The 71,299-nt window shown below is 46.3% G+C and overlaps 1 protein-coding gene across 1 annotated transcript; it reads left to right on the top strand.

The window, feature by feature from the left end:
- Positions 1 to 31,108: 31,108 nt before the first annotated feature.
- Positions 31,109 to 43,464, top strand: PCDH8 (protocadherin 8). The gene is made up of 3 exons (XM_039318956.1): positions 31,109 to 33,803; positions 34,795 to 35,002; positions 42,079 to 43,464. Exons 1-3 carry the CDS (start codon positions 31,233 to 31,235, stop codon positions 42,450 to 42,452), a joined length of 3,153 nt encoding a protein of 1,050 aa, XP_039174890.1. The 5' UTR covers positions 31,109 to 31,232; the 3' UTR covers positions 42,453 to 43,464.
- The last annotated feature ends 27,835 nt before the right edge of the window (positions 43,465 to 71,299 follow it).

Raw genomic sequence — 71,299 nt, 5'->3', positions numbered from 1 at the left:
GACAGATTGAACCATCGTTTCAAGGGGGAAAATGTGACCATCCTAGACCAGGCCGAATCCAAAAATGCCAGGGAGTTTCTAGAAGCCTGGCACTCTGACAAATCAGCCATCGATAGACAAATGGACATTAACAACATCTACAGACGATGCAAAAGAGACCATCAACCAACCCCAAAGAGAAAAGGTCTCCAGCACTTCTCCAGCACCCAGATCAACATAGATAACTCCAAGGTCAACTTCAGACCAACAATCAAGGAAGCAACACCCCAATCAAGGAACTGCCAAAGAGCCATCAGTAAACAGCCCAACCAAAGAATCCCTAAGACCCACCCAGACAGGCAGGACACCAGGATATAAACCAACAGCACTCTCTACTAGCATTGATGATGTTATCTAGTTAGGTAGTGAAATGTCTGCAAGAAAACAAGCAAGCTCAGAGAGCACCAAGGACTCCACTGTTCTCCTCCTCTTCCTCCTCCTGACCCCCTTCCTCCTCTTCTCCACAAATCCCACTTCCTTCTAGCACTGATGATGTTACCTAGGTGGGTCATGAAACGTCTGCAAAAAAAAACAAGCAAGCTCAGAGAGCACCAAGGACCCCACAGCTCTCCTCCTCTTCCTCCTCCTCCTCCCTTCTAGCACTGATTATATTACCTAGGTGGGTCATGAAACATCTGCAAGAAAACAAGCAAGCTCAGAGAGTGCCAAGGACCCCACAATCCTCCTCCTCCTCTTCTCCACAAATCCCACTTCCTTCTAGCACTGATGATGTTACCTAGTTGAATCATGAAACGTTTGCGAAAAAAACAAGCAAGCTCAGAGAGCACCAAGGACCCCACAGCTATCATCCTCCTCCTCCTCCTCCTCCTCCTCCTCCTCCCTTCTAGCATTGATGATGTTACCTAGTTTGGTTCATGAAATGTCTGCAAGAAAACAACCAAGCTCAGAGAGCACCAGGGATTCCACTGTTGTCCTCCTCCAGCATTGATGATGATACCTAGTTTGGATAATGAAACATCTGCAAGAAAGCAAACAAGCTCAGAGAGCACCAAGGACCCCACAGCTGTCCTCCTCCTCTTCCTCTTCCTCCTCCTCTTCCTCCTCCTCCTCCTCCTCCTCCTCCTCCTCCTCCCTTCTAGCACTGTTGATGTTCCCTAATTGGGTCATGAAAAGTCTGCAAGAAAACAAGCAAGCTCAGAGAGCACCAAGGACCCCACAGCTGTCCTCCTCCTCTTCCTCTTCCTCCTCCTCTTCCTCCTCCTCCTCCTCCTCCTCCTCCCTTCTAGCACTGTTGATGTTCCCTAATTGGGTCATGAAAAGTCTGCAAGAAAACAAGCAAGCTCAGAGAGCACCAAGGACCCCTCATTTCAACCCTGAGCAACAAACCCTGAGCGACTCTACTTCACTGGTATGTTCAAAGTGACGAGCGAACATCCACCAACAATCCAGGTAATAATGAGCAGGTAAGCTCCTCCTGAAGTTGGTTTTTCTTCTTCTGCAATCCACGCGGCCGAATTGCGACTTCTGCTCCTTCCTCGTGAGGGGAACGCCTCAGAATGACCCTGAGCAACAAACCCTGAGCGACTCTACTTCACTGGTATGTTCAAAGTGACGAGCGAACATCCACCAACAATCCAGGTAATAATGAGCAGGTAAGCTCCTCCTGAAGTTGGTTTTTCTTCTTCTGCAATCCACGCGGCCGAAGTGCGACTTCTGCTCCTTCCTCGTGAGGGGAACGCCTCAGAATGAGAGGGTCCCTCACACGGCAAGTGGACCCGACGATGAATTTATTTGTCTAAGTGGGTCAACATTTGTGCATGTTTCCCACAGTAGAACTTAAAGCCAGGTCAACGCGTTTGCAAGAGTAGCGGGAGTGACAAGAGCAAGCATTCGAATCCGAGCCTCTGCAAGTGTTTATTTATGCACGTTGTGTATTGCCGTTAACCTTTTATTGAGATGGTGCGGCCATGATCTAGATTTACAACCCTACCGAAGTGCCAGGAATTCAGGGCTGGGTGGTAACAGCTTCTATTAAAAATGGAGTAATGCATCAGGAGGCACATATTACAGCCCCACATCCAATAAAATAGATATGAGATAAAATCTCTATTAAAATGCTTAAATGTTTGGTCGTGCTGAATCCAAAGATAAGACTATCCAGGCTCCAATTGACCTAAACAGGAGATGGGGGGGGGAGAGAAAAACCACAGGAAAGAGCTAGAAAAATGAAAAGGACATGCTAAAATGTTCAAGGGTCCTTGATCTGAGAACATAGTTGACCAAGCGGACGGTGTCGAGATGGAAATGCAAAGGAACCCAGGATCAGCGGAAGACTTCTGAGAGAAGCATTCTGCAACTGAGGTCATACCCATTAAAAATGCCCCTAGCATGATGGCAGTCTTCCAATATTTGAGGGGCTGCCAGAAAGAAGAAGAGATCCACCTATTCTCGAAAGCACCAGAAGGCAGGACAAGAAACGATGGATGGAAAATAATCAAGGAGAGAAGCAACCTGGAATTAAGGAGAAACTTCCTAACAGTGAGGACAATTAACCAGTGGGAACAGAAGTTGCCATCAGAAGTTGTGGGCGCTTCATCCCTGGAGGTTTTTAAGAAGAGATCAGACAACCATTTGTCCGGAATGATATAGGGTTTCCTGCTTGAGCAGGGGGTTGGACTAGAAGATCTCCAAGGTCCCTTCCAACTCTGTTATTCTATAATCCCAGATCAATTAACCACCTTCAGACGTTGTGGGTGCTCCAACTCTGGAAGTTTTTAAGAAGCGATTGAACAGTCACTTGTCTGAAATGACATAGGGTTTCCTGCCTGAGCATGGGTTGGACTAGATGACCTCCAAGATCCCTTCTGGCTCTATTCTGATTGATTGATTGATTGATTGATTGAATGCTTGCAGGATTGGGGCCCTTCCTCAACTAAGAGCCGAGGTGGCGCAGCAGTTAGAGTGCAGTACTGCAGGCCACTTTAGCTGACTGTGTTCAGCAGGTCAGCGGTTCAAATCTCACCGGCTCAAGGTTGACTCAGCCTTCCATCCTTCCGGGGTAGGTAAAATGAGGACCCAGTTTGTTGGGGGCAATGTAAAATATATATATATATACATTGCTTACTGGTGTACACTGCTTAGAGAGTGCTTGCACTTAAAGCGGTATATAAGTCTAATAAATAAATACTGATATCATTCTCTTTTTCTCTTTTGTCTGATTCTAAAAACTGCTGGCGAACCACAACACCCCTGGATAATTTGTTTCTAAACAGAGTAGAAACACAAGTTAAGATAGGCAAGAAAATGGTAAGTGAGCACTTGTCCAGCCTAGATGAGTTCAAATCACCAGGACCAGATGGATTACATCCCAACGTTCTCAAGGAACTGGCAGATGTGATCTCAGAACCACTGAACTATATTTTTCAAAGATCCTGGAGCACAGGGGAACTACCAGAGGACTGGAAAAGAGCTGATGTAGTTCCCATCTTCAAAAAAGGAAAACAAATGGACCCAGGAAATTACAGACCTATCAGCCTGACCTCAATACCTGGGAAAATTCTGGAAAAGATAATCAAACAACGAATCAGCGAACACCTAGAGCAGTGGTTCTCAACCTGTGGGTCAGGACCCCATTTGGGGTCGAACGACCATTTCATGGGGGTCGCCAAACAACACAGTCCGCCATTTTTCCCCCTTTTCCTTAGCTGTGCTACTCCCTTTTATTCTATTGGCTTTTGAAAGCCTATAGAATAGACTCTCTTGAATAGAGTCTAATTCTATTGGCTTTCAAAAGCCAATAGGAATTGTCCAGGCTGTCTCTGCCCTGCTGAGCCCGCCAAAAGTCCCATTCTGCAAACGGTGCTGCACCAGTTGAGTAGTTCTCGACTTACGAGCGATTGAGTAGTCCTCGACTTACGACGGGTTGGGGGGTCGCGGCATTAAAAAGGTTGAGAACCACTGACCTAGAGGCAAACAAAATCATTACCAAAAGCCAACATGGGTTTGTCAAAAACAGCAACGGTAATAAGTATGAACCAGTTGCCAAGCCTTTGAAACTTGATCACATGATCCTGGGGACGCGACAAAGGCTGTAACTGTGAAACACGTTCGTAAGTCACTTTTTCCAGTGCCGCTGTAACTTCGAACAATCTCTGAATGGACTCTTGTAAGTCAAGGACTACCCCTATGTTATATTTTAAATTTTATGTCGTATAGGTTTACCTTGTTTTAACTGTGGTGCTTGTGACATGAATAAACAAACAAACACAACCGACTTTGTAGATCGCGGTGGGCAGTTGCATTCCTTTTTTCTACGCTTCCCCCCAGTTCCGTCAGCCTTGTCATTTCCAGCACATCAAAGCGTTTGAATTATGCGCTTTTTTTCCAACCTAAGGATGTCCCCACATGTCAACATTAGCGGGAGAAACGGACGCATCGGAGCGCAGGAATCAAAGAGGAATGTGTTTTCTCCTGCCGCGACAAACGCAACTGTGTAGACAAGCGTTCGTTTCTCAGCCTTAAATCTCGGCCCCTGCACCTGTTTCCCTTCTTGTTGCATTTGTAGAGGTTCCAGTTGTTTAACTCTTGAAGGCACTTGAGCTGTCACTTCCGATGTTCGTTACCGGCATGCGGCAGACCCAGGGCGTTTGGCGATGCACAATTTTCTCTCTGCCTCTGAGTGAAAAAGCAATTTAACACCAAAGCTGTGCAAACTGGAAGAGGCAGGCCGAAAGCCTGCCAACGGTTCAGGCAGGGTGTGAGAAGCCTGCCGCGCACAAAAAGACCTTAGTAATGGCCTTCTCACCAGGCGCTGCTTCCCCATATGGCTTTTCCAAATCTGTGCCTCTAAGCAACTCATTAATCTTTGCATTCTTAGGCGACGCGTCTTAAATAATGCAACTGCGCGTAGGACGATGTGAGTCTAGCACCATTCCGAAGGATCCAGCTTGGCTGAGCTCCTTCGGACACAACTATAGAGGAAAGGGGGTACTCTTCCTGTCCCTTTTAAAAGTTTGGGTAGTGGCGTCTTCCTAGATAAACAGAATAACAGATTAACAGAGCTGAAAGGGACCTTGGAGGTCTTCTAGTCCAACCCCCTGCTCAAGCAGGAGACCCTTACAGAATCGTAGAATGACAGAGTTGGAAGGGACCTTGGAGATCCTCTAGTCCAGCCCTCTGCTCAAGCAGGAGATACTTACAGAATCTTAGATTAAAAGAGTTGGAAGGGACCTTGGAGGTCTTCTAGTCCAACCCTCTGATTAAATATAAATCAAGAGCAAACCCCACTCCCAACCAGCACTGACGATGTTACCTAGTTGGGTCATGAGACGTCTGCAAGAAAACCACCGAGCTCAGAGAGCACCAAGGACCCCACATTTCAACCCAAAGCTACAAATATTCTCCTTTGTAGACCTAGATCCGTTGAGCTTTCAAAACATTGAGAGGGGGACATGATAGCTCCTCTTCAAACCTCTGAAAGGCTCTCCTATTGTAGAAAATTCGGACGTCTTTTCACTTGCTCCAGAGAGTGAGATTAGAACTCATGGGACGAAGCTACAGGGGTGAAGATACAGATTTGACACAAGGAACAACTTCCTGACAAAAAGAGCTAGAGTGGAACAGATGACTTCCTGGAGTGATTTCTTCCCAGGTTTTCAAACAGATGTTGGACAGTCATTTATCAGGGATGGTATAATGCAGTGGTTCTCAACCTTTTTAATGCTGCGACCCCCAACCGGTCGTAAGTCGAGGACTACTCAACTGGTACAGCACCGTTTGCAGAATGGGACTTTTGGCGGGCTCAGCAGGGCAGAGACAGCCTGGACAATTCCCATTGGCTTTTGAAAGCAAATAGAATTAGACTCTATTCAAGAGAGTCTATTCTATTGGCTTTCAAAAGCCAATAGAATAAAAGGGAGTAGCACAGCTAAGGAAAAGGGGGAAAAATGGCGGACTGCATTGTTTGGCGACCCCCGTGAAATGGTCGTTCGACCCCAAATGGGGTCCCGACCCACAGGTTGAGAACCACTAGTATAATGAATCCTGCAGTGCAGGAATTTGGACATCAATGGTGTCTTAGGTCCCCTTCTAGCTCTTTTATTTAAATTTGTTTGCATTTTTTATTTATTGATTTACCCAATTTAGGCACACTCCATCTCTCTCTGGGTGGTTTACAGATTTAAAATATCGCATCTACAGTCTCACTTCCCTGTAAACATATATTTACACGGAATTAAAATAGAAGTTTTCAAATCGCTGGATTTGGTAATGGTTTATTTTGACTCACGTACTCAGAATCATTTCATTTATTTATTTTGTCTAATCTCGGAAAACAAAAAACGAGAGATGCACACTCCAATTAAACAAATCTTTGTTTTGCTCTGTGCCAAGACTGAGAATCTACCAATTACGCTGAAAAATGTTAAAAAAACAAACAAACATGTCAATGAATTTATGGGTTAAAACTACAAGGAAGTAGATAAGAGGATAGAGAGGAACTTCCGGACGGCGTGAAGTATTGTGTGTTTCTCTTTAGTGGCGATATTCAGAAACTGGACCTGTTGGAGAAGCTATAATAGATTCTACAATGAGCAGAGATTGAACTAAAGGTTCAGTCTAAGGGACTAAGGTCCCTTTTATCATTCTGGTGAAGTTTGAACTCCTTCCACAAAGGAGGCAAATTAGTTCAGATCAGTGGTGGGATTCAACCGGTTCTCTGCATGGACACCGCTTCCAGATGTCTGTTCTGGGCCTGGGCCTCCGAAGCCCAGAATGGACTTCCGAAAGTAGCGTCCACGCACTCTGGTGGGCCGTTCTGGGTCTAGGAGGCGTCTCCCAGGCCTACGAGGCTCAGAACGGACTTCTGAAAGTGGCGTCCACAAACTTCTGATGGGCTGTTCTGGGCCTAGGAGGCCTCCCGCAAGGCATCTGAGGCTCAGAACAGACTTCTGGAAGTGGCATCCACGCACTTCTGGTGGGCTGTTCTGGGCCTAGGAGGCCTCCCACAAGGCATCTGAGGCTCAGAATGGACTTCTGGAAGTGGCATCTATGCACTTCTGGTGGGCTGTTCTGGGCCTAGGAGGCCTCCCACAAGGCATCTGAGGCTCAGAACAGACTTCTGGAAGTGGCATCCACAAACTTCTGGTGGGCTGTTCTGGGCCTAGGAGGCCTCCCGCAAGGCATCTGAGGCTCAGAACGGACTTCTGGAAGTGGCATCCATGCACTTCTTGTGGGCTGTTCTGGGCCTAGGAGGCCTCCCACAAGGCATCTGAGGCTCAGAACGGACTTCCGGAAGTGGCATCCACAAACTTCTGGTGGGCTGTTCTGGGCCTAGAAGGCCTCCCGCAAGTAATCTGAGGCTCAGAACGGACTTCTGGAAGTAGCATTCACGCACTTCTGGTGGGCTGTTCTGGGCCTAGGAGGCCTCCGCCAGGCCTACGAAGCTCAGATGAACTTCTGGAAGTGGCGTCCATGCACTTCTGGTGGGCCGTTCTGCGTCTAGGAAGCCTCCTCCAGGCCTCTGAGGCTCAGAATGGATTTCCGCAAGTGGGACATCAAAACTGTCAATAAGTAGATGCCAGTTGCCAAGCGTCTGAAGTTTCATCGAGTGACCACGGGGGATGCCGCAACGGTCGTAAGTGTGAAAAACACTCAAGGTCACTTTTTTCAGTTCCGTTGTAACTTTGAACAGTCACTAAATGAACTATTGTTAAGTCTACGACTCTCTGTAGAAGAACATCAAGCCCCCAAAAAACTTCTGAAAATCTTCCATAATCAATGGAATATGGGAAACCCTCTGATGGACGACTTCATAGGAAAAGGTTTCCAAATAATAATAATAATAATAATAAAGTTGGAAGGGACCTTGGAGGTCATCAAGTCCAACCCCCTGCTCAGGCAGGAAACCCTATACCATTACAGACAAATGGCTGTCCAATCTCTTCTTAAAAACTTCCAGTGTTGGAGCATTCACAGCTTCTGGAGGCAGGTGGTTCCACTGGTTAATTGTTCTAACTGTCAGGAAGTTTCTCCTTAGTTCTAGGTTGCTTCTCTCCTTGGTTAGTTTCTATCTGTTGCTTCTAGTCCTGCCTTCAGGCGCTTTGGAGAATAGCTTGACTCCCTCTTCTTTGGGGCAGCCCCTGAGATATTGGAAGACTGCTATCATGTCCCCCCTCATCCTTCTCTTCATTAAACTAGACATACCCAATTCCAGCAACCGTTCCTTATATGTTTTAGCCTCCAGACCTCTAATCAATCTGGAAAACGTCCTAATCAGTCTAGAAAATTAAAAACTAAAATCCTCATTATTTTGTGAAGATCAATTTTAAAAGTCCTGTTTTGGAAAAAGAAAAAAAAACATCTTCAAATGCTTTCAGAAGAACTTTTTCAACCCAAGCGAGGACTTTCAAGACATACCGGGGGAAATAAGGTCTATTATTTTTAGAGGATCCACTCTAAACTCAAATTCAGGCCCTCATTTCTGCCTTGCTCAGCTGGATCTTAAGTTGAAGCGGTCATTCAGCAAAAAATCTTCAGCTTCGAATAAAATATTCGTACTTGGTTTTTCTTGCGTGGCAATTTGCTCCATAAATCCGTCCCCAAAACTGCTGAAAATCTTTTACCTTGCTTGCTTCTTTACTTATTTCAGCAAATAATAATAATAATAAACCCTTACTAAAATTTGGAATGCTCTCTTATAGATCATCTGGAAGGATCAGTGTAAATTTGGAAACTTTGCCAAGATGGTTTTTGTAATAGAAGCAGAAATAAGAAAACAAGGAAGCAGGAGGCAGAGAGTCTACGGAGATTCTCACGGTTGTCCCAAAGATGCTTTTTTTTTCACAAGGCAAATGGAATTTCTTTGTTTTTCTTTGGAGATGTTTCGCTTCTCATCCCAGAAGCTTCTTCAGTTCTGGCTGGATGGTGGGGGAATGGAAGGATTTATACTCCTTGCAGAAAGCTGGTCATTTGCCTTCTTTTAGAGCAGGGGTGTCAAACTCAATTTCATTGAGGGCCGCATCAGCATTGCGGTTGCCCTTGGGGGTCTGAGTGGGTGTGGCCAGGGTGGGTGCAGCCTACTGCGTGGGCGTGGATAGAGTGGGTGCGGCCTACTGGGTGGGCGTGGATGGAATGGGTGTGGCCTACTGAGTGGGCATGGCCAACTCTACATTGTTCGCGTCAAGGGTGCCTGTGGGGGCCTGGGCAGGAGTGGGACAGATCTGAGGGTCTCTGGCAGACAGGAATGGGACTGGGGCAAGTGCCAAGGCATGGTGCATTTCTTCATTCCTCACAAAGAGTGACACCTCCCCAGCATGCACCCAGGGGGGTGGGGCCGACACGGCAGGGGCTGGTTCCTCGCTGTTTATCTAGACCAGTGTTTCTCAACCTTGACAATTTTAAGGCATGTGGACTTCAACTCCCAGAATTCCACAGCCACCAATGCTGGCTGTGGAATTCTGGGAGTTGAAGTCCACATGCCTTAAAATTGTCAAAGTTGAGAAACACTGATCTAGATGGCCTTGTGGAGCTATGCGTTTCAGCATAGATGGCCACCACAAAATTGTACATTGGCTCCCGGCTGGCCTGGGCCAGGGCCAAGGCAGCAGGGGCCATTCCCTCACTGTTTCCAGGATGGCTTTGCAGGCCACATGAAACCACTTCGCGGGCCGCATGCGTCTTCCGGGCCTTGTGTTTGACATGTCTGTTCTAGAGGGTCGATGAGGCCACTTGAAGTTCACTTAGAGGGCACAGATAAACCTCCGAGTTTGTAGCTAATTCTTTTGTTCAAATCAAATCCTTATGATGATCATAGACCAGCATAAGGAGGGTGGGATGCAGCCACTTAAAAAGTATAGCAGATATATTCAGAGTCTCTCTCTCTCTCTAATTGCATAGGTGAACAGTAAGAAGACATTAAAACAAGAAGCAGAATGCAAAGGTCTGTAGGAATCTAAAAGAAGAGGTAGGAGGAGGATGTGACGAGTGTAGAGCACCCTAAAAGGTTGGCACCTGCAAGATCCATATCTGTCAAATTGCATGGGGAATGGATGCTCATTAAGCCTGGTTTATGGGATAGGACATCGCCTGACAAATTTTAAGCACTGCTGCGCAAAACCTGGCAATATGGTTCCAAAGATGCTTTTTTTTTCAAGACGTCTTTTGCTTTGAAGACGTTTCGCTTCTCATCCAAGAAGCTTCTTCAGCTCTGACTGGATAGTGGGGAGATGGAAGGATTGCTACTCCTTGCAGACCACTGGTCATTTGCATCCTTTTAGAGTCGTTGAGGCTACTTGGTGGTTTACCTGTGTCCTCAGGGTCACCTGAGTGTGCAGATGGGTTTGGAGCCTTCCTAGCTGCAGGATGTTTTCTGCCCTGTGTCCCTTCACTGTTGGAGACAGGTGTAGACTGTTGGAGATGAGTCTGTGCTGTCTGTGCACACATTTGCACTACTCAGGTGACCCTGAGGACACAGGTAAACCTCCAAATGGCCTCAACGACTTGAGTTTTACTAAGTTAACCCCTGCAGTGATTCTCTTAATAATTGTGGCAAGAAAGATCATAAAAGAGGGGCCAAACTCACTGAACAGGTGTCTCGCTTAGCAACAGAAATTTTGAGCTCCATTGTGGTCGTAAGCCGAGGACTGCCCCTATCAATCCGGAAAGAGTCTGGTTCCTGTTTCTTGTCAAGAAAACGGCATAGGGCAGTGGTGGCAAACCTATGACGTGCATGCCAGAAGTGGCACTCAGAGCCCTCTCTGTGGGCACATGCGCCGTCACCCCAGCCCTGCCTACCCCCACGGTCCCCTCCTCACCAGCAGCCCCCCCAGAGGAGAGTCGCCCCTAAGCGTGGCCCACGTGGAGCAACACAGCCAAGGACTTGCAGCTGGGCAGCGGGAATAAGACTCCACCCTCACGCTCTGTTGCACGCAGTTGATGGTGTTGCTGGGCCACCTGGGCGATCTGCAGTGGCGGGCCATGGAAGCGGTGAGTGGCCCTGCGGGTGGGCGGGGTGGGGACGGAGCAGAGCGGAGCGGGGTGGGGGAAGAGTGGGTGGGACAGGGTGGGCAGGGCGGGACGGTTTAGGTCTCTAAAATGTTTGCCATCATTGACACAGGGGGTGAACTCTGCTTGTAAATTCTGCTCTGTCCTTCCTACTACGGCCTCTCTGTTATTGGCTACAAGGTGGTGTGTAGTCTCCCGTCTACAGAACTCAGGAAGCATCACGAGAGCTATCCCTTTGATGAGTTAAATTGTGCACCATTTCTGGGGGGGTGGAGGGTGGGAAAGAAAAGATGGCGAACGTTTCCCCTGACCTTGAATTCTGCCGACGTCTTTCTCGTGGGGAGCCTCCAGGCACGGCTGACCCAGCGGAGAACTGACCTGAAAACCCCTCACGAGGGATTCCCTTAATCTGATTTTAAACCCAAGCGAAAGGATGTTTGAAACCACAGCTTTCCCCAAGAGCCAAACAACGCTAAAATATTCAGGAAGTATAGATGCAGGATTCGCCCCGCAGCAAAGCGAAGTTGAGCCTCAAAGCAGGAAGGATTAGCGAGGAAAATCATCATTTGGAGCCCAAAGTGACCTTCAAAAACTACTGAGGGGGGTGGGGGGAAGTGTCTTCCACATTTTTCTGTTAAGACTGCAGCTTTTCAGCGGGTAATTAGAAAAAGTGGAGCTGGAAGAAATTGCAGGTTTCCTGCCCGCTGGCAGAGTTGAAGGACTTCTATTTCTGTCTGTCACTGCTGGTAATGTGGTGGTGGTCCTTTCCAAAGCTACAGGTCGTCTTCGATCACACTGGAGCCCAAAATTTATGTCGCTAAGTGAGACATTTGTGAAGTGAGTTTTGCCCCATTTTTTTTACGACATTTCTTGCCACAGTTGTTTAAGTGGATCACCGGTATTGTTAAATCAGTAACACGGTCGTTAATGAATCTGGTTTCCTCCATTCGCTTGTCAGATGGTCGCAAAAGGGGATCACGTGACCGCGAGATGCTGCGACCGTCGTAAGTGTGAGCCAGTTGTCAAGCCTCTGAATGTAAATCACGTGACCCTGGGGATGCTGCAACGATCGTAAGGGTGAAAAAGGGTCATAGTGCCGTTGTAACTTCCAATGGTCATTAATAGAAAATGGTGCTCAGCGCTGAATAGTTGTTTTTTTTTTCTCAAAAGAGAAAAAATTAAGGATCCCTGGTGCTCTCTGAGGTTGGTGGTTTTCTTGCAAATGTTTCATTACCCAAAGTAAGTAACATCATCAGTGCTAGGAGGAAGTGGTGTTTATTTGGGAGGAGGAGGAGGAGGGGGGAGGGGGAGGAGGGAGGCTGGGTGTGGGATACTTGATGGTCTCTGAACTGGGTGGTTTTCTTGTAGACGTTTCATTACCCAAAGTAAGTAACATCCTCAGTGCTAGGAGGAAGTGGAGTTTACTGGGGAAGAGGAGGGGGAGAATGGGGAGGAGGAGGAGGAGGAGGAGGAGGAGGAGGAGGAGGAGGAGGAGGAGGAGGACTGTGGGGTCCCAGGTGCTCTCTGAGCTGGGTTGTTTTCTTGCAGACGTTTCATGACCCAAACCAGGTGACATCATCAGTGCTAGAACTCTATTAGCACTGATGATGTTACCTAGTTTGGTCATGAAACGTCTGCAAGAAAACAACCCAGCTCAGAGAGCACCTGGGACCCCACAGTCCTCCTCCTCCTCCTCCTCCTCCTCCCTCCTCCTCTCTGTATACCCCCCACCCTTCTAGCACTGATGAAGTTACCTAGTTTGGCTAATGAAACGCCCGCAAGAAAACAAGCAAGCTCAGAGAGCACCAAGGATCCCACAGAGCTGTGGTGGCGCAGTGGTTAGAATGCAGTACTGGAGGCTAACTTTGCTCACACTGCCAGAAGTTTGATTCCTTCAATCCTGACCGGCTCCGGGTTGACTCAGCCTTCCATCCTTCCGAGGTCAGTAAAATGAAGACCCAGATTGTTGGGGGCAACAGGCTGACTCTGTAAAACTGCTTAGAGAGGGCTGTGAAGCACTGTGAGGCGGTATATAAGTCTATTGCTATTGCCCTTTCCTTCCTTCCTTCCTTCCCTTCCTTCCTTCCTTCCTTCCTTCCTTCTTCCCTCCCTCCCTCTCTCCTTCCCTCCCTTCCTTCCTTCCTTGATGGCACAGTGGTTATAATGCTGCATTGCAGGCTGCTCTTCCCACTGCCATGAGTTCGATCCTGACTGGCTTAAGGTTGACTCAGTCTTCCATCCTTCCAAGGTCGGTAAAATGAGGAGCCAGATTGTTGGGGGCAACAGGCTGACTCTTAAACCATTTAGAGGGGGCTATAAAGCACTGTAGAGTGGTATATAAGTCCAAGTGCTATTGCTATCCTCCGTCCCTCCCTTCCTTCCTTCCTTCCTTCCTTCCTTCCTTCCTTCCTTCCTTCCCTCCTTCCTCCCTCTTCCCTCCCTTTTCCCTCCCTCTCTCCCTTCCTTCCTTCCTTCCTTCCTTCCTTCCTTCCTTTTTGACACAGTGGTTGAAATGCAATACTGCAGGCTGACTCTGCCCACAGTCAGGAGTTCGATTCTGACCGGCTCAAGATTGACTCAGCTTTCCATCCTTCCAAGGTCGATAAAATGAAGACCCAGATTTTGGGGGGCAACAGGCTGACTCTGTAAACTGCTTAGAGAGGGCTGTAAAAGCACTGTGAAGCAGTATATAAGTCTAAGGGCTAAATGCTAGTGCTGTTGCCCAGAGTGTTCACTTGCTCTAAACCCGCAACAGCTAGGATGCTACGAAGCTGCTTGAGATAAAAGCAACCATATAAGGTCAAGGTGTTTGTTAAAAAAGCAGTTAATTCTTGCCACGATTAAAGGGATATGAAGATGAAATCACCTATGTAGGGACAGATGACCGATCTGAGAACTCATCCTTGAAGGATATTTATGTCAGATATTTATGCAAGACCTTGTCTGCACAAAATTAATTTAATGGGCCTCGTTTACTCTGGAAGCAGATCACAGATTCCTTTAATAAATCTTTCAGTAAAAGATTTAACAATTAAAGACAGAATAACAGAGTTGGAAGGGATCCTGGATGTCTTCTATTTTAACCCTCTGCTCAAGCAGGGGACACTAAACCATTTCAGATAAATGGCTGTCGAATCTCTTTTCGAAAAGCTCCAGTGATGGAGGACCCACAACTTCTGAAGGCAAGACATTCTGCTGATTAATTATTCTAACTGTCAAGATATTTCTCCTTAATTCCAGGTCGGTTCGCTCCTTGATTAGTTTCCATTGCTTCTTGTCCTGCCTTCAGGGGCTTTGGAGAATAGCTTGACCCCCAATTCTTCTTTGTGGCAGCCCCTCAAACACTGGAACACAGGGGAAAAGACTAGCCCACATTTAATGAAGATATTGCCAATTTCCAGAAATTAGTTAACTCCTTGATTAAGGTGGAGAAACAGTGTCTACATTTTCTCTCTGATTGCAAACCTCAGGTTTTCTTTCAGCTTCCTTAGAAGGAAAAATAATACACGTACACAAAAAAGGAGGTAAACGCAGTGCCAAACAAGCATAACAGCGCGTAGAAATTACTGCACATATTTTACATTCCGCATAAAATCAGGAGTCTGCTAGCACCTTTTTTTTTCCGGCTAACACGTTTTATTAAAAAGCATAAGCTTTTGTGAGCCGAGACTCACTTCATCAGATGTTGCAGCTCACCAAAGCTTATGTCTTTCCATAAAATGTGTTTATTCAGAAAAGGCTCTCCTAGACTTCTTCAGATTTTTTTATTTATTTTTTGCTTGCGCAAACTAACACAGCTTTCATCCTACAATGTCAACATCTAGGCATGTTGCTTTACGATAAGCCAAAGCAGGGCAGCAGACACATCATTTGGTAAGGAATGTCACATTGACATCTCCTAACATCAGTAGAGGTGTGTGTTCTGAATACAAATCTGGAAAAAAAAAATCCTTTCCAAGTAGCTAAGTACTCATAAGAGTCCACTGTTGTTTTGATTATAATGTTGCTTAAAAAGAATTTCCTGCCATACATCAAAAATATTTTGTAAGGAGTAGAATGCAACCTGCAAGTGGGCATTGCACACCTCCCATACGCGGCTACCATATGAGGACAAAATTACGCATTGTAAAATCTGCTTGGGTGTAGGAGATACTTCCAGTGTAATCTGCTGGATCCCCTGTATGGATTGCCCCCGTGACTATGTAGGGTAGATGGTCAGGAAGCTAACCACCAGAATGCAAGAACACAAAGGAGAGACCCGAATTCGTTGGTAGCCTCACATTGCAATGAAGAAGGACATACATTCAATTTTGTGGCTACTAAGATTGTTGGCCGAGCAGGTACAAAAACAGCCAGGGAAGAGATTGAAGCCTGGGAAACGGGCCCCTTGTCAGTCAACCAGAATGCGGATTTACCCCCAGCCTATCAAGTACTAAGAAGGCAAGGGTTGGGCAGCACAAGGAAATGACAGCCAACGACTTAAAAGCCAGCCATCAACACACCCCAATCACCATCTAAAAAGCCACATACAACAGGCACTATAAATACCACACTAGGGACAAGGTCCCTTCCAATTTTATTATTCTTATTCTTAGTAGTAGTAGTAATAGTAGTAGTAGTAGTAGTAGTAGTAGTAGTAGTAGTAGTAGTAGTGTAAAACACATACTGAATAATGTGGTGTGTTGTTTATTGTTAAGCAAGTCTGTGGTCTAGCCTGATTTCCTACATTACTTTGGCCTTCATGTGTATATTGTAATAGTTAGTTAATTAGTTAATTAGTTAGTTAGTTAGATGATGATGATGATGATGATGATGATGATAATAATAATAATAACAACAACAACAATGATGATGATGATGTTGGAAGGGACCTTGGAGGTCATCTAGTCCAACCCCCTGCTCAGGCAGGAAACCCTACACCATTTCAGACAAATGGCTGTCCAGTCTCTTCTTAAAAACTTCCAGTGTTGGAGCATTCACCGCTTCTGGAGGCAGGTGGTTCCACTGGCTAATTGTTCCAACTGTCAGGAAATGTCTCCTTAGCTCTAGGTTGCTTCTCTCCTTGATCAGTTTCCATCCGTTGCTTCTTGTCCTGCCTTCAGGCGCTTTGGAGAACAGCTTGACTTAGTTAATTAGTTAGTTAGTTAGTTAGTTCTTCCAGAAATTTCAGTAAAGAAAAAAAAAGCAGGAGACCTATCTCCTAATTCAAGTGTCTTTTGTTTGATCACAAGACACAAGTTGTACCTTTGACAGCGGTGCCCTCAGACTTCTTTACATTCCTATGCAGCTGTTGTTTTCAACACAGTTTATCACATTACAGGGAATACATTATCATAAATGCATTACGGTATCTTGGTTAGACTGATAAGGGACAATGCTGAAAAACAAATACTGGTGATAAATTCACAACCTACTTTATCTCAGTCTGAGGGACAGCCTTGCTTTTGTTTCATTCATCCTGTAATTTCATTACCTGGATTTGACATCAGGCAATGTGGCCCCAGATCAAAATTGAGCCATGTTTCCAATTTGTGCTCATAATCATGCTCTCCTCACCGAACCGTACTTTCTCTCTTTACGTAGACTAACTCGTGCACTTTTGCAAACCGTGGTAGATTGGCTTGTGGATAACAACCACCAAAAGTGGACTTTCTTATTTGACCTGGTAGCAATTTTCCAATATTTGAGAGGTTGCCACGAAGAAGAGAGAGAGTCAAGCTATTCTCCAAAGGGAGGAGAAGAAGCAACGGATGGAAACTAATCCACGAGAGAAGCAACCTGGAATTAAGGAGAAATTTCCTAACAGTGAGAACAATTCACTAGTGGAATGGCTTGCCTTCAGATGTCATGGATGCTCCAACACTGGACGTTTTTAAGAAGAGGTCATAGTAAATGAGGAATTGACAGACTAACCTACCCAAGGTTCTTCCCCTTCTTGATCGTAGATACTAGAGTCGCCTTCGGAGAGATGGGCAGCACACACGTTTTGATAAACAAATAAAATAGATACGCTTCACAAGATGAAATGGAAAACGACATCATACAGGATCTCGGCTTTGTGAAAGTAGCCGATAAGGAAAGTTACTTAAGTTTCTATTCATTTTCACCATGACAGCATCTCTGATCATTTGAAGGAGAAAGGATGAGGGAGGGAGGGAGGGAGGGAGGGAGGGAGGGAGGGAGAAAGGAAGGAAGGAAGGAAGGAAGGAAGGAAGGAAGGAAGGAAGGAAGGAAGGAAGGAAGCAAGGAAGGAAGGAAGGAAGGAAGGAAGGAAGGAAGGAAGGAAGGAAGGATCTGTATCTGGTGATTCATCATTGCAAATTGCCTACCACAGGTGTAGGCAACCTTGGCTCTTTTATGACTCGTGGACTTCAACTCCCAGAATTCCTGAGCCAGCCACGCTGAGGGGAAAGGGAGAGGTTTCCAAGCTGAGCCAGGCTGGCTCAGGAATTCTGGGAGTTGAAGTCCACGAGTCATAAAAGAGCCAAGGTTGCCTACCCCTGGCTTACCATTTTCTTTAGTGACTGTCATTGGATATATGACCAGTGAACTGATTACATTACAATTGCATGATTATCACCACAAACAACATTCTAGTGAATGGCGGGATGTCCTTCCTTCCTTCCTTCGTTCCTTCCTTCCTTCCTTCCTTCCTTTCTTCCTTCCTTTCTTCCTTTCTTCCTCCCTCCCTCCTTCCCTCCCTCTGCTTTTTCCTCCCTTCCTCCCTCCCTACTTTTTCCTGCCTTCCTTCCTTCCTTCCTTCCTTCCTTCCTCCCTCCCTCCCTTCCCTCCCTCTCTGCTTTTTTCTCCCTTCCTCCCTCCCTACTTTTTCCTTCCTTCCTTCCTTCCTTCCTTCCTTCCTTCCTTCCTTCCTTCCTTCCTTCCTTCCTCCCTCCCTCCCTCATTGCTTTTTCCTTCCTTCCTTCCTCCCTCCCTACTTTTTCCTTCCTTGCTTCCTTTCTTCCTTCCTCTCCGTCTCTTCCTCCATTCCTCCATTCCTCCCTCCCTCCCTCCCTTCCTTCCTTCCTCCCTCGCTCCCTCCCTCAAATTTACCAGTGGAAGTTTGAAAAACTGGCCTTTCTTTTTTTCTCTCATTTTTTTCCCCTACAAGATGACTATTAGAATTGTGAAACCAGAAAGCAAGGGCCATTTTTTTTTTTTAAACCAGGAGAAATGGATAAGAGTTCTGTCAATTTCACCTCCCAGCTCAAATGATAGGAAAAATGGAAAAACAGAGGTGTTTTTCTCACTTTTTTTGTGTTGTTAAAAACACCATTGATTTTTTTTTTTTTTAATGAAAGCAGCATCCAATAGCGAAGGAGAAAGTTTGGTTGGGGGAAAGGAAAAAAAACGATGCTCAGACACTTTCTGAAGAAGAAAAGAGAAGCTGGACACATTCTTGGATGGAAAAATAAGGAAAGGACAGCCAGCAGCAAACTCTCTGGACTCAGAGTGGTGAAGGATGTGTAACTGAAGGACCAAACAGATCCCCGTGGAGATAATCAAGACACTAACTTCGTGGCACGTAATCAATCAATCAATTAATCAATCAATCAGTTAAAAGCCTCTTTTTATGCTTGGTGACATCTGACAGGAGGAGAAATGGCACACAACCTTTGCTAGCCATTACAGCTACTTCTATCACTAAGCAGGCATGCTTTGCAGACCAGATGTGAATTGGAAAAATGTGTGCCATGGTGTCAAAATTGCACATATTTCGAAAATAACAAAATGACAGAGTTGGAAGGGACCTTGGAGGTCTTCTAGTCCAACCCCTCCTGCTCATGGTATAGGAAACCCTATACCATTTTGAACAAATGGCTGTCCCAATTTCTTCTTAAAAAGCTCCAGTGTTGGAGCATTCACGGCTTCTGGAGGCAGGCTGCTCCACTGGTTAACTGTTCTTACTGTCAGAACTAAGTTTCTCCTTAGTTCCAGGTTGCTTCTCTCCTTGATCAGTTTCCATCCGTTGCTTCTTGTCCTGCCTTCAGGTGCTTTGGAGAATAGCTTGACTCCCTCTTCTTTGGGGCAGCCCCTGAGATACTAGAACATGGGTTATCATGTCCCCACTCGTCCTTCTCTTTGTTAAACTAGACAGACCCAATTCCAGCAACCATTCTTTACAGTATATGTTTTAGCCTCCAGCCCCCCGATCATCTTGGTTGCTATCATTTGCTCCACAAATAGCTGGGGACCCCTACAGTAGGCCCGCTGAAATCAATGGGGAAATTAAACAGCCCTAACTCAAATCCTGTTGATTTCACTAAAGCTATTCTAAACTATGACATCGACATGATGTAAAAAAAGATGTTGAGACTCTAGAAAGAGTGCAAAGAAGAGCAACAAAGATGATCAGGGGGCTGGGGGCTAAAGCATATAAGGAACAGCTGCTGGAATTGGGTATGTCTTGTTCAATGAAAAGAAGGACTAGGGATGACATGATAGCAGTCTTCCAATATCTCAGGGGCTGCCCCAAAGAAGAGGGAGTCAAGCTATTCTCCAAAGCGCCTGAAGGCAGGACTGTCGTGTTTCCGTGCCAGCCTGTGTTCCCAACAGCTGAGTCTGGGGAATCTGAGGAGGAAGTGGAGGAGGCATTTGGAGGGCTATCAGGGTCAGAGGGAGGCTCTGATGAATTACAAGACTCACCGTCTGATGAAGTGCCTGGCTCCTCCAGTCGTGTTATGGATGAAGCTCAGCTGTGTGGGGAGAATGAGTCAGACTTGGAGGATTCAGACCTGATGGACATGATTGATGCTCGTAGATGCCGGCAATTAGTGAGAGCAGATCAGCAGCAGTCAATACGACAACTCCAGCGGAGAAGGAGAAGGCACTGAGAGGCAACGCCTTGGGACTGCTGTATAAAAAGAGGAGGTGTGGACGGTGCTGGTTGCTGAAGGCAACCGTTGCAAAGTACTTCATGGGATCATGTTCTGTTAGTATTGCCGGTGACTACTTTTCTGTTTTGCATTGTGTTTTGTGTGGACAATTTCCTGCATTTGGATTGAGTTTTGCTGCTTTTGTTTCTGGACTATTTGGCAGGTTTGTCGCCCATATTAAAAGGGGTTGGTTTTCTTTTGAGTCTCCAGCCTATTTTCTCAACAGGGGTTTTGTCCTTGTGCCTTTAACAAGGACGGCCATAGGCTGGGATAGATCAAGGACAAGAAGCAACGGATGGAAACTAATCAAGGAGAGAAGCAACCTAGAACTAAGGAGAAACTTCCTGACAGTGAGAACAATTAACCAGTGGAACAACCTGCCTCCAGAAATTGTGAATGCTCCAACACTGGAAGTTTTTAAGAAGAGACTGGACAGCCATTTGTCAAGTACGTATAGGGTTTCCTGCCTGAGCAGGGGGTTGGACGAGATGACTCTTCCAACTCCATTATTCTGAGTAGAATTCAGTTGGAAGTCAACCCAGATGTTCTCGGTAAGTAAGCACACATTCCTTCTAGTTGGGCAAAGTGAAAAAAGGGATTAAAACAGAATAAAAAATGTGTTTGTGTTGCACTTTTCTTCCTCACTTTCAGCCAAATAGCTCCCAGCCCTTGTTCCCGACAAAATGCAAACAGCAGTAAAATCCATACCGCACAATCAAAATGATATATTAGAAGGGATCGTTACTAAACAGCAACTGAACATAAGGAGGCTACAGCACATACTTTAGAAGCTGTGGAGAACAGAACCCCTCAAAAACATTTCTTGACGCCTGAAGGAAAATCATTTATAGGGGATGGGATGGGAGGAAAATCAAGAGGAAGGTGGAATTGATTCCGTTTCTAAGCCCTAAGTAAAGAACTACGAATAGTAGGCTCTGCGTTATTTCTCTCCATCGAGCTGCATCCACAGGTGAATTGTGCCCCGATTTAAAACTTAAAAAATAAACGAAAAAAACTGGCTCATTTTGAGCCTTCTGAAACTGACCTGTAACTCTGCTAAGGTTTTGGATTTGTTCACAGGTTGTTGTTTTTTTTAAAAAAAAAAATGTCTATTTGCAGGTAGCCCTCGACTCCACCCCCACAGGACACTGCGACCGTCCTAAATGTGAATCAGTTGACAAACCTCTGAATTTTGATTAGGGGAGGATGCTGCAATGGCCACAAGTGTGGAGAAATGTTCCTTTTTTTTCCCGTACCGTTGTAAGGTCGGTCACAAACTGAACTGTCGTAACTCGAGGACTGCCTGTACTTTGCTCCCGGGACTGTTTCCTGCTGTTTGGCGGAAGCTCTTCTGCCCCCCCCGTAGAAGAGAATATTCGTAGTTCGGTGTTGACCTGTGGGGGTCTTTGGGTCTAGAAGACCTGCAAGGTCCCTTCCAATCTGTGTTCTGTGATTGAACTGTAATCAATTCCAGCTTCTCCGCGTGATGAGGGAGGGGCAAAGAGCCCCTCCAGAGTCTCCTCCCCCCCCTCCCCTTGTCGCAAACTCTCGCTGCAATCAATGAGGCTGAAATTAGCTGTGATTAATTTAGCTGGATGGAAGCCGGAGTCTATTACCTTCCCATCAATCTCCTTCACTGTCACTCACCTCACTCCTGAACTGACACGAGCGAAGGGGGCTGAATTCCCGGAAGTGGGTGGGCGAGGGCGAGGCCCCACCTGGGTTCACACAGCCCCACTGTATTTAAACCACAACAAAATGGGAAGAGGAAGAGGAAGGAGGAGAAGGAGGAGGAGGAGGAGGAGGAGGAGGAGGAGGAGGAGGAGGAGGAGGAGGAAGATGAGGAGAAGGAGGGGAAGAAGAAGAAGGGGAAGAAGAAGAAGAAGAAGAAGAGGAAGAGGAAGAAGAAGAAGAAGAAGAAGAAGAAGAAGAAGAAGAAGAAGAAGAAGAAGAAGAAGAAGAAGAAGAAGAAGAAGAAGAAGAAGAAGAAGAAGAAGAAGAAGAAGAAGGGGGGTAGAGAGAAAGAGAGAGAGAAAGAGAGGAGAGAGAGAAGTCCCCATCGGGTCTTGGGGAAAGCGAGAGCGAGCGAGCAAGCGAGAGAGGAAGAGGGAGAGAGGGGGGGGGAAGAGAGAAAGAAAGAAAGAAAGAAAGAAAGAAAGAAAGAAAGAAAGAAAGAAAGAAAGAAAGAAAGAAAGAAAGAAAGAAAGAAAGAAAGAAAGAAAGAGAGGGGGTAGAGAGAGAGAAAGAGAGAGTGAGAGAAAGAAAGAGAAAAGAGAGAGAGGAGAGAGAGAGAGAGAAAGAAAGAGAGAGAAGGAGAGATGAAGAGAAAGAGAGAGGTTTTTATTCTTAAACGGGGAAGGGGTCCTCCTGTTTCCCCCCCCCCCCCCCCCGTCTTCCCTCCCCTACAAAAGCCCCCGCTTGCCTTTCCCCGCCATCTAATCCTAATTAAAAAGAAATGACACGCCGGAGCCGACTGGAAAGGCGAGCGCTAATCCCTTTAGCCGAGCCGGGGAAGGGGCAGCGGCCGAGGGGGAGCGCTCCGATCCGGCCCATTGTGCGCCCCCCCCCCGCTTCCCAAAGCCTCCCTTCCTCCCGGGGGGGGCGGAGAAGGGAGGGAGGAGGAGGGGGGTCTGTTTGAAATCCCCTCTAATCCGTCACGTGACGCCCCTGTCGACCTCGCGGGGAGAGGAGGGGGCTGCACGCGAGGGGACCCCCCCAAAACACACACACACACAAAAGACCCCCACAAAAGACCGCATGAAGGGCCTGGTGGGTGTGTGCGGGAGGGGGGGGGTCCTGCGCAAAGTCGCCGTTTTGTTCTCCAGCCGGCGGGGGTCTCTTAAGCTGGGGAGGGGAGGGGAGGGGGGGGCTCTCCGGCTTTCTGGAAGGGAACAAAGACTCCCCCCCCGAGGGGTGGGGAGGGTTTGCCTTTTGTGGACGGGCTTGGCGGGTGGGGAGCGAAAGGGGGGGTGGGTTGCAGGAGGGGGTCTCCCTTTCTGGGAATAACCCCCCACCCCCACCCCACCCCTTCCCTCCTTTCCTCCGGCTTCTCTTTGTGGCTCCCCTTAAATCCGATTTCCATCCTCTGGAGAGGGAAGCGGCTGCCGCCCCCCCCACCTACCCCCCCACCGGGGCGGTGGGGAGGGGCGCGAGGGTCTTCTAGCCTTGCCCGGGCACCTGTGTTCACTTCGCTCACGTGCCTGTACAGGGCATGGGGAGGGGGCTGGATGGGAAGGAAAGGAGGTTTCTTAACACAGACGTCTCTGCCCCCCCCCCAAAAAAACCCCCACTGTCTCCTTGCAGCTTGCCCCCCCTCACGTGCAAGTACCAGGACCCCTTCCGTGCCCCCTCGGCGGGCTGCATGCCAGAGTGGACAGGTGCCAAAGCAGCAGGATCTGGAACCTGTCTTTCTCCTGCTTGTGTCTCTTTCCTTTTAGGAAAAAAACTGCTTAGGAGTGGGATGGGAGACCACTAGGAAATGCCCAACGAAGCTGCTTAGACTGGGTATTGTCTGATCTGGAGAAAGACTCTCTTTCAAAGTAACTGAAATGATCCAGAGGAGACAAATGGCTGTCCAGTCTCTTCTTAAAAACTTCCAGTGTTGGAGCATTCACCGCTTCTGGAGGCAGGCTGTTCCGCTGGTTAATTGTTCTAAGTGCCAGGAAGTTTCTCCTGAGTTCTAGGTTGCTTCTCTCCTTGATGAGTTTCCACCTAGTCCCCTGGAACTGGATGATCAAGAATGCTTCTTCTCTTTCCTTCAGGTGCTTTAGAGACTAAGTTGACCCCCAATTCTTCTTTGTGGCAGCCCCTCAGATATAGAAACATTGCTATCATATCACCCCTGGTCCTTCTTTTCATTACATGAGAGACACCCCATTCCAGCATCTGTTCTTCATGTGTATGTAGGATCATATATGTGATCCTGTCCATGTAGTTGTCTGGACTCCAGACTGATTTGAAAGATATGTATGTATGTAATATCAACTATTCTATTCTATTCTATTCTATTCTATTCTATTCTATTCTGTTCTGTTCTGTTCTGTTCTATTCTATTGCTATTCTATTCTATTCCATCTATATTTCTATTCTATTCTATTCCATTCCATTCCATTCTATTCCATCTAATTTCTTTTCTATTCTATTCTGTTCTGTTCTGTTCTATTCTATTCTATTCCATTCCATCTATATTTCTATTCTATCTATATTTCTATTCTATTCTATTTATATTTCTATTCTATTCTATTCTATTCTATATTTCTATTCTATTCTATTCTATTCCATTCCATTCCATTCCATTCTATTCCATCTAATTTCTATTCTATTCTATTCTATTCTATTCTGTTCTATTCCATCTATATTTCTATTCTATTCTATTCTATTCTATCTATATTTCTATTCTATTCTATTCTATTCCATTCCATTCCATTCTATTCCATCTAATTTCTGTTCTATTCTATTCTATTCTGTTCTGTTCTGTTCTGTTCTGTTCTATTCTATTCTATTCCATTCCATCTATATTGCTATCCTATTCTATTCTATTCTATTCTATTCTATATTTCTATTCTATTCTATTCCATCTATATTTCTATTCTATTCTATTCTATTCTATTTATATTTCTATTCTATTCTATTCTATCTATATTTCTATTCTATTCTATTCTATTCTATTCTATTCTATTCTATTCCATTCCATTCCATTCCATTCTATTCCATCTAATTTCTATTCTATTCTATTCTATTCTATTCCATCTATATTTCTATTCTATTCTATTCTATTCTATTCTATTCTATTCTATATTTCTATTCTATTCTATTCCATCTATATTTCTATTCTATTCTATTCTATTCTATTCTATCTATATTTCTATTCTATTCTATTCTATTCTATTCTATTCTATTCCATTCCATTCTATTCCATCTAATTTCTATTCTATTCTATTCTATTCTATTCTATTCTGTTCTGTTCTAGTCTAGTCTAGTGTAGTCTAGTCTAATCTAGCCTAGTCCTTCTCTTCATTAAACCAGACACACCCAATTTTAGCAACCTCCAGCCCCCTGATCATCTTTGTTGCTCTTCTCTGCGCTATTCCAAGCATGATCTGATCAAGGCCGTATATAGCAGTGCTAATGCTTCGCTTCATTTGGGGGGGGGTCTTCGCTTCATTTGGGGAGGGTCTTCTAGGCCAGCCTCAAGCATGGCACCATTTCAGACAAATGGCCGTGCAACAGTTTTCTTAATGACCTCTGGGCAAATGGTCGGTTGCTTCCACCCTTCATCCCATCCCCAGGAGACTCCCAAGTGGATTTCGGCCAGTGTTTCCCCTTTTGTCTACCTGTATGTCGGTCCGTAAGAATGCCTCCCCATCTTCCAAAGATGAGAAACAATTTGGGAGCTTCTTCTTGGTATCGTAAATGTGATTGAAAGCTGATTTTTGACAACCGTACAATGACAGCTCTCGGCCTATCATTCCGCACTCACTAGAGATGGACGGTTGATATTTTTTAAAAACACACACACACACACACACAAACTTCCTTACCAAGGCAGAAAAAGGGAAGGGCAGAGGTTGTAATCCTTCTCTGGCCAATTTCTTAGGATCTGTCACTCACTTGGGATAAGCCTGCAGGAGAGGAAAGCCCTCATGAAGCTTTTGATACTTAAATGCCTATTGGAGTGAGATACAGTTTTAGACTTTCGTCCCAGCAAATCTTCCACTTCCATTTCCATTTCTGTTTCTCTTTCAGGGTGGGTTGTGTTTTCATGGCCAGAGGTTTCCAATGTTTTAAAAATCAACAGCTGGGGGCGGGAGGAAAAACCCCAATGGATCCAAACCATGCAAGATTCAGGCCCCCCCCCGTCATACAGCCCCCCCATCTCCCCCCCCCCCGAAGTCTGGATTGTGATGCAAATGTAACACACGCAAACAATGCGATGCAACAGAACAATTGCACCAAAGTCGTGAGGCTGTTTTGAGGTTGTACTGGGGATAAGTAAGGATCTGACCTTCTGCAAGAAGAAGGAAGGAAGGAAGGAAGGAAGGGAGGAAGGAAGGAAGGAAGGAAGGAAGGAAGGGAGGGAGGAAATTGGGAAAAGGAGGAAGAGGGAGGAAATTGGGAAAAGGAGGGAGGAAGGAAGGAAAGGAAGGAGGGAGAGAGGGAGAAAGGAAGTTGGGAAAGGGAGGGAGGGAAGGGAGGGAGGGAGGGATGAAAGGAAGGAAGGAAGGCGCGAGGGAAGGACAGGGAGGAAGGGAGAGAGGGGGGAAGGAAGGAAGTTGATGGGAAAGGGAGGGAGGGAGGATGGAAGGAAGGAAGGGAGGGAGGGAGGGAAGGAAGGAGGGAGGGAGGAAAAGAGGGAGGGAGAGAGAGAGGGAGGAAGGAAGGAGGGAAGTTGATGGGAAAGGGAGGGAGAGAGGATGGAAGGAAGGGAGGGAGGGAAGGAAGGAGAGAGGGAGGGAGAGAGGATGGGAGGAAGGGAGGGAGGGAGGGAAAGAGAGGGAGGGAGGGAGGGAGGAAGGAAGGAAGGAAGGAAGGAAGAAGGGAAGCTGATGGGAAAGGGAGGAAGGAAGGAAAGAAAGGAAGAAAGGAACTTGATTTTTTTCCCCATTTTACGTCCTTTTTTGCCTCACTTGTTAAGTGAATGGCTGCAGTTGATAAGTTAACCACCCGGTCGTTAAGCGAATCAGCTTCCCCATTGACCTTGCTCATCAGAAGTTTGCAAAAAGGGGATCGTGTGACCCCAGGGAGACACTGCAACCATCCTAAATATGAATTAGTTGCCAAGCGGTTTTTGAATTTGCATCCCAAGAACCGTGGGGATGCTGCAAAGGTCACCACTGTGAAAAAAAAAACGTGTTCCTCGGTGCCGTCGTAACCTTTGGACGGTCACTAAATGAACCGTCGTACGTTGAGGACTTCTGGTATACAATTCCGGAGCCAGCCTTGGATTAGGACGTTCATGATGGAGCTGCCTCGAGTTGATTCAGCGTTAAACAATTTAGCCCCTGGGCTCCTGTGTTCCTGGGAGTTTTTAATTGCTTGCAAGTCACCGCATTGTATTTCTATTAATTTATTGTAATTGCTTATTTAATCACCTCTAGATCTGCTCATCCAGCAAGGGGATTAACGCTGCTCCTCTGTCTTCGGAGAAGATCCCCGGGAAACCAAGAAGACAAATGGTGGAGAGAACTAAGATGGCTGCTTAGACAAATGGGCAAGGGACACCCACAGGATCCAGGGCAGGTCCGATTGTGCTCTTCCTCTTGCAACTGGCTTCAATCTGTTGCTCTCCAGATGTGTGCAATTACAAGTCCCATCACCATGGGGAGTTGGTGAGGGAGGTCAGAAGCTTCTTCCATTCTCTTCTTCAGCTTCTATAATAATAATAATAATAATAATAATAATGAGGAGGAGGAGGAGGAGAGGAGGAGGAGGAGGAGGAGGAGGAGGAGGAGAAGAAAAGAAGAAGAAGGAGGAGGAGGAGGAGAAGGAGAAGGAGAAGAAGAGGAGGAGGAGGAAGAGGAGGAGGAGGAGGAGGAGGAGGAGGAGGAGGAGGAGGAAGGGACTCAGAGGTTATCTAGTCCAACCCCCTGCTCAGGCAGGAAACCCTATACCATTTGAGAAGTAAAATGTGTTTTTTTAAAAAAAAGAAAAGAAAAGAAAGAAAGACACCCCAAGTCCAGTTGCCTTTTGGGGAAAACAAAAACACCACCATTGGGGCAACCAATTATTTGTTTGTTTATTAAATTTGTCACCCATCTCACTGTGGGGTTACCCTCGGCGGCGTACAACAGTAAAACAGAGAAAAAATGGTAAAATAAATAAATAAAAATTAAAAATAACAAATGTGCATTCATCTAAGCCAGTGATTCTCAACCTTTCTAATGCCGTGACCCCATAATACAGTTCCCCGTGTTGTGGTGACCCCCAAGTGGGTGTGGCCACCAATAAGAGGGAGTAGGACAGCTAGGGAAAAGGGAAAAAATGGTGGACAGCGTGGTTTGGTGACCCCCGTGAAATGGTCATTCGACCACAAATGGGGTCCCGACCCACAGGTTGAGAACCACTGATCTAAGCCATGTGGCTGCTAAAAATGAAGGATGAGTCTGGAACGGGGCTTTTGTGACTTATTTGCCAGTTTCCCTGTACATGCCAGTTTCAATCACTTTCACTTGTCCTGACGAGAAGAGAGAGAAAGACAGAGACAGAGACAGAGACAGAGACAGACGGACAGCGACAGAGAGAGAGAGAGACAGATACAGAGACAGAGAGAGAGACACACAGAGACAGACAGAGAGAGGGGGGAGGGGGGAGGGAAGGAGGGAGGGAGGGAGACTGTTGGCCAGTTGCTAGTCAGTTTCGGTTCTTCTACTCTAGATGCCCTGCCTTGGCTGAGTTTCTTTCCTTCCTCCAAGGGACTATTTCTGAGGCCTACATTTTTCTTATTTCACATACTTTTAACTAAGGAAGCGCCCCCCAAAGGGATGTTGGAGCGAGGGAGGGGGGGTCAGGCAGGCGGGGGGGCCACAGATCGCCAAGCAGTGTCCTACAGAGACAGTCCTAGCACTTTTTGTTTGTTTGTTTGCTGAAACCTCCGTTGGGGACACTGTCTACCGGCAAACTCAGAGCTTGGGTCAGCTGGCCATTTGGCAGAGGCAGGCGATGCGGACCCTAATAGCGAGGAACAGCAAGAGAGGGCATCAACCATGGAGGGGAAAGGAGCTCAGGAGAGGGGAAGGGAATGAGAAGGGAGGGAGGGAGGGAGAGGGGAGGGGAGAGGAGAAGGGGAGAGGAGAAGGAGAAGGGAGGGAGAGAAGAGGAGAGGGAGAGGGGAGGGGGAGAGGGAGAAGAAAGGAGAGGAAAGGAGAGGAGGAGCGAGAGAAGTGGAGAGGAGAGATGGGGAGGGGAGGGGAGGGGAGAGGAGAGGAGGAGGAGGGTGGAGAGGAGAGGGAGGAGAGAGGGCAGAGGAGGGGGAGGGAGAGGAGTGGAATGGAGAGGAGAGGGGAGGGCAGGGGAGAGGGAGAAGAGAGGCGAGGTGAGGAAAAGAAAGGAGAGGAGGAAAGAGGAGAGGGCAGAGGAGGGGGAGGGAGAGGAGGAGTGGAGAGGAGAGGGGAGGGAGGGGAGGGCAGGGGAGAGGGAGAGGGAAAGGAGGGAAAAGAAAGGAGGAGAAGGAGAGGGAGGAAAGAGGAGAAGAAAAGGAGAGAAAAGAAAGGAGTAGGAGAGGACAGGGAGGAAAGAGGAGAAGGCAGAGGATGGGGAGGGAGAGGAGTGGAGTGGAGAGGGAGGGGAGGGCAGGGGAGAGGGAGAGGGAAAGGAGAGAAAAGAAAGGAGGAGGAGGAGGAGGAGGAGAGGAGAGGGAGAAAAGAGGAGAGGGCAGAGGATGGGGAGGGAGAGGAATGGAGTGGAGAGGAGAGGGAGAGCAGGGGAGAGAGGAGAGGAAAAGAAAGGAGTGGAGAGGAAGAGGAGACTAGAGAAACAGGAGAGGGGAGAGGAGAGGAGAGGGAGAGAAAGGGAGGAAAGAAGAGGACGGGGAGGGGAGAGGAGAGGAAGAGGAGAGGGGACAGTGGACGGGGAGGCCCTCTTCTCCCCGACCTTCCCTCCCCGGCCAATTTTAATTGAAATTTAATTCTGAATTATGACGATCGGGATTCCAGAGGCACCTCTGGGGTTAAGTCGGGATTCTGCGGAGAGAGACCGGCGCTTCTGCCTCCCCAGCCCCGCCGCTTCCCGGACTTTCCGACATTCGCCCCAGCGCTCCGACCTTGATTCGGTTAGGGTTTTTTTGGGGAGGGGGTGTTCCTTTTCCCCCCCCCCCCCGTCATTTCGCCGCTTAGTACCGAGGAGCACAGAGGCAGCGCTGCGTCGCGGGCGCGGGGAAGAAAAGGGACCCCTTGAAACGCGGGTCCAGAGCGTCGTGTGAATGCGCGCAGGGGTGGCGGGTGGGTGGGCGAGCCCCGGCGTCTCTCCGGGTCCAACCAGGGTGGGCTTAGCGCAAGGCGGGAGAGGGAGGCGGCTCTTTCCCGCCCCTCCCCGGTCTCCCCCCCCTCCCCCACTCCGCAGCTCCGCTACTCAGCGTTGGAAGCGGAGAGCTCTCGGCTGCTGCTTCCCCGCGTCCTTGCGCACGGTCGCCGCCACCGCTGCCTCTCTACCTTTCCAGGTGCGATCGGGGGCTAGGGTCTTGCTGGATTTGGGGGTCCCGGAGCGAGCCCTGCCGGTCGGGTCGCCAGAGGAGGGCGGGGAGGGGGGAGAAGGAGACAGCCCCTTCCTTCCCTGAGCCCCCCCCCTCCCAAGTTGGGAAGACAGGGTCAGCCGCCAGACCCTCCTCCCTATAGTAGCTGGAGGCGCAAAGGGACGAGAAAGAGGGGCGGCGGGCTGGGTGGGTGGGGGGCTGGGTGGGGGGCTTGAAGGGAACCGTCCAGTTCTCCTCCGCCCCTCCATCCCAGGGCATTTTGGGGAGGGTGGGGGGGTCTTCGACGAGCGGGCTCCGCGCGCCCCCCCCCCGTTCGCCTTCGCCCTCGTTCTTCCCCCGACCCTGCCCGCGGTCCGGCTTCAGATTGGGGGTCCCCCCCCACCTCCATTTTCCCGCTTTACACAGACACGGAGCGTTTGGCTAACTCGCGGACGCCCGCCACCCACCCATTTTATTTTCCTGCCTTGCTTGGAGCTGCGTTGGCCGAGGTCCTGGGTCGAGATCCCCCCCCCATCTCCCGCGGGCGAGCCTGGCACCCCGGAGCGCGCTCCGGAGACCCCCCCCCAACCCCACCCGCTTCAACCAAGGTAGCGGGCTGGGCTATAACTCCGGAGGGTCGCCCCGGAGTAGCCCCCCCCTCGAGCCAAGAAGGGACACCCCCAGGGGGCAGGAACCCGAAAACCGAAAGACCCCCCCCCCGAAGCCAGTGGTCCCCTGGTTGGGTCTTCCTCCCTCCCGCAGGTGGGGGGGAGGGTCTTCTACCCCATTGATGGCGCTACTCCTCGTCTAAGAATTTTGGAAGACGGGCAGGGGGGGGGGTCCCCGTAGGAAAACCCAAGCTACGATTGGCTGCCGGGCCGACGTTCATTTGCATACCGGCGCCTATGAAAGAGCCGAGGCGGGGTGGGTCTGGCTGAGAAGCGAAGGAAGCAGGTGCCCGCGAGGGAAGCGCGCTTGGAAACGGGTTCGATGCCCGGCGGGGGCGCACGCCGGACCGGGTCTGGGCAGGATTGACAACCAGGCAGCGGCAGCAGCCCCCCCCCCCCGGGAAGGGTCTTTTGGCTGGCTGGCTGGCTGGCCCTCTCCGCTTGCCTGCCTGTCTGTTTTCCTTCTCTCTTTTTTCCTCTTTTCTCTTTTCTCTCTCTTCTCTGCTCGGCAGAGCGCGAAGCATGGGCGGCTGCCCGGTTGCGCCCAGCCGTTCCGTGGCCTTCCTCCGCCTGGCTTGGCTGCTGCTGCTGCTGCTCCTTCTGGCCTCGGCTTTGGGCAAGACCATTCGCTACCACACGTACGAGGAAGACCCCCCCGGCACGGTGATCGGGACCTTGGCCGACGAGTGGCCCCTGAAAGGGGCGTCCGGAGGCGAGAGAACTTTCCGGCTGGTGAAGGCGCCGGGCAACGGGTCCCTGGTGCGGGTGCGCGAGCGGGACGGGCAGCTCAGCCTGGGCTCGGAGCGGCTGGACCGGGAGCAGCTGTGCGGCGACGGCGGGGGGCCGGCGGAGGCGCCCTGCCTGCTGGCCTTCGACGTGCTGAGCCTGGGCGGTCCGGCGGGGGCCCCGGCGCCCTCCCGCCTGCTGCACGTGGAGCTGGAGGTGCGGGACCTCAACGACCACGCGCCCCGCTTCCCGCAGCCGCTGGTGGCCCTGGAGGTGTCGGAGAGCGCGGCGCCGGGCACCCGCCTGCCGCTGCCCCTGGCGCACGACCCGGACGCCGGCTCCAACGGGCTGCAGAGCTTCGCCCTCTCGCCGGGCAGCCCCTTCGGCCTGGAGGCGCGGAGCCGGGCCGACGGGCTGCGCTGCGCCGAGCTGGTGCTGCTGCGCGGGCTGGACCGGGAGGCGCAGGCGGGCTACCGGCTGGAGCTGGTGGCGGCCGACGGCGGGAGCCCGCCGCGCTCGGGCACGGCCACGCTCAGCGTGCGCGTGCTGGACGCCAACGACAACGCGCCCGCCTTCCCCCGGGGCGCGCTCCTGACCCTGGAGCTGCCCGAGGACGCGCCGCCGGGCGCGCCGCTGCTGGAGCTGGCCGCGGCCGACGCCGACGAGGGCGCCAACGGGCAGCTGCTCTACGCCTGGGGCAGCCAGGTGGGCGCCGAGGCGCGCCGCCTCTTCAGCCTCGACCCGCTCTCCGGCCGGCTGGCCCTGCGCGCCCCCGTCGACCACGAGCGGCAGCGCGCCTACGAGCTGGACGTGCAGGTCAGCGACCGCGGCGCCAGCCCGCTCTCCGCCAGCTGCAAGGTGCTGGTCCGCCTGCTGGACGTCAACGACAACGCGCCCGAGGTGGCCATCAGCGCCCTGGCGCCCGGAGGTGGCGGCGGTGGCAACGGCGGCGCGGAGCAGGCGGCGCGGGCCGGGCCGGCGGTGGCGTTGGTGAGCGAGGCGGCGGCCGCGCAGAGCCTGGTGGCGCTGGTCAGCACCTCGGACAGCGACGCGGGGGCCAACGGCCAGGTGCGCTGCGCCCTGCTGGCCGCGCCCCACCAGCCCTTCGCCCTGCAGCGCGCCTACGACGCCGCCAGCTACCTGGTGCTGACCACCGGCCCGCTGGACCGCGAGCGGGTGGCCGAGTACAACCTCACGCTGGTGGCCGAGGACTTGGGCTCGCCCCCGGCCAAGACGGTGCGCTCGCTCACGGTGCGGGTGGCCGACGAGAACGACAACGCCCCGCGCTTCGCCAAGGCCCGCTACGAGGTGGCCCTGCCGGAGAACAACCCCCCGGGGGCCTACCTGACCACCGTGGGGGCGTCTGACCCCGACTTTGGATCCAACAGCAAGGTGAGCTACCGGCTGCTGGACGGCCAAATCATGGGGGCCTCTATCTCCACCTACGTGTCGGTAGATCCAGCCACCGGAGCGATCTACGCCCTCCGAACGTTCAACTATGAGATCCTGAAAGAGGTGGAGTTGTCCATCCAAGCCACGGACGGGGGATCTCCTCCGCTCTCCAGTACGGCCTTGGTCAAGGTACGGGTGATGGACCAAAACGACAACGCTCCGGTCATCACTTCTCCTGCGCTCACCAATGGGTCCCTTGAAATTGGGGTGTCCAGCAGAGCTTCCAGGGACTCCCTCGTGGTCCACGTCAAAGCCAGGGACGCAGATGAGGGGGTCAACGCAGAGCTGAGCTTTGCTTTCTCGGAAGATCCCCAGCAGCAGGAAAGATCTCTAGATCTTTTTGCCATCAACCAGAAAACGGGGGAGGTTACGCTCAGGAGGAGCTTATCTGAAGAACAGCTGGGCCAAGTCTATCCTTTGCTTCTGACTGTGGCAGACAACGGGCTGCCACCTCTCTCCACCACTGTCGTGGTCAACTTCCTGGTGACTGCATCGCTACCTCCCTCTAGTGGCCAGGAGTCGGTGGCCAAGCCCAGCTCTTGGGAAGACCAACCTTTGCAGTGGGATGTCCCCTTAATCGTCATCATTGTCCTGGCTGGAAGTTGTACGTTGCTCCTGGTGGCCATCATCACCATTGCTACCACTTGCAACCGGCGTAAAAAGGAGAAGAAGGTGGTCTTGGAGGAACCTCTTGACACTTCTCAACTGGAGCAGGGCCATCAGGATGGAAGCGCCAGTGACGGTGCCCTCAACCCCTCCAGCCCCCACTTTGACGTGCATTCCTTCCCCAGCAAATCTTCCTTCGCTAGTCCCGAGCCGTCTCCAGACAGCGAAGATATTCCGGTTTCTGAGCACAGCCGGGAAACCACCAGTCTGTACGACAGCCAGAACCGACTTCGAGGAGCGAACGCGGAGGTAACTTCCTGCACCTTCCTTTACCTTGTGGAGAGAGGAAAACTTACCTTTCTGGTTTCAGCTTAGCGTATCTCACTGAAATTAGTGAAATGCAGGCCATAATTAATAACTTTTATTCATTTCTCCTACTCTACTTTATTCTATTCCTATATTCCTCTTTTCTTCTCTTCTATTCTATTCTATTCTATTTTATTCTATTCTATTCTATTCTATTCTATTCTACTCTACTCTACTCTACTCTACTCTACTCTACTCTCCTTGTTCTATTCTATTCTATTCTATTCTATTTTCTTCTATTCTATTCTATTCTACTCTACTCTACTCTACTCTATTCCATTCTACATTCTATTCTATGCTATTCTACTCTACTCTACTCTACATTCTATCCTATTCTATTCTATTCTATTCTATTCTATTGAGTTACTCACGTTGAGAGTTTCCTGAATGCAAATAAAGCATGTTAGAATTTCAAGTATTAGAGATCCAGCTGGATTATCTGGCTTCAGGGGGTACAGTGGTATAGGTCGGGGGTCCCCAACCCCTGGTCCGTGGACTGACACCCGTCCATGGCATGGCAGCAATTGGCCCATGCAAACAAGCCAAGCCCCATCCACGGGATGCAGGCTGATGCGAAACCACGCCCCTTCCGGTCCGTGGGAAAACCTCTCTCTCCAGAACCGGTCCCTGGTGCTCCAAAGGTTGGGGGGGGTCACTGTTGTAGATTTGGCCTTTGGCGAACAGATCTGAAAAAATAGCGGTGTTTAATTTCGTGGCTCGTTTCTTTATTATTCTAAGTGTCAAGGATCTGATGAACTATAAATACGGGGGGGAGGGGTATATAGAGATAGAAGAGTCCCCTGGAGTCTATTGATTAGCCTGGTTTATTTATGTTCTTTCTTCTGACCATCATTGTGCCTTTTCTTTCTTTGTCTGTCTGCGTCGCTCTTCTCCCACCCTCGTTCTCCCTCCTGGCGTCGGCGCTCCTTCCCAGTCTTACACTTCCACCCCTAGTTACGGCAAAGAACCCGCAGCCCCGGTCGCCATGTGGAAGGGCCACTCCTTCAACACTCTGTCGGGCCGGGAAGGAGACAAATTCAGCGGGAAAGACAGCGGCAAAGGGGACAGTGACTTCAATGACAGCGACTCTGACATCAGCGGAGATGCCCTGAAGAAAGACCTGATCACCCACATGCAGAACGGTAAAGATTCCTTTCACCTCTCGGCTGACCGATCTGCAATGTTCACAGGGAGGTGAAACGGTGGCTTCTGAAACAGAGTAAAACGAACAGGGTGTTGGTTGCAAAGCCCCTCTGGTAACCTAAATATTCCTCATTCCTTTTGGGAAAGCTAGGAACACGCAGGGCAGCAGCCCTGCTCTTCTTCGTAGGCACTCAAGAGAGCTCTTGGGGATTTCAGCACCAATGGGGCAGAAGATGTTTAGAATAGAATAGAGCTGGAAGCTGGAAGCTGCTGTTTATTTCATATTCTTTAAATAGAGTAGAGTAGAGTAGAGTAGAGTAGAGAGTAGAGTAGAGTAGAATAGAGCTGAACAGAAATAGAGTAGAGTAGGGTAGGGTAGAGTAGAGTATTGGAATGAAGAATAGAATAGAATACAATACAATAGAATACAATACAATAGAATACAATACAATACAATACAATACAATAATTAGAATAGAATAGAATAGAATAGAGAAATTAGAATAGAAATAGAATAGAATAGAAAATGAATAGAGTAGAATGCAGAATAAAATAGAATAGAATAGAATAATTAGAATAAAATAGAATAGAATAGAATAGAATAAATTAGAATAGAAATAGAATAGAATAAATAGAATAGAAAATGAATATAGTAGAATGCAGAATAGAATAGAATAGAATAGAATAGAATAGAATAGAATAGAATAGAATAGAATAGAATAGAACAGGACCTTGGAGGTCTTCTAGTCCAGCCCCCTGCTCAAGCAGGAGAACCCATACCATTTCAGACAAGTGACTGTCTAGTCTCTTCTTAAAAACCTCCAGTGATGGAGTGCCCATGATTTCTGGTGGCAAGCTGTTCCACTGCTTAATTTTTCTCACTGTTAGGAAGTTTCTCCTTAATTCCAGGTTGCTTCTCTCTTTGGTCAGTTTCCAACCATTGTTTCTCGTCCTGCCCTCTGGTGCTTTGGAGAATAATTTGACCCCCCTCTTCTTTTGGGGCAGCCCCTCAAATACTGGAACACTGCTATCATGTCTCCCCTATTTCTTCTTTGCTTTAGAGTAGGCAAACCCAAGTCCTGCGGCCGTTCTTCGTATTTTTTAGTCTCCAGGCCTTTGATCATCTTAGTTGCTCTTCTCTGGATTTTTTCCAAGGTCTCGACATCTTTTTTGTAGCATGGTGACCACAATTGGTTGCAAGATAGAGGATGCACCCGCCCCACTGGAATAGATTCATTTTAATTAAATGTTGCATTATCCTGCTCATAAGAGAACCATCCTCCGTTTCCACTACACTGCTTTGAGGCTGAGAGATACTCGTCAAAGTCACTAAGAAAGGTTAATGGCTGAGTAGAGATGTGAGCTCTGTTTGATTGGCTCTCGTAAAATACATGGTTTTGCAAGATCCAGTCTGGGTCGGTTCCTGAGGATGGGCTCCATCACAAAAGCTCAGAAGATTAAACCTTTGGTCCCGGTGACCTACCCCGATTGGATCTTTCAACATTATCCTGGGACACGTATATTTGCCTTCCTTTGTAGTTGGTTTCGTTTCCAAGTCAGATTAGCAGATAGATAATAATAATATTCTAATAATAAAGTTGGAAGGGACCTTGGAGGTCATCTAGTCCAACCCCGTACTCAGGCAGGAAACCCTATACCATTTCAGATAAATGGCTGTCCAGTCTCTTCTTAAAAACTTCCAGTGTTGGAGCATTCAGAGCTTCTGGAGGCAGGTTGTTCCACTGGTTAATTGTTCTAGCTGTCAGGAAGTTTCTCCTTAGTTCCAGGTTGCTTCTCTCCTTGATTAGTTTCCATCCGTTGCTTCTTGTCCTGCTTCAGGTGCTTTGGAGAATAGCTTGACTCCCTCTTCTTTGGGGCAGCCCCTGAGATACTGGAAGGCTGCTATCATATCTCCCCTCGTCCTTCTCTTCATTAAACTAGACATATCCAATTCTTGCAACCGTTCCTTATATGTTTTAGCCTCCAGTCCCCCAATCATCTTTGTTGCTCTTCTCTGCACTCTTTCTAGAGTCTCAGCATCTTTTTTACATCGTGGTGACCAAAACTGGATGCAGTATTCCAAGTGTGGCTTTACCAAGGCCTTGTAAAGTGGTATTAACGCTTCACGTGATCTTGATTCTCTCCCTCTGTTAATGCACCACAGCACTGTGTTGGCTTTTTTGGCAGCTGCAGCACACGGCTGGCTCCTATTTAAAGGATTGTCCACTAGGACTCTGAGATCCCTCTCACAGTTGCTACTACTAAGCAAGGTATCCCCTATACTATACCTGTGCATTTGGTTTTTCTTGCCTAAAGGTAGAACCTTGCTTTTTTTTCACCATCAAATTTCTTTGCAGCTGCAGATTTCTCCATTGTTTGGTCACAGTTGAAAACGGGAGGCCTTTTTAGACCGTTGAAAATGGCAGGCATTCTTAGAACAGAGTCCAGCTTTGTCTCCATAACTAGAAGGGGGAAATTGCAACTGAAAACATGCATGGTGAGAAGGAACCCCTGTGTTAGATTAGGGCAGTGTCTCTTCACCTTGGCAGTCCCAGATGCGTCGTCTTCTGTTCCCAGAGAATTAACTATTTGCCGAGAATTGGACCACATCTAGAAACTGCCGTAGGGAGAAAGTGTAGGTTGGAAGAAGCTGGTTTTTCTGCAATTGTTGGGTTTCGGTTGGTGTAGTCGTTGATTGCTGGTAATGCTGGCCATGTTTCACAAAAGCTGAAACCCACCAACAGCTAAAGGAACACAGATTGTCCACGTCTGCTTTTTCCCTGTAAGCTGTTACGATGGACAAGTTGAAATGATAGCCAAGGATCAGGGACATGAAGGTCACAGTATCACTTGAGCCATGTATCGTTGCTTTCTACTTTCCATGGATCTTATAATGAAAATAGGAAGATAGATATTATTCAGGATCAGAATCAGAATAGAACTGGAAGGGACCTTGGAGCAGACCCTACACCATTCCAGACAAATGGCTGTCCACTCTCTTCTTAAAAACCTCCAGTGAAGGAGCACCCTTGACTTCTAGTGGCAAGCTGTTCCACTGGTTAATTGTCCTCACGCTTAGGAAGTTTCTCCTTAATTCCAGGTGGCTTTTCTCCTTGGTTAGTTTCCATCCATTGTTTCTTGTCTTGCTTTCTGCTGCTTTAGGAGAATAGGTTGACCCCCCTCTTCTTTGGGGCAGACCCTCCTATACTGAAACATTACTATCATGTCACTCCTAGTCCTTTTCTCTAGACTAGCCTAACCCCAAATCCTGCATATGTTTTTGTCTCCAGGCCTTTAATCATCTTAGTTGCTCTTCTTTGCACTTTTTCCAAAGTCTCAACATCGTTTTTTTTATTTGTAATGTGGGGATCAAAACTGGATGCAGCATTCCAGATGTGTTCTTTGCTAAGGCTTTTCCCCCCATTTTTTCATTTTATTCTGTGTTTTAATAACAGTACAGGTAGCTTCCCACACACACACACACACTTATGACCATTTGTTTTGCACGTATCCAAAGTTACGTTGCTGGGAAAAAAAGGGATTTATAAGTAGTCCTCGCACTTAGGAGCATCTCAGCATCAACACTGCAATAGTCAGCATGGCAGTTACGACCATCCCTGTGGTTACATGATCAAAAATTTGGGCACTTGGGCAACTGTCGTGTAGTTTCAGTGTCCTGGGGTCTTTTGATGATCATTTACAATTTTCCCAGGAGGCTTCTGACCAGCAGAGTCAATGGCGAAAGACGGATCTGCTTAATGACGCCATGATTCACTTAAAGACATGACAAAAAAAAGCTTGTAAAATTGAGCCCAATTCACTTAACAGCTACCTTGCTTAGTGATGGAAATTGTGGATGTAAGACTACTTTTACACTATATCCTTAGCTAATTTACTCAATTTTCACAACAGTTCTGTTTTATTCCCCGATTCTTTTCAATAGTCTTTTATTTGTCCATTGTGACTCATATCAATGCTGATTTTTTCCCCCTTGGGGAACGTAGAAGAGAGAAGCATAGAGATATACAACACTGCGAAAACCAAGTTATTTTAACCATATTTACATTTTGTAAGGGCTTTGGATTGGCTTCCCCAGTCAATAGAAGTGATAAGAATTGTAGATTGATATTTTGAGGACAATCGATTTAGGAAAACATAGATGATTGACTTTCAGAAGTCAGTTTAGGATATTTGAACCCACACAACTCCAGGCTACATGCTTCCTTCTCTCCCTTCTCCCAGATTAGATGAACAGAACCATTGAATGAACAAAACACTATTGGAATCAATATTGTTTCCAGGGAATTCAGCCATCTTGTCTAGAGGGCCAACAAATGATGGTATTGATAAAGCTACAGGAATTTTCATGGGTGGGAAAAGTTATGCCTATCCTTACCTTTCCTCAACGTGGAGGGTTGCGACATGTTGAGGGCTTCAGGACACATAGTCCTCGACTTACGACCACAATTGAGCCCAAAATTTCTGTTGCTAAGCGAGACAGTTGCTAAGTGAGTTTTGCCCCATTTTACAAACTTTTTCCAACTCTGTCATTCCATTCCATTCCGTTCATTCTGTTCTGTTTCACTCATTCTATTCCGTTCTGTTTTATTCTGTTCTGTTCCATTCCATTCCATTACATTACATTCATTCTGTTCTGTTCCATTCTTTCTATTCTATTCTGTTCTGTTCCGTTCCATTCCGTTCCGTTCCGTTCCATTCCATTCTCTACTCTATTCTGTTCTGTTATATTCTATTCTGTTCTCCTACTCTACTCTATTCTACTCTATTCTATTCCTATATTCTATTCTACTCTATTCTATTCTATTCTATTCTATTCATCTCTCCTCTATTCTATTCTATTCTATTCATCTCTCCTCTATTCTATTCTACTCTACTCTACATTCTATTCTATTCTATTATTCTATTCTATACTCTTTCTATTCTATTCTATTCTATTCTATTCTGTTCTGTTCTGTTCTCCTACTCTACTCTACTCTACTCTGCTCTGTTCTATTCCTATATTCTATTCTACTCTACTCTACTCTACTCTACATTCTATTCTATTCTATTCTATTCTATTCTATTCTATTCTACAATCTTTCTATTCTATTCTATTCTACTCTACTCTACTCTGCATTCTATTCTATTCTATTCTATTCTATTCTATTCTATTCTTGTCACAACTGTTAAGTGAATCACTCCAGTTGTTAAGTTAGTCACACGGTTATTAAGTGAATCCGGTTTCCCCCGTCGACTTGGCTTTATGATGGTTGCAGCAGTTCTGGGATCACGTGATCCCAGAACTGCTGCAACCATCATAAATATGAGCCAGTTGCCAATGTTCAAATTTTGATCCCATGATCAGGTGGATGCTGCAACAGTCATAAGTGTGAAAAAATGATCCTAAGTCACTTTTCCCAGTGCCCTTGTGACTTTGAACAGTCACTAAATGAACGGTTGTAAGTCTAGGACCCTCTGTCCTGACGTGACAAAAGCTACGATTCTTTGCAATTCTGAGACCAGTCAATGAATTTCATAGTGGGCTTGCAGGATCCACCGAGGCAGAAGATGGTTACCTACTTACTCATTACTTACTCAAACCTGCCTATGTTTGTCTGGTTGACTGCATACATGCTGGACTTAGAGCAGAATAAAATTAAGTCGCTGCCCTTTGATTGGATCCTGCTTGAGCGTGTGCTGTTGTCACAGGCTTTCTAGCAACCCAAATCCTTGCAGGGGTTTCAGATCCACCCAAATGAAGCCTGCGGGAGGAGCTCAGTTGCCAGAGATCCAGCAGGAATGAAGGAATCAAAATGGCAGCTTCTTAATCCCAAATGCCAGAATATAGTTGATTTTGCTTTGCAGAAGGGTGTGTGTGTGCGTGTGTGTGTGTGTGTGTGTGTGTGCGCTAGTTTGGGACAAATTTGCTATTAGGTGCGAGTGGGAGTGTTCCTCCTGCTCAGAATGAATGAAGGAAGATATTTGCAGCTCAGGGTTAAAATGAGGGATCCTTGACGCTCTCTGAGCTGGGTGGTTTTCTGTCAGACGTTTCATTACCCAACTAGGTAACATCGTCAGGGCTAGTGATGATGCTTATCTCCTGATGATGTTGCCTAGTTGGGTGATGAAATGTCTGCATGAAAACAAGCAAGCTCAGAGAGCACCAAGGACCCCACAGTCGTCGTCCTCCTCCTCCTCCTCCTCCTCCTCCTCAACTCCTTTGTAGCCCTGATGATGTTACTTAGTTGGGTAATGAAACGTCTGCAAGAAAATAGCCAAGCTCAGAGAGCACCAAGGACCCCACACTCATCTCTTCCTCCTCCTCCTCCTCCTCCTCCTCCTCTTCCTCCTCCCCACAAACCCCCCTCCCTTCTAGTACTGATGATGCTCCCTAGCTTGTGTAATGAAACATCTGCAAGAAAACAACCAAGCTCAGAGAGCACCAAGGATCCCATAGTCATTGTTGTCCTTCTCCTCTTCCTCCTCCTCCATCTCCCTTCTAGCACTGATGATGTTACTTAGTTGGGTAATGAAACATCTGCAAGAAAACAAGCAAGCTTAGAGAGTACCAAGGACCTCACAGTCCCCTCGTCCTCCTCCTTCTCCTCCTCCTCCTCCTCCTCTTCCCGTCTAGCACTGATAATGTTACTTAGTTGGGTAATGAAACGTCTGCAAGAAAACAAGCAAGCTCAGAGAGCACCAAGGACCCCACAGTCTTTTTCTCCTCCTCCTCCTCCTCCTCCTCCTCCTCCTCCTCCTCCATCTACCTTCTAGCCCTGATGATGTTGCTTAGTTGGGTCATGAAGCGTCTGCAAGAAAACAACCAACCTCAGAGAGCACCCGGGACCCCACAGTCGTTGTCCTCCTCCTCCTCCTCTTCTCCACAAACCCCTTCCCTTCTAGCCCTGATGATGTTACTCAGTTGGGTCATGAAACGTCTGCAAGAAAACCACCCAGCTCAGAGAGCACGACAGAACCCAACTTGGACTTCCTGTCGGTTGTGCTGTGTGGTCTTACTGTACGTTGTGCCTTTTGGTCTCTCACACACCTGCTTTTGTCCCTTGCCTACTTCTAGGGCTGTGGGCTTGCACCGCCGAATGCAAACTGCTGGGCCACTCGGACCGATGCTGGAGTCCTTCTTGCGCTCAGACCAACCCCCACACCTCCCCCCACCCCAAAACCCAGCTCTCCACCTTCTGCAGGACCACCTCCTTGCCCCGGGACACCCTCCATCGGGACCACTTCTACCCCGCCCAGCTGCCGAAGACGGTCGGTCTGCAGAGCGTCTACGAGAAGGTTTTGCACCGGGATTACGACCGGACACTAGGTCTGAGGTCCCCTCCTCATCCGGGGAGATTGCCTGACCTTCAGGAGATCTCGGTGCCTTTATACGAATCTCCCTCTCATCATTATTTAGGTTCTCCTTCCGAGACCAGCAAAAAGGTTTAAAACACCTCCCAGCCCTGGAGGGGTGTGAGCGTTAAGCCACTGGCCCTCGTTGAGGAAAGAGACCTCAACGTCTTTATTTCTAAAAAGCTGCACCGGTTGGGGAGGGTTCGTTCTCTTCCTCCTTTGCAGCAGGACCGCGACTCTGAGCATGTGCAAAGTGTCTCTCCCACCACTTCGTCTCTCCCAAGATTCCGGGAGGGGGGGGGAGAAAAAAAACTTTTTTATATCTCTTTTGATAAACGAAACGTTGCTTTGATTCTCTCCACTCCCATCTACGAATGGACTCAGAAAGTTTGACGTCCCCAAGACATTGTGAACGGGGTCTGATGATGTATATAAGTTTTAAGTAAAACGTGCCTTAAAATACAATAATGCGAATATGTACAAACATACCGTACACGCATATCAGCTATGGAGAGAGAAAAAAAGGTGTGTCCCGAGTATATTTGTACATGCGTACACCCAGAATTACATGCATAAAACATGCATGTGTGTCTTCTGTACAGATAAGACAATGACGTATAAATGAAGTTGTTGGGAAGAATTTCCCATTGCATCGGTGCTGTTTGATATTTGCAAACGAGAAACTCTTGTTAAATGTAATTTTTATGAAATGTGCAGTATTTAATGATTTCCCCAGATTCCCTCCTTCGTTTCACTCACCGTCTGCATTCATCCCCTTTTTCGCTCGAACCTGTATATCATGTAATGTACTGTTTGTATATAGAGACAGATCATTCTATTTTTATATAATAAAACCTTGAGGATCAAATCTTCTTTCCAAGGAAAATATTTAAAAGATACATTCAGAAAAAAGAGTGAGAGAGAGCGCCAGCCGTGAATCTTGTAGGCATCCATAAAACAATGTTAATGTTAGCTAAGCTGTTGCTTGTTGTTAGAAAGACAGCTTTGCCAAGTGTGAATTGTGTTGCTGAAGTCCATGGTGAGTTTCAAACTAAATGTGGATTAATTATTCTGTGTCACTTTGTGCAAAACACTAATAAAGGTTATGTGTCAGATACCGTGATTCACTGGCCTTAGCAGGTAAAATTATTTTGGCATAGGGACACCGAGAGTCGTGAACACCATCGTAGAAATAAGAGCCTCAAAGCTGAGATGACTTCCCCCCCTACACTCAGTAGAAGCCACACCATGAGTGACATCTCCCAGGTGACTCCAAAAAGATAGCTCATGTTTAGTAATAACCAAATATCCCCCTGATTGTGCATTCTGCTCTGATGTTACTCAGGAAATCACTCAAATTAGGAAGGATCAGGGAGACATGATAGCGGTATATTTGAGGGGCTCCTGCAAAGATGAGGGGGGTCCAAGCTATTCTCCAAAGCACCAAAAGGGAACATGAGAAACAATGGATGGAAGCTAACCAAGGAGAGAAGCAACCTGGAACTAAGGAGAAACTTCCTGACAGTGAGAACAATTAATCAGTGGAACAGCTTGCCTCCAGAAGTTGTGAGTGCTCCATCACTAAAGGCTTTCAAAAAGAGACTGGACAACCATTGGTCTGAAATGATATAGAGTCTCCTGCTTGAGCAGGGGGTTGGACTAGAAGACCTCTAAGGTCCCTTCCAACTTTATTTTATGTTCTATATTCCTTGCTTTAACCATTATATCATCTTGGCTCACTATGTTTGATAAGTGGTCCTTCCACCTTTGATGTTGCTACTCAACGTTGACCACCACATCATCTTGGCTCACTACGTTCAACTAGTGGTTGCTCCATCTTCGAAGTTACTCCCTAGTTTAACCATTACTACTCCCTAGCTTATTACATGAGTAAATTAATTAGGCAACTTAATTTTTGTCCCATCTCCTCAGAGTGTCATTGTACAGATTCTTGGCTGTTCTACCAAGATCGGAGGGTTGGGGAAGGTAGTTGCAGCTGCAAGAAAGCAGGTTAGTAGTTGCTACTTATATCACTTTGAACATTTGTAAGAGTTTAGAGTTAGCACTAAGCTCAGAATGAAGAATGGTGAAACCTCTAAGTCAAGCTCAGTTCCTGTTCACTCCATGAAGTTAGCCAGGAAAGAATCACTTAACTGCAACTTGACCTCAGTTGTTCCAAGTGGAGATGATAGATAGCTGGATGGATGGATGGATGGATGGATGGATGGATGGATAGATAGATAGATAGATAGATAGATAGATAGATAGATAGATAGATATAATAGATAGAGAAATTCTGGGAGTTGAAGTCCACAAGTCATAAAAGGGCCAAGTTTGAAGACCCCTGGTGTAACAGCTATGCCAAGAAAGGCCGTAAAAGGGGGCTAAATTCACTTAACAACTGTCTTGCTTAGAGGAACAGAAATTTTGGGCTCAATTGCAGTCGTACGTTGAGGACTGCTTCTAATAGGCTTCATAGCTGGCCCCTGTGGTCTTGCAATTAATTGTAAACTACTTGTAAAAGAAGAAGTGGTCAAGACTGGAGGAAGTGTCAAGAGAAGAATCAGTCTAGAATCTCTACGTTCCCACAAGCAGTCTAAGTCTTGAAACAGTGATGGCCGTTCGTTGACTAGATTCTTGCGCATAAGTATGAGCAACAAAACAATTCAACTTCATGAGCAATTCTGCTCTTTCTCACCTGACATTATTCTGCGCAAGAAATAAAAAAATGTATAGCAATACATCGTTGCATAGAATTTGGATTTATGGGGGTGATGGTGGTCAATCCAATCAGAGTTTCTCAGAAATGGTTGCTGAAAAAAGTAAGACCTGAAAAACCAAACCATCATCTCTGACTAAGCCAAGAAGATCAGGGTGATACGGAAGGCTGAATTGAGGGGTCCTTGGTGCTCTCTGAGCTTGGTTGTTTCCGTGCAGACGTTTCGTGACCGAACTAGGCAACATCATCAGTGCTAGAAGGAAGTGGGGTTTGCAGAGTGGAGAAGGAGAATTGTGAGGGTTCTTGGTGCTCTCTGAGCTTGGTTATTTCCTTGCAGACGTTTCATGACCAAACTAGGCAACGTCATCAGTGCCAGCATGATGATGTTACCTAATTTGGATAATGAAACATCTGCAAGGAAACAACCAAGCTCAAGAAGCAACAAGGACCCCTCATTTCAATCCTGATTTACAAATATTCCCATATAGGCTGAATTGTTCCATCTGTCAACCATCAATTTCTTTCTTAAATCCTAACATAAGTTGGCAGCTCTAAACTCGTACAGATGTTTAAGGGTGACAAGAGCAGAGACTACTGACCTACTTCTGCTTTGTTGAAGCTGTGAGGAATTCATTACTAACCTCCCCAACATTCTGGTCTTGGTGGAACAGCCAAGAATCTATCTAGCGACAGGTTGAGGAGGTGGGACAAAAATTAAGCCACTTTGCCAGGGGTAGGCAACCTTGGCTCTTTTATGACACATGGACTTCAACTCCCAGAATTCCTGAGCCAGCCACACTGAGGGGAAAGGGAGAGGTTTCCAAGCTGAGCCATGCTGGCTGAGGAATTCTGGGAGTTGAAGTCCAGGAGTCATAAAAGAGCCAAGGTTGCCTACCCTGCGCTTGGCTAAGGCTGCCCATCCCTGAGCTGAAATCCTGCCAATGTTTGATGAGAAACTGTCTATTAAGCGTCTGCTGTCACTGCAACGAAGCTGAAAAACCCTCCCTCTGCGAAAAGAGAGAGTTTTGATAGATGTTTCTTGACCTTCATCAGAAAGAAGGAAACCTCACTGGAACAGAAAATATTGAGTCGATATCGTCCGGGGAGCTGGAACAGGAAAGGAGCAGATGGCCACGAAGAAGAGAAGGATGATCCGCTCTGACGATGGGAAATTTTAATGAGCAATTCCGGATGCAAAGAAACAACTCATTCATTCCAGCTAAGCATTTGGCCATCGGAAGGATTGTTTTGGTCTGCTTCCATTGAGGAAAAAAAAAAAAATCATTTTTCTCTCCCCCTCCCTCCCACAACTTGTAGGGCAAACAAAATTATCCTTGCATAATTTCGGAAGCCCCGTGTTTTCCCAAAAAAGAGTTCCAAGGGACAGCATCCATGTTTACTGTTTTTTGGTTGTGTTTTTTTAAACCCGGAAACTTCATCTGCATTTGCATTATTTTCCAGTAATGAACACAGAACAAATTCTCATTTCAGAAATAAATCCCAGCAACCTTGTTCATCCTGGATCTTCAGCTTTGCAAAAGCAAAGTCATTTTTTTTCACACACACTCCCCCACCACCGACATTGAATCACAAACCAGCCTGAAGCTTTTCCTTTGATAATGAACTGATTTTTTCCTTCCAGAATTCCTAGTAATACCAACATGGGCCGAGAAGCTATAAAAATAAAATAAAATCAAGGTTTAATGCTATTTGTAGATTACAGTCGAGGAATAAAATAGCCCGGGAAAATGTATCTTTGGGCCACAATTTTGATTTTGTGGACAGCTTCTTTCATTACTATTATATAGTAGGGGTTTTATTTTTTTCCTGGTATCTCCTTATAAATGTATGGCTCAGTAAAACTCTTAAACCATTTTTTTGTTGACATCACGGAATTGTTTGGGGCCAAGTGGACTTCTTTTATCACCGGCGAGATTCTTTAAATCACCTTGATCAGAGCTGAGATCAATTTCTGTAGAAACAGGACTGAGATCGCCGTAGTAAAAAGAACATTTTCCAAGGTGTAATGGGGATAACAGGATAGATTGGGGAATTGTTCCCTAGTTGTAGCATCTGGGAGACCTTTTCCTGGAGCTGGAATAAAAATAAAGCTGAAAGGGGCCATGGGAGACCTTGGAGGTCTTCTAGTCCAACCCCCTGCTCAAGCAGGAGACCCTATACCATTTCAGACAGGTGGCTGTCCAGTCTCTTCTTAAAAACCTCCAGTGATGGAGCACCCACAATATCTGAAGGCAAGCTGATCCACTGGTTAATTGTCCTCACTGTTAGGAAGTTTCTCCTTAATTCCAGGTTGCTTCTCTCCTTGGTTAGTTTCCATCCATTGTTTCTTGTCCTGCCTTCTGGTGCTTTGGAAAATAAGTTGACCCCCTCCTCTTTGTGGCAACCTCTCAAATACTGGAACGCTGCTATCATGTCACCCTTATTTCTTCTTTTCTCTAGACTAGCCAAACCCAGTTCCTGCCACTGTTCTTCATATGTTTTTTTTTTTTTTTGTCTCCAGGCCTTTAATCGTCTTAGTTGCTCTTTTCTGCACTTTTTTTCCAAAGTCTCAACCTCTTTTTTATACTGTGGTGGCCAAAACTGGTTGCAGCATTCCAAGTGTGGCCTTACTAAGGGTTTATAAAGCGATACTCATATTTCGTGTGATTTTGATTCTGTGCCTCTGTTTATACAACCAAGGATTGTGTTAGCTTTTTTGGCTGCTGCCACACATGGCTGGATCATGTTTAAGTGGAACCTCAAGAAGGCTGGGCCTGGTTACTTGGATAAAAGACAACAACTTGGCTAGTGTCTGAAGAAAAGGAGAAGTAAGGGAGACACGATAGCAGTGTTCCAGTATCTGAGGGGCTGACACAAAGACGAGGGGAGGGTCAACCCATTCTCCAAAGCACCAGAAGGCAAGACAAGAAACAATGGATGGAAACTAATCCAGGTGAGAAGCAACCTGGAATTGAGGATAAACTTCCTAACAGTGAGGACAATCAGCCAGCGGAACAGCTTACCCCCAGAAATCGTGGGTGCTCCATCACTGGAGGTTATTAAGAAGAGACTGGACATTCACCTGTCTGAGAAGGTTCTCCTGCTTGAGCAGGGGGCTGGACTAGAAGACCTCCAAGGTTCCTTCCAGCTCTATTCTATTCTACCATTTTTCCACCGTTTTTTCCTCTCTCTTGTTGTTGTTGTTAATTGCGAAGTCGTGTCCGACCCATCGCGACCCCATGGACAATGTTCCTCCAGGTCTTCTACCATCTTCTGGAGTCCATTTAAGTTCACACCTACTGCTTCAGTGACTCCATCCAGCCATCTCATTCTCTGTCGTCCCCTTCTTCTATTGCCTTCAATCTTTCCCAGCATTAGGCCCTTCTCCAGTGAGTCCTTCCTTCTCATTAGGTGGCCAAAGTACTTGAGTCTGCAGTTCAGGATCTGGCCTTCTAAAGAGCAGTCGGGGTTGATCTCTTCTAGGACTGACCGGTTGATCACCTTGCAGTCCAAGGGACTCGCAGGAGTCTTCTCCAGCAGCAGAGTTCAAAGGCCTCAATTCTTTGGCGCTCAGCCTTTCTTATGGTCTAACTTTCACAGCCATACATTGCAACTAGGAAACATTGCAACTTCCTCTCTCTAGCCCTCTTGAAAGAAAACCGACTTCTCCAGTTGATCAGTTGCTAATTAACTCTGTTCAGTTCCCCACCAGCTGGCTCCACTCGACTGCTCTACACACCCAAGGCTTGCGAGGCGGAGGAGACAAACAAAACAGGCCAGATCAGCCTTGGATGTATGCAGGACTGGATAGAATTCAGAGATGGAGAACCTCGGTCCTGAAGCACCCTAGGATAACTCAGCTTCACAGCAAGCCACTTTGCTTTCAAGCGCCGGTTATCAAAGGCATTATTACCACATGGGGAGAAAAAAAACGGGCGATCCTTTGCTTGCAAAAAGTCTGCACTTTGTTCCTTCCAGCATCTTCCCTGTTTTACACAGAAAGCCTGCAGGGTGCGGGTGTAAGTTTTTATCTTTTCCTGTTTTGCAAACACGCGTCCTCTCTTCTTCCTCCCCAGTTGCTTGGCAGCCAGGCTTTTTTAAAAACCTCCAACAGACGGATCTTGCATAGGAAATATGTTCCCTGCCTCTGATCTGCTTCCCTGCTGAACGGTCTGGGTGGAGGCCGTGGGGTTGAGTGACAGCTCTTTGAACCTTGCAGCTGCTTGACCACAGAGAGACAGGGCTGCTCTAAATCAGCTCAGGGAAAGCCTTGTTCTCCTCTCCATGGGAAATTGTTTTCTTAACTAGAGGCCCTCAGAAAGTCTCTTTCAGCATCCGAGGAAAAGCACTCTTAACCACCCTATCTAGCTTAAGACAAACATACCTGAGCTGCAAAATTTGAGATGGCCGTTAGATGGCAGCAGAGACATACAGAAAGTGTCAACTCTTTGCTGACACCCGGTGTTTGACAATGCAAGTAGGGCGCGGGTCGGCAACCTGCGGCTCCGGAGCCGCATGTGGCTCTTTGAGCCTTCCCCTGCGGCTCCCAGTCTCCTCTGCCATTTGCAGAGAGAGAGAGAGAGAGAGAGAGAGGCACGTGTGCTTCCCTTCTCCCTCCCCCCCCTCTCTCTCTCTGTATATAAAAAAGAGAGTGGCCTCACGCTGTTCTCAGACAAGCTGACAAGCTTATTGGGTGGGGCTCCTGCCTTTGCTGCATCTCAGCAGGAAACAGCAGGAAGCAGAAAGCAGCATATCTCTCACACACACACACACACACACACACACACACACACACACACACACTGAGTGGGGGGAGAGGACTGGCAGACCAAGGGCATGAGAGAGCCAGCACAATAAGAATGTGCGTCAGCTTGTCGGAGAACAGCATGCCAGGTGAGCAGAAGATCAGAGAGAGGGCGAGAGGGGGGGGAGAGAGAGGGAGGGAGACAAAGAGAGGGAGGGAGAGAGAGGGGGGGAGGGAGAGAGAGAGAGAGAGAGAGAACTCATGCACAGCAGCCTCTATTTCTTTTTAATTAAACTCTTCATCAAGCTCTTCCCCTTGCGCGCACGTGCACACGTTTTGCAGCTCCCAGTGTTTCCTTTTCTGTGGGAGATGGGTCCAAGTGGCTCTTTGAGTGTTTAAGGTTGCCGACCCCTGAATTAGGGATATCATGGCTAGCTCTCAATCTTCTTTCTTGTATTGGCTTGCCCTCCAGATCAGTTGCCCTCTCTAGACGTGCTGGAACTACAATTTACCATTCCTAGGAATTTGGGGCACTGTTGCCAAATGTAGTAGAATGTCATTGAGTTGCAGAAGACCACTCTAGTAACGTGGCTAAATAGTTCAAGGGGGGTCTATAGGCATTCTGAGATCTCTATTACAGGGGTCTCCGACCTTTTTGTTTGACAGCCCAGTAGGAGAGGGAGGGACAGGCGCCTTATATGTACATGCGCATATGTGAATGTGGCCATATGTGCACACGCACGTACAAACAGGCATGCACACCATGTAAATGGGGCTGCGAGCATGGGCGTGAGGCTCTCAGCGACGGTGGCACCTGTTTGAGGATTGTGGGACCACCACCTCCAGGCTCACAGTGATGCTACCACCAGCACGAGGATCGCGCTGCTGCCCCCAGCAATTATCGTTCTGGCGTGAGGCTCGTGCTGCCGCCCCCACACAAGGCTTGTGCTGCTGCCCCATGTGAGGCTCATGCCACCGCCAGTGTACAATGCTTTCACTATGGCCTGCTGCGGGACTTGGGTTTGACTAGTCTTAAAAAAAGAAGAAACAGGGGAGACATGATAGCAGGGTTTCAATATTTGAGGGCCTGTCACAACGAAGAGGGGAGGGGTCAAACTATTCTCCAAAAGACCAGAAGGCAAAACAAGAAACAATGGTTGGAAACTGACCAAAGAGAGAAGCAACCTGGAATTAAGGAGAAACTTCCTGACAGTGAGGACAATTAACCAGTGGAACAGCTGGCCTCCAGAAATCGTGGGTGCTCCATCACTGGAGGTTTTTAAGAAAAGACCAGACAATCACCTGTCTGAGATGGTCTAGGTTCTCCTGCTTGAGCAGAGGGCTGGACTAGAAGACCTCCAAGGTCCCTTCCAACTCTATTCTATCCTATCCTATCCTATCCTATCTATTCTATATTCTATTCTATTCTATTCTATTCTATCCTATCCTATCTTATCATATCTATTCTATATTCTATTCTATTCTATTCTATCTATTCTATATTCTATATTCTGTTCCATTCCATTCCATTCCATTCTATTCTATTCTATTCTATTCTATTCTAATGAATTTAAAGAATGTGAAATAAACACAAAATGCTAAATAATGTTTTGATCCTAAAAGGTATAAATGGACTAAGGGTTCCCATAAAATTGGACTATTGAAACATTTACGATAAGATTTTGGGATTAATTCTAAAGTACAAAAAGCTTCTTATGAGAAATGAAACCTTTTGTTTTTCACAAGAAGAATTTAATTTCCTTATTTCAAAAAGTGGACACCAGAGCGGACTATAGATTTGTAGATTCTGTAGACTCCAGATTTCAGATGCAGGCAAGATATACAGAAGGTGATACAAAACGTTCTAAGGGTGAAGAATTGACTCACAAAATATTACCCACAATGTCAGTAATGATTTCTGCTTCAACGGATAGACGCTGTTCAAAAGATGTCATTGAAAAAATGACAGATGCAGAATGAATTTTACCAAACAACAGAGAGATAGTATGACAAGTGAATTTACAACTGACAGGCCCAGAGAAAACTTAAATAACAATATGGGAGGGGGGGAGCACCTTGCCATAAGAGGATTAGAAGCACTGAATCTTCCCAACTTCATCTCCTGTGATGGAGCCTTTTCTCTGGAAATATGAGTAGGGATTCGATACGGCAACTTCTGCAGCCAAGGTCAACTTTAAAAGACTGGATGGAATGGATTCATAGAATCACAGAGTGGAAAGGGAGACTGGAGCTCACCCAGGTTGACCATCTACTCAGTCCGGGATCTGCCGGACTTATACCTGAAGGCAGGACAAGAAGCGACGGATGGAAAGTAATCAAGGAGAGAAGCAACCTGGAACTAAGGAGAAACTTCCTGACAGTTGGAACAATTCACCAGTGGAACGACTTGCCTCCAGAGGTTATGGGTGCTCCAACACTGGAAGTTTTTAAAGAAGAGACTGGAGAGACATCTGTCTGAAATGGTATAGGACAGCGGTTCTCAACCTGTGGGTCGGGACCCCATTTGGGGTCGAACGACCATTTCACGGGGGTTGCCAAACAACACAGTCCGCCATTTTTTCCCCCTTTTCCTTAGCTGTGCTACTCCCTTTTATTCCGTTGGCTTTTGAAAGCCAATAGAATAGACTCTCTTGAATAGAGTCTAATTCTATTGGCTTTCAAAAGCCAATAGGAATTGTCCAGGCTGTCTCTGCCCTGCTGAGCCCACCAAAAGTCCCATTCTGCAAACGGTGCTGCAAGTTGTCTGCAGCGAAGGCAAGCTGTCTGGAAGTTTCCACCCCTCCCTGCTGAGCGACTACTAAAAATGTAAGTAAAAGAGAGCCAGGGGTGGGAGGTGGGAGGCCGGCGGGCGCAGGGAGGGTTGCTGGCGCGTGGGGGGCCCGGCGGGTGCCTTACCTCCCTTGGACTGGGCCAGCTGGTGGCCCAGCCGGTGGTTGGTCTGCTCCGTCTCTGCTGCTTGCCAGCTATGCCTCGGTCGGTGCAGGGGGCAGCACCACGCATGCGCAGCGCTCCTGGGCAGGGAAAGTCCTCGACTTACGACCGGTTGTTTAGTCCTCGACTTACGACCGGTTGGGGGTCGCGGCATTAAAAAGGTTGAGAATCACTGGTATAGGGTCTCCTGCCTGAGCAGGGGGTTGGACTAGAAGCCCTCCAAGGTCCCTTGTACACTGTTATTCTGCTATAGCATCTATGGAGATCCTCAGTCATCCAGATCCATGGTTGTCCCAAAGATGCTCAAATCACAAAAGTCGAAGAAGCTTCTTGGATTAGAAGCGAAGCATCTTCAAAGAAAAACAAGACGGTCCAGATGCCTCTCGAAAAAGCACCTCGGGAACATTCTGCTAGAGCAGGGGTCCCCAATCCCAGATCCGTGGACCGGCACTGGGCCATGGCATGCCAACAATAGCAAACTGCTTCTGAAAACCTTGCCAAGAAAGTTGAACGTGCTCATCCAGTTGCCAGACCTCAAGACCGACGCGAAGGCACAAGCACACACATGCACACCCGTGATCGCCTCGACGTAGGACCTCAACGGAGCCCCAAATTTCCATTGCTAAGCAAAACAGCCGTTAAGTGACTTTTGTCCCGTTTGACGACCTTTCCTGCCACCGTTGTGATCCGAGGCGCTGCAGTTGTTAAGTTAGTTCCATGGTTGTTAAGTGAATCTGGCTTCTCCGTTGTCTTTGCTGGTCACAAAGGGGGAATCACGTGACTTCGGGACATGGCAACCGCCACATTTTGTCAGGCCTCCGTCGGAGCCTGAATCTGCGGAGGGGATTGGGACAGGAGGAAAAGGAGAGGCAGAGGTCAGGCGATGAGCAAGGGCCACCCCCATCTGATCCTAGAGCACAGAGAGTGGAGAGAAGGGGGGAACAACCCAGGCAGGCTCAACTACTCAGGTGTTCCTTCTCCACAAGGAACACCTGGAGACTGAGATTTAAGGAGACGCTGTGGGGAGAGGCATTTGTCAGGAACAAATGCTGATTCCTTGGAGTTTTGTGTGTGTGTGTTGTTGCTGATCTCTTGTTTTGTGTTGTGACTTCTGCTTGGAAATCCAGAAACTCTGACCATTGGACTGGCTGACAACGTTGCTTGGATGTTTAAAGACCTCGGACTGTATTTCGGATTCTCTCTTTTGAAAACTGCTCAGGCAAGCTAGGATTCAAACGGACTCCTTACGTTTATGTTTTCTTCCTTGTTATCTCTATGGCTTTGAGTACTTTCTTATGCTAAGCAGACTGTAGTTGAACCTACTTTCAGCCAGAGTCGGCTGAAGGGGTGTGTGCGTGTGCGTGTTCTTTGATTGGAGGCTTTCCAGCAAATGTGGGAGCATTTGGGGAAAATTTGGAGCAATAAAACAATAAAACAAGTGCCTCTGTGCCGAGCCCTGAGTCACCACACATTTATCAGTTATCAAGCATCTGACACATGACTGAGAGATGGTCGTACAAGCAAAAAACAGTCAGAAGTCACTTTTCCAGGGCCGTTGTAAATTTGACTGGACACTAAATGAATTATTATACATTGAGGACCCCCTGAGATAGGGATTACCGCAAGGTCACCATCCCAAGCAGCAAGCAGGCAAAGTCTGAACATTTGTCTCTTCCACCCTTCAGTCTTTCACCTCTTCTTCCAATTCCTTCCCACGTTTACCTTCCTTTGGTGAACTTGCCTGGTTTTTCACTGATTTCCAGCTGACCCTTTCCGTAAATCGGTACGGCTACCTATTTTCAAGTTATTTTCTGAGTTGCAAAACCCGATTACCCATGGGAGGATTCTAATCAATTATTGGCGGGCGATATGCGCTCTTCAACCCAAATTTAATTAGAAGTTCTTTCCTGACCCAGCATATCTCAGCCGTACAATATGACGCTTTCGGCTTTGAAATGGCAGCGCTGTTCATTAAAAATAACTAATAGCCGCGAGGTCTCAAGATGTAAATGTTCATTTTCTTAATGAGGGGGGGGGGGGAAGCAGGGGCAGGCAGAATCTATCTGTCCAAATTCATTATGGGCTCTCTCCTGGATGACTCTGGGTTCCTAGAACCACATTTAATTAAACATGCTTATTTTTCTTGTTGCTTTTCGTCCCGATATTTTTTCCACTATAACAAAATGGATGTTTAAATAGTTGATCCTACCTCCCCCCAAAACAAAAAAAACCAACCAAACCCCTCCCCCAGCATAAAATAAAATAAAAAGCTGGCACGGTGCTGGGTGAAGCACTGAATTTATTATAATCTTTTTCATAATAAATGGCATGGAAGACAGGGCAGAAGGTAGATTTCTGAATAAGTAGCTATTAGCAGCGCGTCTCCCGCTAATGTTTAATGCGAGGCGTGAATGAAATTGGATTGGAAAGATAGATGAGAAACGAAAACATGGTGAAACCTTCCTTCCCACCCAACCACTGGCTTGGAAGATCTGTGTGAAACTTTTGTTAAAACCAACCAAGCATATAAAAAGCAATCTAATGATTATGTAAGAAGCAATGGATGAAAAGTAATTAAAGGAGGGATCCAACTGAGAATTAAGGAGAAATTCTCTAACAGTGAGAACAATTAAACCAGTGGAACAGCCTGCCTCCAGAAGTTGTGGGTGCTCCATCACTGGAGGTTTTTAAGAAGAGACTGGACAGCCCCTTGTCTGGAATGGTAGAGGGTCTTCTGCTTCAGCAGGGGGCTGGACTAGAAGACCTCCAAGGTCCCTTCCAACTTTGTTTATTACTCTGTTATTCTGTTTGTTATTCTGTTATAAGGCTGAGAGGCTTAGGGGCTGTTCTGCATCTCTTCTTTTCCCCCATCTTTCTAGAGTACCTCAAGGTCTGGAAGGCAGCCAACCAATCAAATTTGCCTTCTTCCAAATTGGAATCAGCCCCCCAAAAGTATGCTTAGATTTGAAACAACTTGAGAAAAGGAATTCCCAAGTCAAGATGGAACCCAAAGAACGTAAATCAGCCGAGGGGAACTAGAAGGCCTCCTGGGAAATTCTCCGGCCTTGAAAGCACACGGCTGGACTAGAAGACCTCTAAGGTCCCTTCCAGGCTTAGGATTCTATGTTTGATCTTCTAGACCAGGGGTAGGCCACCTTGGCTCTTTGATGACTGGTGGACTTCAACTCCCAGAATTCCTGAGCCAGCATGGCTCAGCTTGGAAACCTCTCCCTTTCCCCTCAGCATGGCTGGCTCAGGAATTCTGGGAGTTGAAGTCCACCAGTCATGAAGGGGCCATAGTTTCCCCCATGCTGGCTCAGGAATTCTGGGAGTTGAAGTCCATCAGTCATGAAGGGGCCATAGTTTCCCCCATGCTGGCTCAGGAATTCTGGGAGTTGAAGTCCACGAGTCATGAGGGGGCCGTAGTTCCCCCATGCTGGCTCAGGAATTCTGGGAGTTGAAGTCCACCAGTCATAAAAGAGCCAAGGTTTGCTAACCCTGATCTAGACAAAAAGAAACATCAAGATGAGATCTTGAAGGATAAGAGTTTAAACTTTAAAGAATAGAGGCCAGGAGGGGTCCTGCCATTCTACTGACTTGGTGGCACTTTCAAGGAATCAACCAAAGGAGTTATTTCTCTTCCAACCTTTATATAAATAAGCTGCCCAATCTTTGGAGGGGACAATGTCAAAACATTGATGTCCTTCTGCAAAAACTGTTACCCTGGAGCAACAACATACAACAAAAATGAAGCAAAAACATGTTGGTTTTTAAAAACATAGTTGGATCACCATTTGTCCAGCAAGGCCTCAGGAAACAAGGAATCGGAAGCACATTGAACAAGTAATGTAAAAAGCTTATTGTGGCTGTAAGCCATAGTGGTATACTAAGATATGTACCATAAACTTCAAAACTAGCAGATCTATTTAGGGGGATTTTTTTTTTTAATACAACATCATCCTTCGTCTCTGCCGCATTTTGAACCCACAATTTTTACCTTCAGCTGTCCTCTGAGTCATAACCAAATCTCTTTGTATAAAAACTCAAAACCCAGGACAAATCTGGAGAAGGGGAAGTAGCCGCAAAATGTTCCCAAATTAGTTTTGTATTCACACAAAGCTCTAACCTATTTCTGCATCAAAGCTGTAGAGTAATTACTTCACCAGCCAATTTGAGACCCACGCCAGATGTCATACGTAGAGCTGTCCATTCTGGCTTCAACGCCTGTTTCCTGGTACATATTTCCTGTAATCCAATATTTACTTAATCGTTGATGTCTCGTGTCTGAGAGACATTTATCAGAAAGAACACCACTCTCTTTTTCCCAGATTAATAATAATAATAATAAAGTTGGAAGGGACCTTGGAGGTCTTCTAGTTCAACCCCCTGCTCAGACAGGAAACCCCATACCATTTCAGACAAAGGGTTGCCCAGTCTCTTTTTAAAAACTTCCAGTGTTGGAGCATTCACAGTTTCTGGAGGCAGGTTGTTCCACTGGTTAATTGTTCTCACTGTCAGCGTTAGAGGAGGTAAGCATAAGAGACTGCTTTTTTATCTTATCCCATTTCTTCAGTGTCTCTGATTCATTGGCCAAATGTTATTTCTTGGAAATTTTCTATCTTTGGCTCATTCTTAGCTTCGCTGAAATTAAACGGTGCAGATGGCGCTCTCACACGATCACATAATGAAAGAAAAGAAACTTTGATTTATCTGCCTTGAATTCAGCATCCGACAGACGAAATTCCCACAGTGGTTTTTACAGGGTATGGATAACGATGCAATGAGGACATTTGACCCCATTTGTGCCACTGGAGACCGTCGCGGTGATGACATCATGATGGGCTGATGACATCAGTCGCAGTAGTCACTTCACAAAGAAATGAGCCATTAAAGAACCAGTTTGGGGTAGACATAAAAGCATTGGTACTAGGAAAAGAGAGACTTGGGTTCTAGATCGCCCTTGGCCATGATTTGGAGCCTATGCTTCAGCCTAATTTATCTCTCAGTTTTGTAGGAAGCCCCCCCCCTGCCCTCACCAGAATAAAATATTCTTTATTCTTAATATTAAAAAGAGACAGAATGGAATATTTCTCCTGAATGAGAAGAGGAGAGACATCTTCTTAAAGGCAGAAAGCAGGCCCAGTCTTCCTGCTGTAGGAAAACAGCCTCAAGGAGAACCCTGAAGAGGCTAGTCCTTAGGAATGGTGATTTTGCATCCATTCAGAAAGCTGGGCCACTTGATTCATAAGCAAAGAAGAGCCAGAAACTCCAAATAAACAACATAGGCAAGAAGCCAAAGCTGACAAGGATTTGCATTTCTCCTCTTGCCTGAACAACCAGCCATGACCCCCTACGTGACCCCATAGGAATCTGGCAACAGCCGTTAAAATATTAAAAGACCTATACTTACACAGGAAAAAGCATCTCAATTACAAAGGCCCAAAGAAGGTATAAAAGCCCTTCTACTCTAAACCCCATGTTGTCAGCCACCCCAGAAACATGCTGCTGTCACTGAAGTTTCCGGCTACCAAATAAACAGAGACCTCCTTTCCTGCAGCCTGCCTCCCTTTTAATTCAGCGTCTTTCTCCCAGCTTGGAACCAGACCCAATTTTTCTTTCAACAGTTTGAAGGGGGAAAGGAAGAACTTCCTGTGCACTGCCTCGAGCTCCTCCTCAAAAGGTGGGATAGCCATCAAATCAATAAATTCAAAGGTCATGGCATTGTTTCCAACAATGTTTGTTTTGGGATGTCAACATGGCACATGGCACAGCCTAGGTCTTAACCTGACGCACATTCGGCAGAATATCTCGGTGCCTGGTTGAGGAGTTCTGGGAGTTGAAGTCCACAAATCATAAAAGGGCCAAGTTTGAAGACCCCTGACAACCAGCTTGTATAATGTGAGATGTATGATGTAATGATGGGAATGACTCAGCAGGGTCTGTGTCCCTTTAAGAGCTTTTTTATAAAAGGGAAGGCTCTGCTGCTGTGTTCTCTCTCTTCTGTTTTCCTGCTGAAACTGCTGTGTATTAGATCCTGCTGTATTAGCACGTGTGTGTATTTTGTTCCTGGTGTATGATATTGTAGATCAGGGGTGTCAAACTCGCAACGTCACATGACATGTCGCGACGTATCCTGACTTTTTTGCCATTGCCGGCAATGGGGTGGGCGCAGTTTCGCTATGATGCATCCGGCCCACGGGCCAGCAGTTCGACACCCCTGTTGTAGATAGTGTAAGATAAACCACCATTTAACATAGACCACTGTTTACTATGTTTTCTCCTGGATTATCTCAGCGCAATAAGACTGTGCCTGCCCTGGCGAAAACAGTCCCAAGTCACTTTTCAGTGCCGTTGTAACTTCGAGCGGTCACTAAATGAACTGTTGTAAGTCAAGGACCATCTGTACTTTTCTTCCATCCCCCTTTACAGCCTCAAAAACTAGGGAGCTTTTTTCCCCATCCATATTCTGGCTGTCAGCTCAGAGGCCTTTTATGCGACTGGTTCCTCGGCCGTCTCTCTTTGTCATCCCCCAGAACCACAGAGCATTAAAAGAAGCGACTATTAACCATCAGGAAACCAAGATTCGAAAACAGCCGTCCCAATTACACTGAAATAAAGCATTTGAAGTATTTCACTCAAAGGCACCGCATAAACGCCGAGCATAATCAAGCAATTAGAGAATTTTATTTCCTTCTCTCTTTTTTTTCCAGAGAAGGAACAGCTCCGGCCATTGTAATTGCGGTATAAAATTGGACAGATTTAAGTGCCAGGAAATGGAGTGGCGTGAAGATATTTTTTCGTGAAGCATGGAAACTGCCGAATGTGCCTGTGTAATGGCTCAGGTTTAGTGCATAATTAAAAGATACATAATGAAAATTAATAAGGAAAGCCTTCTAGGGTAACTAATTGCATTGTACAGAGCGCTGCTCAATTCCAAAGGCAACCGCTCAGCCAAGCGACGCTGATCAGGAATCAGTCGTTGCAGGAAGTCCATCAGAAGGAGAGAGAAATATTTCTCCCTCGACTGGGCCATGAACATAATTCTTTTCTGGGGCAAGTATCATTGCTAACCGAAGTGGCCTATTGCAATGATAAGTGTGAATGACCTTGGGAGACAGAGGAAGAGATTAATTCAGATAAGAGTTGCAGCTGAGCCTGCAACAGGAATGGGGGATATGGCCAACATCTCAAAAGAAAACCACCCTCGTTTCTTGAGCTGTATGGGGAGGGCGGGGAATATACTTGGAGACTTGCAAAATTGATGCAAACCTTGCGAGGTATTTCTGGCCAGAGGGACACCTTGTTGTTGTTGTTGTTAATTGCGAAGTCGTGTCCGACCCATCGCAACCCCATGGACAACGTTCCTCCAGGTCTTCCTGTCCTCTACCAACTTCTGGAGTCCATTTAAGCTCACACCTACTGCTTCAGGGACTCCATCCAGCCACCTCCTTCTCTGTCGTCCCCTTCTTCTATTGCCCTCCATCTTTCCCAGCATTAGGCCCTTCTCCAGTGAGTCCTTCCTTCTCATTAGGTGGCCAAAGTCCTTGAGTTTCAACTTCAGGATCTGGCCTTCTAAGGAGCAGTCAGGGTTGATCTTCTCTAGGACTGACCGGTTTGGTCGCCTTGCAGTCCAGGGGACTCGCAGGAATCTTCTCCAGCACCATAGTTCAAAGGCCTCCATTCTTTGGCGCTCAGCCTTTCTTACGGTCCAACTTTCACAGCCATCCATTGCAACTGGGAAAACCACGGCCTGGACTATACGCACTTTTGTTGGCAGGGTAATGTCTCTGCTTTTTAGTATGCTGTCTAGATTTGCCATAGCTTTCCTCCCCAGGAGCAAGCATCTTTTAATTTCTTGGCTGCAGTCCCCATCTGAGGTGATGTTTGAGCCCAGAAAAATAAAATCTAATTCTACTTTATTGTAAGGTTACATTAACAGAGAGGGTGTGATGGGTCAGTGGTTAAAGAAGCTGGACGCTAACAGCCCGGGTGTCATGGTTCCGACAGATGAAACTCTTCAAAGAACTTTGAGGCATTGTTTACCTTAAGTAAGAATTATTGTTTTGTAGGGTTGTCTCTTGTTTCTTTCATTGGGTTTTTCTACGACGGTATGAACCCATCGCCGAGTATCTGAATTTTGATCACATGACGGTGGGGAGGCTGCAAAAGTCAATAAAAAGAGTCCTCAATCCCTTTCTTCAATCCCGTTGTAACTTCGAACAGTCACTCAATGAACTGTTGTAAGGATTTCCTGTGTAGATGGTCTATCATCCCCCCCCCCCCCCCGGTCAGGCACAAATATAGAAGTTTCCATTCGGAAGCTAGCAATTGGAGAGGGAAAAAATTTTTTCCACCAGAGGCAAAGAGCAAAACAAAAAATATTTCAAATATGTTGATCCAGATTATCAAATGCCCAGCTTTCTTTTCTTTTCATTTCATTGTTATGGGGAATACAGAGAGGAGAGCGTGCCCCCCCCCCCCAAATAAAAAAAGGTCTGGGCCATTTTGGATTGTCGAGCTGGCAATAATAATAATAATAATAATGGTGAGCCCAGAGTCATTTTTAATCAAACTGCACGACGGCCAAATTAGCTGCAATTTGGGAAGAAAGATATTTGTTTATTTGGGGAATGGAGACAAACAGATTGGGGGGGGGACTATTCATAGTAGCTTGGATCCAGCAGCTACTTCTAGACAATGGAGGGATAGATGGGAGCATAGAGTATCAATTCTGGGATTTAATTCCTTTATTCCTTTCGATTGCTGGTGTTTGCGCGACTTCATTAATCGAAGGAAAAGAAACACAATAAAGAAAGAGTCTCTCCCCTCCCAGGATAATTTCACCAGCATTTCAGTGCCAAAGCCTTAATTCTGTTTGGAACTCAAATTATCTCGCCCTCTGCAAATAGGGGAAATAAAGCCAGGGTTTGGGGGCCAAATAAATAACAAATACCCCACACACAGAAACAAAAAGACCCCAGATAGATGCCCCTCTGCAGCTTTGCGGGCTGATCTCATTATTGTTATTGTTGTTGTTGTTATTATTAGATTAGACGAGAAAGAACTAGAGAAGATAACAAAATACAAAGACCTACAAATAGAAATAGAAAGACTGTGGCAAAAGCAAACAAGGGTAGTACCAAATGCATACAAAGTCAAAATTGAGAAGACAACAACAGACAGTAAATGCCGCCTATGCAAAGAAGCTGAAGAAACAGTGGACCACTTGGTAAGCTGTTGCAAGAAGATTGCACAGACTGACTACAAGCAGCGGCATGACAAAGTAGCAACAATGGTGCATTGGAAGATCTGCAAAAAATATCATTTGCCTGTAAGCAAAAACTGGTGGGATCATAAAATAGAGAAAGTCATAGAAAATGATAAATTAAACTGCTCTGGGACTTCAGAATTCAAACAGACAAGCACCTGCAACATAACACCCCAGACTTAACAATTGTCGATAAGAAAGACAAAAAAGTCTGGATAGTGGACGTGGCAGTGCCTGGAGACAGCAGAATAGAAGAGAAAGAACTGGAGAAGATAACAAAATACAAAGACCTACAAACAGAAATAGAAAGGCTGTGGCAAAGGCAAGCAAGGGTAGTGCCAATAGTCATAGGCTCCTTGGGTGCAATCCCAAAACAACTGGAGCACCACTTGAACACCATTGGCATTGACAAATTCGCTATTAGTCAATTGCAAAAGGCGGCCTTACTAGGAACTGCTTCCATCCTGCGATGATACCTGCAATACCATCAAACATCCACATCTGCATATCCCAGGTCCTGGGTAAGGACTCGATAGGTAGACAAAATGCCAAATCCAGTCTGAACATCTGGCTGACTGTGCGATGATCCATAATAATAATAATTATAGTTGGAAGGGACCTTGGAGGTCATACAGTCCAACCCCCTGCTCAAGCAGGAAACCCCATACCATTTCAGACCAAATGGCTGTCCAGTCTCTTCTTAAAAACTTCCAGTGTTGGAGCATTCACCCCTTCTGGAGGCAGGTGGTTCCACTGGTTAATTGCTCTCACTGTCAGGAAGTTTCTCCTTAGTTCTAGGTTGCTTCTCTCCTTGATTAGTTTCCATCCGTTGCTTCTTGTCCTGCCTTCAGGTGCTTTGGAGAAGAGCTTGACTCCCTCTTCTTTGGGGCAGCCCAAAGAACACTGGAACACTGCTATCACATCCCCCCTCGTCCTTCTCTTCGTTAAATTAGACATACACAATTCCAGCAACCGTTCCTTATATGTTTTAGCCTCCAGTCCCCTAATTCTCTTTGTTGCTCTTCTCTGTACTCTTTCTAGAGTCTCAACATCCTTTTTACATCTTACAGACAGATGCAAAATATCAATCATAGACAAAAAGGGATAGTTTTTCCTTTTTAGGACCCCGATCGACAGCAAGGGGACCAAGAAAATTAAAAACTGGTAAAGCTAAACTCTATCCAGGTCAGAGTAGATTTGGGTGTCCCAGGTTTTTTGTGTTTTTTTTTGTTTTGTTTTGTTTTGTTTTCAATTAATTCTCTGCTCAGGATGTTCTTGGAAAATAATGCAGGTAGGCAGTAATTTAGCCCTGAAACACATTGGCTGAATCTGGAGCATAAAATGCATTTCTTTCCCCTTTGATATTTCTCGGATTTCTTTTCTTCTTCTTTTTCCATATCAAGCCGTTTTTTGTTTTTTTTTGTGCTATTTGGGGAGTCATTTCCTCCCCCCCAATTTGCAGGCTTTTTAGAAATGGCTTTGGTTATTGCTCATGATGTAAATGCAGTGTCTGGAGAGAGAGAGAGGGGGGGAGTAAGGGATAGAAAGGGAGAGAGAGAGAAAGTGAAAGGAAGAGAGAAAGGGGGGAGAGATGGAGAGGAAGAAAGAGGGAGGGAGGGAGGGAGGGAGGGAGGAGGGAAAGAAAGAAAGAAAGAAAGAAAGAAAGAAAGAAAGAAAGAAAGAAAGAAAGAAAGAAAGAAAGAAAGAAAGAAAAGAAAGAAAGAAGGGGGGGGAGGGAGGGAGAGGGAGGAGAGAGAAAGGAAGGAAGGAAGGAAGGACGGTGGAGGGAGGGAGGGAGAGGGGAGAGAAAGAGAAAAAGAAAAAGAATGGGGGAAACAGAACGGGGCAGGGAGGGAGAGGGAGAGAGAATAGAGAGGAAGGAAGGAAGGAAGGAAGGAAGGAGGAAAGAAAGAAAGGAAGGAAGGAAGGAGGAAAGAAAGGAAGGAAGGAGGAAAGAAAGGAAGAGGGAGGGAAGAACGGAGAGGGAGACGAGAGAGAAAGGAAGAAGGACAGAGGAAAGAAAGAAAGGGGGGGAGAGAAGGGAGAGCGAGAGAGAGAGAGAAGGAAGGAAGGAAGGAAGGAAGGAAGGAAGGAAGGAAGGAAGGAAGGAAGGAGGAAAGAAAGGAAGGGGGAGGGAGGAAGGGAGAGGGAGAGAGAGAGAAAGGAAGGAAGGAAGGAAGGAAGGAAGGAAGGAAGGAAGGAAGGAAGGAAGGAAGGGGAGGAGGAGGGAGGGAGAGGGAGAGAGAGAGAAAGAAAGGAAGAAAGAAAGAAAGAAAGAAAGAAAGAAAGAAAGAAAGAAAGAAAGAAAGAAAGAAAGAAAGAAAGAAAGAAAGAAGGGGGAGGGAGGGAGAGGGAGAGGGAGAGAGAGAGAGAGAAAGGAAGGAAGGAAGGAAGGAACAGGGACGGAGGGAGAGGAAGAGAGAGAGAAAGGAAGGAAGGGGGAAGGAAAGAGGGAGGAAGGGAGAGGGAGAGGGAGAGGGAGAGAAAGGAAGGAAGGAAGGAAGGAAGGAAGGAAGGAAGGAAGGAAGGAAGGAAGGAAGGAAGGAAGGAAGGAACAGGGAGGGAGGGAGAAGGAGAGAGAGAGAAAGGAAGAAAGGAAGGGGGAGGGAGGGAGAGGGAGAGAGATAGAGAAAAGAAGGAAGGAAGGAAGGAAGGAAGGAAGGAAGGAAGGAAGGAAGGAAGGAAGGGGAGGGAGGGAGAGAGAGAGAGAGAGAAAGGAAGGAAGGAAGGAAAGAAGGAAGGGGAGGAGGAGGGAGGGAGAGGGAGAGAGAGAGAGAAAGGAAAAGAAAGAAAGAAAGAAAGAAAGAAAGAAAGAAAGAAAGAAAGAAAGAAAGAAAGAAAGAAAGAAAGAAAGAAAGAAAGAAAGGCTTCCCCCATTGACTTGGTTTGTCAGAAGGTCGCAAACGGGGATCACAGGACACCCCCCCCCCCGGATGCTGCGTTAAATATGAGCCAGTTCTAGAACCTGTTGTAAGTCGAGGAGTACCTGTATAAATAACATCCTGGTCTTCCTATGCCTTCTTCTCCTAAGGAGTTCTGTGAACTGCACGGGTTTTCTTTCATCCCAGCCTTTGGGGTGGGGAGAGAAATAGGGGGGAAAAAACGGTTATGGGGAAAGGATGGCTTTGTGTTATCAGAAAGCTTAATAACGGAGTAGAAACAGGCCAGCAGAAGAGGGAAGTAATTCAGCTGATGTACTTACTGATAGAAGAGAGCTGCTGGATACTATTTTTGTCACAACCAAGGAGAAAAAGGAGATTTATGAAACATCAAAGCATAGAGCACTTAGTAAAAAGAAAAAAGAGAGAGAGAGAGGTGGGGGCCAATGCAAAGAGATATTGGGGGATGATAACAACTTCCAAAGCACAAAAGTCAGAGTAGGTTAAGGAGGACACAGAACTAAGAGGCTATTCAGCAAACGACAGGCTACCTTGTCAAGGCCGGAATGAAATCAAATAAGAGTTTCCATCAGCTATTTTCTCCTAATTCAAAAAAAAAAAACAAAAAACACAGTTAAGGTACCAAATAGAGGAAGGACGAAATAAAACTAAAGGGAACCCAAATTTATGTCTTCCAGCTTGGGGAACAAGAAATTCATCTTCCATGTCATGGGGTTAATACAACAGGCATGTCCTCGTGCAGGTGTAGGCCACCTTGGCTCGTGGACTTCAAGTCCCAGAATTCCTGAGCCAGCATGGGGGAACTGTGGCCCTTTCATGACTGGTGGACTTCAACTCCCAGAATTCCTGAGCCAGCATGGGGGAACTATGGCCCCCTCATGACTGGTAGACTTCAACTCCCAGAATTCCTCAGCCAGCATGGCTCAGCTTGGAAACCTCTTTCTTTCCCTCAGCATGGCTGGCTCAGGAATTCTGGCAGTTGAAGTCCGCGAGTCATAAAAGAGCCAAGGTGGCCTACCCCTGTCCTAGTCCATGTCTATACCTGAGACTTAGAAACCCCATTCAATGTGTTTCCAGAGAATATCCATTGGTTTTAGATTCTCTTAGAACTGTGGGAGGAAACCATTTTTTTCCAGATCAACGGATGGAAACCAATCGAGGAGAGAAGCAACCTAGAACTAAGGAGAAACTTCCTGACAGTTAGAACAATTAATCATGTTCTCCAAGTTTGGGTTTGGCTAGTCTAAAGCAAAGAAGAAATAGGGGGGACATAATAGCAGTATCCCAGTATTTGAGGGGCTGCCACAAAGAAGAAGAGGTCAAACTATTCTCCAAAGCACCTGAAGGCAGGACGAGAAGCAATGGTTGGAGACTGATCAAAGAGAGAAGCAACCTGGAATTAAGAAGAAACTTCCTGACAGGGAGGACAATTCACCAGTCGAACAGCTTGCCTTCAGAAGATGTGGGTGCTCCATCAATGGAGTTTTTAAGAAGAGATTGGACAACCATATGTCTGAAATGGTACTATAGGGTGTCCTGGTTGAGCAGGGGGTTGGACTAGAAGACCTCCAAGGTCCTGTCCAACAGTGTTATTTTGGTATTTATTCCGATCAGACGGAAAGGACCACCTCCTCAATCCACAGTTGAGCCAATCTGGTGAACCTCAACTCCTTTCTCATGTACAATCATGGGGAAACATGTCACCATAGCCAGCGATAGAATGATTCCACCACCCAATCACCTTATCCAAACATCATTCTCTCATTCATAAGATCTTGCGAAGAGACCAAACATATTTCAGTTGTACTGGTCCACCTACTGGGTTTTCCCACCAATCTTTTTTCATTTATTTTAAGAAGGACAAAGACAGTCATCTGTCCAAGATGGTGTAGGTTCTCCTGCTCGAGCAGGGGGCTGGACTAGAAGACCTCCAAGGTCCCTTCCAGCAATTTTCCATTCTAATTATTAAAAGGTAAAGAAATTGTAATTTGGCATTCGACAACTTCATGAATCAATAATTTTATCAGTACCAGTACTGAGACAGTTTTCCATCATATTCTTCCAGGATATTTTAGACTTCCCCGTTTAAATTACGGTCCCCAAGTTCCATCTATCCATGCAGTAACCAAGGCCCCCCTCTACTTGACTTATTAAACCCAGATCAGGTGAGCAGCCAGGAACTGAAATAATATAACTAGGATCAAGGACAATGCCTGTTCTGAATTTCAGCACTTGAGCGTTTTCCCTGGAGCAAAAAACGAGGGCTGCAATTTTGCAGTTGGAGAACAAATTTAACAGCACTTGATTTCAGGAAACTAATTGCTGTATCTGCTTTCAATTCATTAACAGATTCCAAAATAAATGACATTGCCACAGCTGTTTCTAGATTATAATGCGCATTCTTCTTCATATATGGAAATGCATGTAGAAAAATATAATTGGGGGAGAAAGCAGGTGCAGATTTGGGAGAAAATCAAAGCTCCTTGTTCAACGATATTGCAGCTCTCCTGAAACCGAGAGGAGGATGAAGATGATGATGATGATAATAATAATAATAATAACAACAATATTAATAAAGTTGAAAGGGACCTTGGAGGTCATCTAGTCCAACCCCCTGCTCAGGCAGGAAACCCTATACCATTTCAGACAAATGGCTGCCCAGTCTCTTCTTGAAAACTTCCAGTGATGGAGCACCCACAGCTTCTGGAGGCAGGTTGTTCCACTAGTTGATTGTCCTCACTGTCAGGAAGTTTCTCCTTAATTCCAGGTTGCTTCTCTTCTTGTCCTGTCTGCAGGGGCTTTGGTAAATAAGTTGACCCTCTTTGTGGCAACCCAAGAGTTTCAAAGACTTCATGGTCACCAGGACCCTGCTCTCTGTGTTCAGCTTCTTTTGGGGGGAGGAAGGAGGAGTGGAGTGAGGGGGCTGGCAGCCTAAAACAGCCACTCCAACTGGAATGGAATGGAATGGAATGGAATAGAATAGAATAGAATAGAATAGAATAGAATAGAATAGAATAGAATAGAAAATAGAATAGAAAATAGAATAGAAAATAGAATAGAAAATAGAATAGAAAATAGAATGGAACGGAATGGAACAGAATAGATACTGGAAAATAGAATAGAATAGAATAGAATAGAATAGAATAGAATAGAATAGAATAGAATAGAATAGAATAGAATAGAATAGAAAATAGAATAGAAAATAGAATGGAACGGAATGGAACAGAATAGATACTGGAATAGAATAGAATAGAATAGAATAGAATAGAATAGAATAGAATAGAATAGAATAGAATAGAAAGAGAATAGAATAGAATAGAATAGAATAGAATAGAATAGAATAGAATAGAATAGAATAGAATAGAATAGAATAGAATAGAATAGAAAATAGAATGGAACGGAATGAACAGAATAGATAGAAAATAGGATAGAATAGAATAGAATAGAATAGAATAGAATAGAATAAGAACAGGAATAGAATAAGAACAGGAATAGAATAAGAACAGGAATAGAATAGATTCTGGAAAATAGAATAGAATAGAATAGAATAGAATAGAATGGAATGGAATGGAATGGAATGGAATGGAATGGAATGGAATGGAATGGAAAGAATAGAATAGAATAGAATAGAATAGAATAGAAAATAGAATAGAAAATAGAATAGAAAATAGAATAGAAAATAGAATGGAACGGAATGGAACAGAATAGATACTGGAAAATAGAATAGAATAGAATAGAATAGAATAGAATAGAATAGAATAGAATAGAAAATAGAATAGAAAATAGAATAGAAAATAGAATGGAACGGAAAGGAACAGAATAGATACTGGAAAATAGGATAGAATAGAATAGAATAGAATAGAATAGAATAGAATAGAATAGAATAGAATAGAATAGAATAGAAAATAAAATAGAAAATAGAATAGAAAATAGAATGGAACGGAATGGAACAGAATAGATACTGGAAAATAGGATAGAATAGAATAGATAGAACAGAATAGAATAGAATAGAAATAAGGCCAGGATAGAATAAAGAACAGGAATAAGAATAGATTCTGGAAAATGAATAGCAATAAGAATAGAATAGAAGTAGAATAGAATAGAATAATAGAATAGAATAGAATAGAATAGAAATAGAAAGAATATATAGACATAGAATAACTAGAAAATAGAAGGAACATCTAGAACTCGGACACCGAATGGAACAGAATATATACTGGAAAATAGAATAGAATAGACTAGAATAGAATAGTATAGAATAGAATAAATAGGAATAGAATAGTAATAGAAAATAGATATCAACTAGAATATAGAAAATAGAAATTGGAGACGGATGGAACAGAATAGTATACTGGAAAATAGGATAGAATAGAATAGAATAGAATAGAATAGAATAGAATAGAAATAGAATAGAATGGAATAAGAACAGGAATAGAATAAGAACAGGAATAGAATAGATTCTGGAAAATAGAATAGAATAGAATAGAATAGAATAGAATAGAATAGAATAGAATAGAATAGAAAATAGAATGGAACGGAATGGAACAGAATAGATACTGGAAAATAGAATAGAATAGAATAGAATAGAATAGAATAGAATAGAATAGAATAGAATGGAATGGAATGGAATGGAATGGAATGGAAGGGACCTGGAAGGGACCTTGGGGGTCTTCTAGTCCAGCCCCCTGCTCCAGCAGGAGAACCTATACCTATACTTGAGACCAAGTCCTCTTTCAGAAGAGAGTTTAAGGGCTGGTTTCAGAGTATCAGGACCTGCTTTGAAAAGCCTCCCAGAATTTGAGATGCAACCGTAGGACATTGGAAAGCACTCCCAATGCCTCAGGCAAACACACCCGCTTCCTTGCTGAAGAAAATCCGTGCGTCAAAACACAGATCAACCCCGACTGCTCTTTAGAAGGCCAGATCCTGAAGTGGAAACTCAAGTACTTTGGCCACCTAATGAGAAGGAAGGACTCCCTGGAGAATTGCCTGATGCTGGGAAAGATGGAGGGCAAGAGAAGAAGAGGACGACAGAGAAGGAGGTGGCTGGATGGAGTCACGGAAGCAGCAGGCGTGAGCTTAAATGGACCCCAGAAGATGGTAGAGGACAGGAAGGCCTGGAGGAACGTGGTCCATGGGTCGGATGCAACTTCGCAACTAACAACAACAAAAGGTTTTCTGGTGGTTTTCCCCCTCTCATAAAGCCCATAAGCAGTGCTTTTTCATTCACGCTACCTGTTATGTTGACTCATAGTAGGAGAGGAAACTGGATTCACGTTTTTCACTCCCATCCCCAAGTTTTGCCAAGTGCCAAACAAATGGAACGAATCAACCCTGAGGCACAATCTGACTATTTTGGACAACATTATGCAATAGCTTAGGTCTCTAGAGAAGGCTGGAATCTTGGAGTAAAAATGGAAGGATGGAAAGGAAGAAGGAGATGAGCAGCAAGGTGGATGGACTCAGCTGTGGTGGTTAGGGACAGATTGTAATGGAGAAACTATGCAGACACTAGGAGTAAACATGGTCTTGAGGACACATAAGACATTGGACAACTATGTGTCTGAAATGGTATAGGGTTTCCTGCCTAAATAGGGGGTTGGACTAGAAGACCTCCAGAGTCCTTTCCAACTCTGTTATTCTAGTCTAGTCTAGTCTAGTCTAGTCTAGTCTAGTCTAGTCTAGTCAAGTCAAGTCTAGTCTAGTCTACTCTAGTCTATTCTGCCTCTATTCTATTATAGTCTAGTCTAGTCTAATATTCTGTTCTATTCTATTATTCTATTCCATTTCATTCCATTCCATTCCAGTCCAGTCCAGTCCAGTCCAGTCCAGTCTAGTCTAGTCTAGTCTAGTCTATTATAGTCTAGTCTAGTCTAATCTAGTCTAGTCATATTCTGTTCTATTCTATTATTCTATTCCTTTCCGTTCTGTTCCATTCCGCTCCATTCTATTCTATTCTGCATACTCTTCTCTTCCATTCTATTTTCTATTCTATTCATATTCATTTTCTATTTTATTCTGTTCTGTTCCATTCTATTCATTTTCTATTCTGTTCTGTTCCTCTTCTTTCTATTCATTTTCTATTTTGTTCTGTTCATCTTCTCTTCTCTTCTCTTCTCTTCTCCTCTCCTCTCCTCTCCTCTCTAAACTCTTGTGTCAAAATTGAATTGCTAAGATGCCTACTAACCTCTATCGCTACTCAATCTGCCATGGGAACAGGGGGGGGGGGCTAGAAAGCATAGGGAGGAAATGGGAGTCTATGAAGCTGTCCAAGGATCGTGAGAACCCACAAGAAGGCCAAGGGTCTGACGGAGAGGTGGACCATTCTCATAAATAGACCAAAGACATATGATTGGGCAA

The sequence above is a fragment of the Crotalus tigris genome, unplaced genomic scaffold (genome assembly GCF_016545835.1).
Source record: "Crotalus tigris isolate CLP2741 ecotype Arizona unplaced genomic scaffold, ASM1654583v1 scf7180000021740.167524, whole genome shotgun sequence".
NCBI lineage: Eukaryota > Metazoa > Chordata > Lepidosauria > Squamata > Viperidae > Crotalus > Crotalus tigris.
The sequence above is the reverse complement of the archived record's forward strand: the minus strand, read 5'-3'. Positions and strand labels throughout refer to the sequence as shown.

Bases quoted from the DNA above. Each gene is read 5' to 3' on its own strand.
- PCDH8 (XM_039318956.1), top strand. From the start codon at position 31,233: ATGGGCGGCTGCCCGGTTGCGCCCAGCCGTTCCGTGGCCTTCCTCCGC. The intron at 33,804-34,794 runs GTAACTTCCTGC...GCTCCTTCCCAG, and splicing joins TTCGAGGAGCGAACGCGGAG to TCTTACACTTCCACCCCTAG. The intron at 35,003-42,078 runs GTAAAGATTCCT...GCCTACTTCTAG, and splicing joins GATCACCCACATGCAGAACG to GGCTGTGGGCTTGCACCGCC.